Raw genomic sequence first — 72,089 nt, forward strand, 5'->3', positions numbered from 1 at the left:
ATTGGTTGGTGATCTGTGTGGATATGTATCTCGTAACCAAGGATGATCTCTTTAAAGTGCTTAAGGGTGTATATTACAGCTAGTGCTTCTATTTTCGTTACTGAGCAGTTTTGTTCATGTTGAGTGTGCGGCTAGCATAGGCAATTGGCCTGAAATTTGTGTCATGTTGCATGAGGACTGCACCGATGCCTGTGTAACAAGCGTCCATGTATATTGTGAAAAGAAGCTTTGGTTTGGAAAAGCAAGGACAGGTGCTGTTGTTAAAGCTTGTTTTAAGTCATTAAAGGCTTTACCTTGGTCAGGTGTCCAGTTAAAGGGAGTGTCTTTATTAGATAAGGTGGTTAAGGGTGTTGCTCTACCAGCATAACCTTTTATGTACAGTCTGTAAAAACCTGATAGACCAAGGAATGAATGTATGTGGTCAACAGAAGTGGGCCATGGAAAATCAATGACTGCCTTAACCGTGTCCTGCGAGGTTAAAATTCCTTGAGAGTTAAGGACGTGGCCTAAGAAGCATGTTTCTTTTTTAAGGAAGGAGCACTTAAGCAGTTTGAGTCCTGCCCTTGCTAGTCATGGGAAGACAGTGTTAAGCATGTGTAGGTGTTTGTGAACAGATTTGGAAGCGACGATAAAGTCATCGAGATGCATGGAAACCGAGTGTCCTAGGAGGTCTGCAAGTACCGTGTGCATGAGACGTGTGAAAACAGAAGGGGCTAAAACAAGACCCATAGCAAGGCGTTTGAATTGAAAGTGTCCATTGTTCGTGCTGAATGCTGTGAGAAATCTAGACTCTGTATCAAGGGGAATCTGGAAATATCTTGACATGAGGTCCAAGGTTGTGAAAACTGCCTTGACGCTGGCAAGCGGGCTTACACCTTGAACAAATACACACGTTTCCCGAGTCACGTAATTCTCTGCTTTTAGGGTTGTGCCCGGAAGAAAAGAGACTGACACACAAATCTACACGCCGCTCGCTCCAACTCTCAGCCAACGCCCATAAATATTTGCCGGCCGGTCGTGGCGGAGATTTTTTTTTTTTTTTTTTTTTTTTTTTCTTCTTTCTTTTCTTTGGTCTCCTCTCCCGCTGACCGGTCCAGCACACGCCTGACCTCTTCGTTGACGCTGGCAAGCGGGCTTACACCTTAAATACACGACGAAGCCCATGAATCACAGCAACTTCCTACAAATACCAATGCATTTACATTCTGTAAATCATTACCTCTGAAGAAGCCTCATTAGGCGAAACCGGTCAGGAATAAAGTCTTTTTCCAATCGTGTAATTTCCAGATTTATCGTTTGAAGCCTTTTCTGTATTCTAAGGGGAATAAACCACTACTGAAAACGTGAAATGTCAAATGAGGAATTTTCATTACTCATATTATTAATTTATTATGCATACTAAATTGAAAGAAAATTGTCGTCATGTCCCTTCTATCAACAACCAAAAGATCCTTTCAACCGAAGAGGTACCGAAAGATAGAATTCGTCTGTTTTTATGTAAGTTACTCTACGATAAAAACACGTGTTCTCTCGTTTTTTAATTGTCGTTCTTTAGCTTCTTTGTATATTGTGTAAATGCTCTGTTTTCTTCACGTCACGTTAGTATCATTGCTCTTTGAATATTTTGTGTTTTGTTACATATTCAATTATATATTGTGCTGTAACAACATAAGTTTACAAAACAGTGTAGCCTATAAAAACGAAACAGAGTGGGTTAATTAGCCATATAAATGAGTCATTACTGTCATGTCATTTAAAATGCCATGACAGTAATGTATGCTTGGTGAGTGATCAGCTGGTTCAAAATATACCGATTATTTATCGTATTCCATCATGGCAAACACAATCAGAGATCGAGACAAAGGGCGTAAATATTTAAGTGGCAACCAGGAACAAGCACTGGTCAAGGCTAAGGTATCTCAAAATGAAAAGTATAGAGGCAACAAATACTTTGTCACTCCGTCTTTCAAGTGCCTATGTATTAAGGATGAAGAAAACAAAAACTATTCAGAAAATTATGATATAGCCTTGAGCCCAATTACAGTTGATAAATACAGTGATGACATTGAAAACAAATTAGAAAAGGACGACACAGTTGTGAATCAAATTGAAGTCTTCTGGTGCATTAAGCTTCTCAATGCACCAGAAGACAGTGCCAAAGCAGAAAGCTTGCTTATGACATGAAAAAAACAAGCCTAAACATCATGCAGTGATAGATCATCCATGAATACAGTTGTAATTAACATGTATGATGACCCAACCAGTTGGCCAGTAGATATAAATAAAGATGTAAAGGGATTACTTAACAATGAAAGGTCCGCTTAATATTCCGGTGATCATCTTTCCAAGAAATGAAAAGGGACTGTTTTTCAAAGTTTCACTGTAACAGGAAATTTCCAATTGTGGATGGTAGTAAAAGACCTTGGATTATATACTCTGCTGATAGAATTTACTGTTTTTATTGCAAACTCCTTAGCAAGAGCACAATCATTGCATTATTAATAAGTGGATTCAACAACTGGTCTAATCTTATTACGTGGTTATGTGAGCATGAAAATTCAAAGAACCATTTGGAAGCCCCATGGAGTTTCTAGGGGTTATGTAGGTTTGGATACCAAAGCTTTGTAGAGGTGAATGAGACTAATTTTGATGTCTCGGAAATATCTGGCAAGATCAATTTATTATCGAAGGTCATTACATCGTAGTGCACATCTCCATGTCCATCTGCGAGTCCTATGTGCGATGGCCATAAAAATTATCTGATTGATGTCGCTGTTCACTAGCGAACTTCTCACATAGTTACAATGGCGAAGTGTGAAAGTGATTCGTTCCGGTCCTTACCCCCTGCTACGAGTTGAGGTCGATTCTAGTGAAAACGAAATAGGGTCGCAGGCAGCGATCTTTCCTAATCTCGGGAACCAGTGGCATATGGATATCCAGTTCACGGTTGAACAAGAGAAAGAACGCAAACTGCGCTCTCTAGACATACACAGATGCCCTAATCATTTAGGGTTTTCAGAAGATAAACATTGCCAAGGCATCCTAAAAAAACAAACAAATAGGGAAAATATTTAAAGACCACACTAATAATCATAACCTCAGTGTGATTTATCGCATTCCCTGTAGCGGCTGTCCCTTAGCATACATCGGTGAATCAGGTTGAGGGATTTAAAAAAAAATAGTGAACACAAAAATTATATAAGACCTCGAACATTGTAATAACCTACCTGATTGGAACAAAGTCGAGATTTTACATAAGGGATTACAAAAGAAAATGGGAAAGACAAAACTACACATATAAAATCCAAGAAAACAACAACGACAAAGAAGGGTTTATATGCCTTTCCAAAGCAGCCAGTCTCTTAATCATTAACGCACTGGAAAAAACCTGACACTCGAAGCTTGACGACCCACTACAAGTATAAATTTTGTGATCAAGATGTATTGTAGCAAGGCCTCCTCCGAAGGTCATAGCCCATCGTTTGCCCTTCCCCACCTATCACTCTCATATATATATATATATATATATATATATATATATATATATATATATATATATATATATATATATATATACACTTTAGGCATCTTCTGGTATTTTTTTATTTTCAGAATTTACAAACTGTGATTATATATGACACTACATGAATCAATGGGAGATGTGCTCTTAGTTTCTCCTTGGCGCGCCGTGGGGTGCCCCATATAGCTCCAAGGTTCCACATATATTTTGTTGTATGTTTACTTCTGGCTGAATATGTCTTATCAGTACTGCTTCCATACATTTTAGTTTTCTTTTATTGTTGTCTTTTGACAGTATTATTGTGTTTTCATTCAGGTCCTTCCTCAAAATACTAGTTTTATGTGCTTTTGTGGTGTGGGATTCCCCCCCCCCCGTTTTTTCTATGGTATGTGAAAATTGAGAGGACCTTACTATGCACACCAACGCCACTGAAACTCGCGTGCAGAAGAAACTTAGCCGCCTATACGGAAGCAAGATTTTACTTCCGAAGAGCACGGACGGCTTCATCAACCTTTCAGACTACCCTCTCTCTGATAGTCAGAAAGAATTCCTTAATTTAGGATTGAAATGCAATTGTATGCCTAAATTCAAGAAATCCGAGAAAACCGCGGAACTAGAATTACTTTACAGAAACTTGTGTGAACTGGAAAAAGTAGGTAAAATCGACATGAACCCAAATGTGAAAGAACAATTGCAAACTGAAAGTACCAAGCACAGAGCTTTCTGCTGTGGTGTCCTTCACACAGCGGAGTTTCGTCTAGCAGCTAAAGAACTGCAAGAGAACAAAAACATCGTGATCCGTAGGGTGGATAAATCAGACTTACAAAGGATTATAAAGGCGGAGCATGCCGACAGGAGACCTTTTGGTCCAAATCTAGGTCATTCGAGATAACTGTGTTGTAGAATTCGAGTAAGTCACGCAAGAACGTTTCCGCCTGAAACCGTGTTGGCTATCATTTATCAAACGGTTACTTTCTAAATCAGTGGTTCTTAACCTGTGGGGAATTCCCCACTGGTGGGGAATGGCGGAGTTGCCAAGTGGGGAATGACCGGTCGGACAGAAGAACCAGTCTTTTTTTTTTTTTTTTTTTTTAATCGATGTGTTTTTGTTTCATTTTGTTTGTTTCTGGTGTCTTCTTGTTGTCACCGATGCTGTGGTGGGAAATGGAGAGTTGGCTCACTAAAAAGTGGGGAATTGGAGAAAAAAGGTTAAGAACCCGTTCTAAATGATGTTCGATAGCATACTCAACCAATCAGAATACTTAGACAAGGTAGATAATTTATTACAGGACACGTCCAAGTTCTTATGAATCAAAAGGAACCCAGTAAATGAAATCCGTTAAAAAGTTACAGCTAATTTAATAGACAACGCAAATGCAGTGATCAACGGAGTCATATTTCAAAATATGTGTGGAACTTTGGAGCGCCAAGGAGAAACTAAAAGCACATCTCCCATTGATTCATGTAGTGTCATATATAAACACAATTTGTAAATTCTGAAAATAAATTACTAGAAGATTCTTAAAGTATAGGCAAAATGTTGTAAGTCATGTATTTGTTTTTATTTCCATATACAGTATACCATGTTCATTTGGGAATGTAGTGTTCTCCCTTCCCCCTATAGAAAGAGAGACAGCGAGAAGGACTGAAAGTATTAAAAATATTATTAACGCCGAGTATGCTGTATTATTCAACAGATATATATATATATATATATATATATATATATATATATACATATATATATACTGTATATATACACATACATAACACGACTGTATGCCTTTAAGAATATTTCTTTGTCGCGGCTCGTGCCGCTTAAATTCTTCTTATCGGCTTAAGAAACCTGCACAGCGAAGCTATAGCGATAATCCCATACCACACTCCTGGTCATATGGCCATTTCCCGAAGGTTGAGTGTGGTTTGAATTTTCCGCCAAAATCATCGGAAATTTAAAATTCCCGGCTCTGTGCAGGCATGCGCATTGTCGACCCCACCTCCCCCTCCCTATTCCCTCCCTTCTTACCCGGCTAGCTCGAGCCGGACGTCGCGTCACTTCAATGAGAAATGAAGGCTTCGCCTGTGGGAGGAGGGAGGGACCCTAAATCTGTGCAGGTTTCTTAAGCCGATAAGAAGAATTTAAGCGGCACGAGCCGCGACAAAGAAATATTATCGGCTGAAAGAAACCTGCACAGCGAAGCTATGCATGAGACGAGGACAGGTGGGAGGAGAGGTGAAGCCTGAATCAAACCGTTATTACGTGTGTCTTTCCTATGGGAGACTTATTCATTTTATCACTCAGTAGAGGGGAGACAGAAACGTCAAGTACCCACGCCGAAGAATGTGACATGCACAACATTGCACTGTTCACACAATGCGTAAATTATACGAAATTTGTATCCTGTTCAACGGTTCCTGGCCCCTCCCCACTCCTCGGTCGCCCTTTGCCCCCTCCACTTTTTTGAGATGAGAGGGGTGGAGCCGTTTCCATGGCGACACATGGGACAGGGGCGACTGAGTGGTAGAGACACCGTGTCCCCAAGGGAGTCGTCGATGTCCAGTCCCTAGGTCCCGCACCCGCTCCACAGAGTGGGTGCGGAGAAACTCCAGCGACCGGCGTAGGGCCCCCGACCGAAGCCAGGGACGCAACAACCTGTGGAGTGCTGAGGGTATCGGCCCGGGCAGGTCACGCGGGAGAAGCAGTATGCTCCTGTCGACCTCCCGTACCAGCCGTCGGCGCCCCAAGCGGCTCAGTGGAAGGGCCGGGGTCGCGAAGTTGAGGCCCCCCCCCCCGCCACCGAAGGAGGGAGGACGTGTGAGAGAAGCACGCTCTTTTGGCGCAGGGGAGCACCCGAAGGACGCTGACTGTGTCCCACTCAATCCCGAGCCAATAAAGTCTGTGTGGGAGCAAGGGCAGACCCGTCCCAGTCCACCCCGAACTCCACGTCCGCCAACACACTCAGAGCCATTGAGATGTCGGCCGATGCACCCTCCCCGGTGGGCAAATGCATCCACTAGCCGTCTAGGAACATGAGTGTGGAGACGCTTGCTTCCGTCCAACGTACGCCTACCACTCTCACTAGTTTCGTGAAGATCCTCGGGGTAAGCGAGAAACCGAAAGGGAGTATGCGAGGCCAAGTTCGTTTCCGAGCGACCTCGTCCGTGGGCGTTAGTCAAGAGGCTTCGTCCTGGGTGAAGACGTTCCCTGGGCGTCTCCCACGAAGACGGGCCTGGACCCTCGGTATGTATCCAACTCACCCCAAGTCTTCCCGCGGGAAGTTCTCGAAGCCCGTGGCGAGCGTCTTCATCCAATAGTGTGCTATGGCAATTTGTGACGTCTCGTCACCCACAAGCGGACTTCTATATGTTTAATACCTAGTGACATCATGTGATTGTACTGTGACGTCACCGGATTGATCATGGCGCCATAGGATCGTCTCGTGACGTCACAGGGACACAAATTGACGTCATAGGACTACATGGTGACGTCAATTTATCACAATGACGTCATCATACCGTGACATCACTGAGTCACAGTGAGCGTTGAAATAAATTTTGACATGGTAAAATTCTGGACCATCATGACTGTAGATTAAATTAAGTTGAATAGGAAAAGTCATGTTCATTTCGACCTAAGTCACAGTGAGCGTCGAAATTAATTTTAACATGGTAAAATTCTCGACCATCATGACTGTAGATTAAATTAAGTTGAATAGGAAAAGTCATGTTCATGTTGACCTGAGTCACAGTGGGCGTTGAATTAGTTTAACATGGTAAAATTCTTGACCATCATGACTACAGATTAGCTTAAGTTGAATAGGAAAAGTCATGGTCATTTCGACCTAAGTCACAGTGAGCGTCGAAATTAATTTTAACATGGTAAAATTCTCGACCATCATGACTGTAGATTAAATTAAGTTGAATAGAAAAAGTCATGTTCATGTCGACCTGAGTCACAGTGGGCGTTGAATTAGTTTAACATGGTAAAATTCTTGACCATCATGACTACAGATTAGCTTAAGTTGAATAGGAAAAGTCATGGTCATTTCGACCTAAGTCACAGTGAGCGTCGAAATTAATTTTAACATGGTAAAATTCTCGACCATCATGACTGTAGATTAAATTAAGTTGAATAGGAAAAGTCATGTTCATGTTGACCTGAGTCACAGTGGGCGTTGAATTAGTTTAACATGGTAAAATTCTCGACCATCATGACTGTAGATTAGCTTAAGTTGAATAGGAAAAGTCATGTTCATTTCGACCTAAGTCAGTGAGCGTCGAAATTAATTTTAACATGGTAAAATTCTCGACCATCATGACTGTAGATTAAATTAAGTTGAATAGGAAAAGTCATGTTCATGTCGACCTGAGTCACAGTGGGCGTTGAATTAGTTTAACATGGTAAAATTCTTGACCATCATGACTACAGATTAGCTTAAGTTGAATAGGAAAAGTCATGGTCATTTCGACCTAAGTCACAGTGAGCGTCGAAATTAATTTTAACATGGTAAAATTCTCGACCATCATGACTGTAGATTAAATTAAGTTGAATAGGAAAAGTCATGTTCATGTCGACCTGAGTCACAGTGGGCGTTGAATTAGTTTAACATGGTAAAATTCTTGACCATCATGACTACAGATTAGCTTAAGTTGAATAGGAAAAGTCATGGTCATTTCGACCTAAGTCACAGTGAGCGTCGAAATCAATTTTAACATGGTAAAATTCTCGACCATCATGACTGTAGATTAGCTCAAGTTGAATAGGAAAAGTCATGTCCATTTCCACCTGAGTCACGGTGAGCGTCGAAATTAATTTCAACATGGTAAAATTCTCGACCATCATGACTGTAGATTAGCTCAAGTTGAATAGGAAAAGTCATGGTCATTTCGACCTGAGTCACAGTGAGCGTTGAAATTAAGAATAGGAGAAGTCATGTCCATTTCGACCTGTTTTTTTTTTTTACTTATATCGATATCAATATCAATATATATATATATTCATTTATTTATTTATTTTTTATAAAAATAATATTGTACAATTCACATAGTGCATAAATTCTATGTAGAATATTGTATCTTGCTCAGCGGTTCCTGGGCCTTCCCCTACCCCTCGGTCGCCCTTTGCCCCCCCTTCTTTTGCGAAGAGGGGTGGAGCCGTTCCCATGGCGACACATGGGACAGGGGTGATCGAGTGGTAGAGATACCGTGTCCTGAAGGAAGTTGCTGATGCCCAGCCCCCGAGGTCCTGCACCCGTTCCACAGAGTGGGTGCGGAGAAACGCCAGCGATGCCGCGAGGCCTCTGATGTTGTGGGCGTGGGGGGCATGGCCCGGGTCGGCCTTCCGGTGCCCTGTTGGTGGTGTCAGCTAGCCAAGACAGGAAGTCCAGAACTGTGCTAGCGGAGATGGTCACTATCGCGTGTCTCCGAAGGAAGTCCTGGAATCTCCGGTTGGGAGGGTTGTTGGATCTGGATGACGGTCGGGACCGTAGCGAAGACGCGGTCTGTCGCTTCCTGGTCGAACAGACCACGGGAAAGGGGAGCTGCTCTCACCACGCCCCGGCGAGCTATCTCCGGGGCCGACCGCGCTGCAGACTGACGAGCTGCCAGACGAGCCGCGGTGAAGGCCCTCGCTGCTGGGGGTAGGGCTGATGACGCCATGTTGGCTGTACCCTCTGCCACGGTAGAGAGTGCCGCCAGGGTGTCTCTGCATACAGAAAACACGCGAATCAAATTAGTAGGGCGAGAAGGATCCCGATCCCCGGAGGGTGTAATAAAGTCACATCGCTCAATTGTAGAACGTATAACATATGCGAAGCCGAGGTCGTTTCCGAACGACCTCGTCCTCGGGCGCTAGTCAAGAGGCTCCGTCCTGGGTGAAGACGCTACCCGAGCGTCTCTCGCCAGGACAGGTCTGGACCCTCTATAGATTGAAATATCCCACTCACCTCAATTCTTCCCGCGGGAAGTCCTCAAAGCTCGTGGCGAGCGTCGTCAGCCAGTTCCTCATCATCGCCATTGCCGTGACGGTCGAGATGGTAGAGGCAAGGTCTTGTCTGGTCGAGGCCTCCGTCGTCAGCAACTTAGCCTCCGGTTCACTAAGTTGCTGGGGGAGGGCGGGGTCCCTGCCCGAGTGCCACAAGCAATCGCGCAGGCCCTCCGGCGCGAAGGGTGGTGGCAGGACGACGGGGAATGATGAAGGGATATGCCGTCGAGGAGGAACCGTCTTGGGTTGGTCTTGGGCCCGCTCGAGAGCAGGGATGTCTAAGGCTTTCTCCCCTTTCTCCTGCGGGAACCAGGCGTTTGGGGAGAGTGCTACCGTCGGTGAGTCCCCCGACCTGTCGACAAACATATGCCCATCAGGGTTTAAACGAGGGTTCTCCAGGAGAGCACCTAATGCGTCCAGAGTGTTAGAGGTGGAAATCCTGGAGGGCGTGGAGGCCGGGGCGGAGAGGGGTCGAATCTTATATAGAACCTTAGCCCCCTCCGCGTCGTTGGCCCACTTTAGGATAACGTCATCTCTCCTCCTCCAGCCCTCCAGTAGCGAGTAGTCGGGAGACCAGGCCACTAGCTTGTGATCTTCTCCAAACGAGTACTCCCAGGCAGTGTTGCCGCAAATCCGGGTGAGCATATCCGGAATGGACTACATGGCAACTTTAGGATTGCCAGATAGCAAAATTCATCCTCCGTTTATTATGATTGGGTAAACCTTAGCCAATAGAATGTCGATAATAAGGGCTTGCCTGGGAGTGACTTTGTCTTTTGTAATACATCTGTCCTCACAATTCTCTTCTAACCAGTGTCACAGTATTTCTTGAACAAAATAACCCAGTGTCTCACGAACACTCTTTGATTAAACACAGAAAAGAAACACTAATAATGTCTCATACAGTTTTCTTAGCCATAGAGTAGATCATAATAGAAAACGACATTTCAAATGGATAACTTATTTGTTTTAGTGGCATATGTTTCTCTCTTCAATAATGATTTTGAGAAAAAACCATAGCGCTTGTCAAAGTTACGTAGTGAACAGTACGTATAAGCCTGTAATGTAACAGCCTTAAACATTCCTCTTCGTCGAGATGTAGCTTTGATATATATTTTTAACTCTATTATCAGACTATCTGTTCTTAGGAATTAGGCAACAGCATATGCATGCATGCTTTCCCCTTGCCTTGCCCTGCAATCGTCACTTATGAGCATATAAACAGTTAGAAGTCGGTATAAATCAGTTTGTGCTCACAGACTTAGATATTATATCTTATTATCTTCATTTTCTTCATCACTTTTCTCTCTAACGTAATGAAAAAAAAATGATAATAATATTGTCTGGCACTGTATGGTTAAACTTAAGCGTGATTTTCATCACTGCCGTACTTCTTGGTATACAAAGAATGTAGTGAGTTCCTTTGGAAAGCTCGAGTTCGCATAAAATCTGGCCCGAAAGTGGTCTTCCTGTGCGAGTGGCTCAAGCATTACACCTCTGTAAACTTTACTGACAACATAAATAAACACAAAATGCAATGGTAATGGTGTGGATATATTAAAAATACACGTATATATTCTCTTTATATTTATTCAAGCTTTACTTTTTTAGAAATTGACGAGAAACTAATTTATCCGGAATTTCCGATTCAAAAGAGCATCGCCGGATGTTTGACGTAATCACGTCCGACTGGTGTTCCCGCCATGCAGCTAGCAGACGAATTCCGGATTTGCGGCAACACTGCTTCCAGGACCGGGGAAGGTCACACCATGAGAAGGGGTGAACTCAAGAGTCCGTCATGGTAGGAGGATAAGGTAAAGAAGAACTGTAGTGGTCCTCCACCCCGTCCAACCCGACGGACGTCTGATTGGGGGGTTCCTCCTGAGAGGGGCCTTCTAGTCCTATACCTGTCGCCGGCACGGAGGGGCGGAGGGAAGGACCAGGAGGGAGAGTGGGAGGGGGGGCTAGAGCCGTAGGTTCAATAGGAGGTTGCTCTGGAGAGGGGTGCGTTATGATTTGCGCGGTCTGAAAGGCCGGATAATGTGATAGGGCCGATTCAAGGACGGGGCCTATCAGGGACGGAAGGAGGGCAGCCACTTGGGCAGCCAGAGTTCCCTCTCCCCTCGTTTCGTCCCCCGGCTCCCTGCCCTTGTGGGATTTACGGCGAGGAAAAGGAGAGCGAGGAAGGGAGGGTGAGTTGGGGGGAGAGGCTGTGGAGGGTGGGGACAAGCTGAGCGTCCTGGACCTCGGTGAGGCAGACCTCTTTTTCGAGCGAGATTTCCTGCCGGGTTCACGTGAGTGAACTAGGGAGGAAGACGAGTTCGTGGGGGTGCTTGACAAAGCAAGCCGTAAGGGTTTTAAGGACCCTTGATGGTCGGATGTATGGGGCTGCCGAGAGGCCTGAGGACGCTCGGGGACACCATACTCCGTAACATCAGACTCGTCCCCTTGTACTCCGAGAGGCCCAGGTTGTCCACCAACGGAAGTCTCGGAGACATAGGGAGACGGATGGCGAGGGCGAACGAGGCCCAATTCCACGCCTAACGCCGGATCCGCCCACACCAGGGGGGGGGGGTCGTCAGCGGATTTCAATTTCCGAGCTCTGCGCCATGCCTCCCGAAGAAGTTCGAGGGCGGCTAGCTTGGAACGGGTTTTGGGAGGAGCAGCACGAATCTCCTCAACCCACGCTTTGCACACAACGCAGGCTAGGGGGTTAAAGCCAGCTTGTGAGAAACAAGGGGCATGGCGGGAGCAGAGGTCGTGGTGGCCGTCTGACGAGATCCTGGCTGTGCAGCCGGATTCCACACACAAGCGTTTGGTCTGAAAATAGAATAATGATAATCATAGAAGGGGTGTCCCAAAGGTGTCTGGACACAACACCGAAGGGGAAAAACTGCAGGAGAACAGGTAGGGCTCCCTACGAGAACACACGAGCACGAGCAGGAACCAGACTTACCGGCATGAAAAGAAGGTGGGTTGTGGAGTGACCGACTCGTCTGGTTCCGCGATGCTAAGTGACGCGACGTCCGGCTCGAGCTAGCCGGGTAAGAAGGGAGGGAATAGGGAGGGGGAGGTGGGGTCGACAATGCGCATGCCTGCACAGAGCCGGGAATTTTAAATTTCCGATGATTTTGGCGGAAAATTCAAACCACACTCAACCTTCGGGAAATGGCCATATGACCAGGAGTGTGGTATGGGATTATCGCTATAGCTTCGCTGTGCAGGTTTCTTTCAGCCGATAATGGCTTTATATTTGAGAGAAGGCAATGAAGCAAATTTTCCATTTCATTTGGCGACGTGGGTAATGGGACTATGCCGCTCGATGTGTCCTCCATTTGGACAGAGTTGGTAGATCGGGTCATTCACATATCCGCACCATGGTAAATAGCGAGCCCTCTTTGTGTAATCACTATGGATCACGTGCTGGACCCGTGAACGACAGCTATTTCCCTCCCGGAAGAGAGGTCAGAGTTTGTATGACCGATCTATGGGTTGCTTTGACCTTACACGCGCCCACACACCCAACTCCCAGCCAACGAGAGTTGGATTAACGACTCGAAGCGCAGCGATACTGAAATCATTTCAGCTCTGTACAGGATTCGAATCCGGACTGCCGTAGTTTTAGTCGGGTAATCTACCAACCGCGCCACACAGTTGTATTAGAATTGTGTGTATGTGATTTGAGTCATTTTCCAACAACGTAGACCACTGGGATTCCGCCATCGTATGCGCTCAAAGGCTTATGTTAAAATCCCTTTACTATATTTTCTTCTCTACCGGGGTGCATCCTTTTGTGCTGTATGTATAGTAGCGGGCGTCGCAAAAGAAAAACCGGCAACTTGTAGCCATGCAGTGCATCCGGCAAGGACGTGACGTTTAGGACATTATGTCGGCGGGACATCTGAAACGTCCGCTCCTCCATCAGTCATACCACTTTCTCGAGTTACGTGTATGTAGTCTGAGGTACGTTTGAAACGTCTCCTCCCGTTTGCACACCTCCACTTTTGTACGTAGTTCCACATACACATAATACCTTTGGCATGATAATATTACAGTAACAATAACATGACCCTAATACACATTCAAGAGTTACATACAAGGATTTACATGAACAAGCAATGAACTGAAAATATATATTTTTTTCTAATTACGTTAGGGCGTGACAATCTTGACATCTTATCCTTTATTGCCACCATATATATATGTGTGTGTGTGTATTCACATTGGTCTTTGGATCACGTGTTGGACTCTTGATCGACAGCTATTTCCCTCCTGGAAGAGAGCTCAAAGCTCGTATGACCGATCTATGGGTAATGCTTTGACCTTACACACACACACACACCCAACTCCCCACCCACGAGAGTTGAAGTAACGACTCGAAGCGCAGCGGTACTGAAATTATTTTCGAATCCTGCCCAGGGCTAAAAATAATTTCAGTATCGCTGCGCTTCGAGTCGTTACTTCAACTCTTGTGGGCGGGGAGTTGGGTGTGTGCGTGTAAGGTCAAAGCATTACCCATAGATTGGTCATACGAACTCTGTGCTCTCTTCCGGGAGGGAAATAGCTGTCGATCACGAGTGTGTGTGTGTGTGTTTACCTAATCGTGTTATACGAAATAAATAGGGAAGGGGACATTCATAATACGTCATAATTACGAGTTGGGGAACATCACTCGACAGATAGAGATAACAAAATACGTAGAGATGCCTTATCGGAATTATTCCCTGGTTCTTCGCTAGTTGCTTTCACTTTTCAATCCCCCAACGCACTTGTCGAACGCGGTTCAACAGACACATGTTTAAAGTGATGTGTGAACGGGGTATTTGGTTGTCGAACACGTTGGTTAAACCCAAATACCCCGTTCACACATCACTTTAAACACGTGTCTGTCGAACCGCTAGACCGTGCAAATCCCCTCTAATCCTAACACATTTAAGCTCGTGCCGTCTCGCTGCTCGCTCCATATACGCCTCAGCCCACACCCCATTCGCCTTCCTTTCTACAAAGCGGCCTTTGATCACGTGCCAAGGGTGCTAACTGCACACCCCATACCTGCACCACATTCATACCACATCCCCCCGACCCTTGATCTCGAGATGACCCTATTCTTCGTCTCCTCCACTTCCTACCTCGTAGTCCTGCAGCCATCTCGGAGGAGGTCTATTGCGCTGCGGTCTTAGGGGCGTTGCTCCCCATCCACTACCGCGTCGTGACTCTCTTCCTCGCTTTCTCCGCCATTCACCACACGACATAGATCCAGGGTATGTCGCGGTACTCCCTCGACAGAGATGTTGTTCCGCGAATTTACCTCCGTTACGATACCCCTCGTCCACATACCATCCTTTGGCTTCACCCATACCTCCTCCCCTACCTGTACTGAGGCAGCGCCTTCTTGAGCATTGGCTGGTAGCACAGGCCCTACCCTGGGAAGTTGCCGATCACATTTAAATAAGGCTCTATCTGGAACAGTCTTCGTCTTGGCCTGACTTAGGGGACATATTATACAAGAAGACTGCCTCCATGGGCGGTAATAGTGCCCTCTCAGCGATGGATATAATAGTGCGATGTTGTCGTTTTACTTTACCATTTCCACTCGGCCCGTACGCAGCCCAATAGAAACGTCTTGAGCTACACTTGTCCAGCATTTCTTTCAGTGCTTCCGACCGAAATGCGGTGCTATTCTCCATCAGGACTTCATCCACTGGACCCTGTTCCAGAAATATCTCATTCGTCACCCGTGCAATTTCCTTTCCTGTCTCAGTCTTCAGCTTCCGCCGGACGGCGAAGCGTCCTGGGCCACAGTCAACCATTGATAAGTACATGCCCCGGCCATTGTGGGTTACGTCGACCGCCAACCTCCTCCTGTTATCTTCTACGCTAAATTCCGCTAGTGCGTGCATTTTTGGGGCGGGATCTATTGATTGACATCGGACACATGCTCTCACCGCCCCCCGGACTTCTTCCCTATTTATATTCGGGTCAACTTTACAGTCCTGACAGCCAGAATGAGATTGGGGGTCAGATAAAACAGGTGGCGAGTTCCACAACACAACATGGTTCTGGTTTGTTCTCTGTGGATCTGGTGTGTGAGGTTGGTGCCAGGTTGAGCTGGAGGGGGAAGGTGGATTCCAGGTTTGAAGCATTCCAAACCCCAATGGGTGGAAATGATGGAAGGTGAAATGTCTTGAGTATTTCATATGGGGTTGTTTTGGTGATACTTTTTCAAGTGGAGAGGATACAGGTGTGAAACTACATATTGTGCTATTGTTTCTGGTTAAGAGCTGGTTCTCATTTTTTTTTTTCTTTTTTTATACAGCAATTAAAAGGAGGATTGTGGATGGTGGGAATGTAGGGATGGGTTTTTAGTGGGAGGATGTGGTGTGGTTGTTGGGGCTAATTGTGTGATGGGGTGGAACTTGGAAGACTAGAAGGCATGGGAGGTTGTGCATTGTGTCCCTGTTAGGTTTGTGATCTCTAAAGGTGAGACTGCTGAGGTGGTGTTGGGTAGTGTATTGTACTGGTCCTGGACATTTGACTTCTGCTTTAGTCATGATGAATCTGACAAAAGGTTCAGGCCTCTTGAAATCTGATACAGCAGACACCTCCCCACTCATGATCCTGTGGGTTACTTTCTAAAACCTCTTGCTAATTCTTGAAAATTGTTCATTCTTGATGCCTTCTTGAAAATTAAACTTACCAGTAATTACATAACCTGTAAACCACAAATAATAAAGTGCATTATAAATATACCTGTGTTCAATTGTCTGAAACCATAAAATGAAGAAACAATGAAAATACAGCCTTTTTTCTAAACACAATAGTTGGATGGGCAGCAGCAACCTTAAGATCAGCTGACATGGATTCACCATTTGTTAGTGAAAACTGCTTACAGAAGCTGTCAAGCCATTCCTTGCTTGCAGTGAAGGCTTTGGGTGAATGCTGGACAGTTCGTCTTCCTCAGTAGAATAATTGTGAAGACTGTGGACTTTTTCATGACATTTAAACACATTGCCACATTTTTGTCCATGATCATCTATCCACAGGGAGCACATTCCACTTGTGCTACCACTATGTCACATAAGTTTGTTGCACTTTTCATCTTTTATAATATCACCAGTACTCAGTCACAGCTTGCTGTATTTTGGTTTCTTTGGTTTGTAAAGTAATACACAGCACTCTCATTTATTGGCCACTATGGAATCTGAGTGTTTTCACCTAATCAAGGATTTTCAATTTGTCCTCTAAAGAGTTAACATTTTCTTAAGATATTTACAAGGCATTGACTTAGCACTTGAAGATAGTGTTGTACAATTTTGAGCCATAGTTAACACTTACAGTAATGAGGAATTAAGAGGCACTGGAGTAGCAGTATGGCTGAATCTCACCAATACAACCATTGTGTCCTTTGTCAAATTGTACAATACAACTGGTCAGGTCTGTAGCCACAAGGAGACATGGTGGGGGTGGGGGGTCTTAGCCACCCAAAAAACTCTGTAGCACCCTCAAATGCTAAGAAAAAATATGAAAATAATAATAATGATTTAGCCTTAAATAACAATAAAACAAAATATTTATTTTACACCTTTATTGATAAATATTTTATTTTGTACTATCATACTCTGTATAATAAAAGTTTATGGCAAGGTCACACAAGATGTTCATGTAGAAGGAAAAGTATAAAAAATAAAAAACCCTACGACAGAAACGGCTCTCTCGGATTTTAAGTCCTGGCTATGGGCCTACAACTTCTTGCCATGTTTGAACTATTCAGCATACTATATTTATAGCATTTTGATATTTATAAAACATGTTCAAGGATTCACTAATAAGTGATAGTAATTGGGGGGGGAGCACTGTATATTCTGTCTTGAAAGCAGAGGGTTTTACACTCAAAGCAGTAGTATGAAGAATAGAGAGGGTACAGCAATGTTTTGACCAAAATTTGCACATTTGGTTGGGTTTGGATATTTGATACCATTTATGGGGGCTGAGCATTGTACAAATGTTTGATGGCAACACTACTGTTTGGCATGCTCAAAGCACTGTGGTTGTGGGTAGTGCTTCTATCATACCTTATGTATCCTACAGAGACAGTACTGGATGTTGGGGTTGAGTGAAGGTTAGTAATTTCTGTAAAGAATGGCATCCATTTGATTGGGTCCATAGATGCTAAGATTTTCCACATGAAGGGCTTCACTACCAATAAGAAGTGCTTTCATCTTTGGAGGCAATATTATGCTGAAGGGGTGGTTTATAAAAATGGTAGTGGAGATTCAATGAGGGCACCAGAAAGGAGAGATAGCAAGTTAGAAATTATCAGCATTCTTTTTTTCGAGTGGATACAAGTCTTTAATCATCAAACAATGCTGTGTGACTGCATGAAGAGAAAAGTTTTTATTTAGTTGGATGGGACATTGTTAGCAAAATAGTCCGTATGTAGTTTTTAGGACCAAAAATCTTGGATAGCCTAGATTGGGGTCCACTTCATACCAGTATTATTTAAAATGAGAACAAGAGTAGCGAGCTCTTATAGTGTAATGTCACTCAATGGTACTGGAAGAGTAGTTAATGGCTGTTGTTCAGTGGCCAATCTGTTGTACTGGCAGTAGCAATTACTTCCTTTGTTCAGGGGGTAAGTACTCACTATTTTGTCCAACTTGTTTAGGGTGTGTGTGTAATTCGTCATGAACTTGAATCACGTGTTGGACTCATGATTGACAGCTATTACCCTCCCTATTGAGAGCTCAGAGCTCATATGTGCCCAATCTATGGATAATGCTGACCTTACACACATGCACCCAATTCCCTGCCCATGAGTTGGAGTAATGGCTCGCAGTGTAACAATACTGAAATTATTTCACCCCAAGGCAGGATTCAAATTCTGACTGCCGGGGTAGCGGTTGCAAATGCTACCACTGCACTGTCAAGCCATGTGTGTATGTGTGTGCGTATGTGTGTAAGGTGGATATGGCTCTGTTGATGGGGAGATACCATCGGGCAGGGCAGGGCAGGGCAAGGGTGCAACAGGTGGGATTTGTTGGATCTGGCAGTAAGTCTGCCCTCCCTTCCTTTGCCATTTGTACAGTTTTGTTGTAACTGCAAACAGAGCAACTTTGCTCAGGGTAGTTCCCCAGCCAGGTAAAGGAAAGGCAAGCTGTTTAGGTGAACTTTTTATAACTCCCCAATGTGGGGTGAGCAGTGAATCCTAAAAAAGGGCTACTTAGATATGCAGGCTGCCATAGTTCCAATAATGGGCGACTACTGGGCTTGCACCATCTCTATGTTGGTTATGGCTTCCAAAGATCGCCATCTCCTGCCCCCAGTGTCACGCACCATTACTGACTGGACTTTTGTTGGTATAAGGGAGAACAAAGTTATTGTTAAAGTAAGTTATGAGTGTGACTGAATATACTCGGTCAGCCATTACTTCACATTCAGCATCAACTTTCCTGGTGATAGTCAATCCCAGGGGGCACCACCTGGAGGTAGTGAGGCAACAGTAGGCTCAAAAGAAAGCCTGATACCCTCCTCTTGGACAGAAGAGCCTACACCCCTTCTCCTCTTCCCTTCCCCAAACACGCATACGTACACACATCGCCTTGACAGGAAATATCTGTACACCAATGCACTCACCAGAACTCAACAGCAACTTTAGAATCTGTAATCTTTGAAGGTTACATAAAACATAGCCTGCACATGTAATCAAATGTTTATTTACAAGTGTAGAAAGTGTTTTAGAACAGCTAGCAAATGAAAGTATTATAAATCTTATTGATACTTCAGATATCTATGAATGGTTTGAAGATTGCAAGATGCTGCCAAATGTAATCACTGAACCCCTTCAACCCAGTTAATTACTTTACAGATATTTGCCCTCATTAATGCCAGACAATTGTATTCAGCCAAGGCAAACTCTAAACAGAACGAGGTCCAAACTCCTCAAGACCGTTCAGCGTCCCTCAGTTGAACGGGTCTGCCTTTAACCAAAACAAAAAATGTAAAGTGCGTTACTATCTTGAAGGAGTTAAAAACCAATGGACCATTCAACAATGATTTTCACCCTGACATCATGACTGTATTCTACACTTATCAGCACTTTGGTTTAGATCTGTTCACCTTATGCACACTTTTGCTGCTGCTGCTTTAAGGTCTTTTGCTCCTCCAACACGAACATATAAGGTGGCTCAACTTTCCCTACACATATTTTACATTGCAGTAGCAAGGGCATGAAAAACACCAGGATCGGTAGAAACCCGATTTAACACTCCGTATGCACCACAATGGAGTCTCCTACTCCCTTGGTGGATTACTGATCACAACCGCCTAGTGTGGGACAATGAGTACTTCAGTTCATTGGTTAAATCCAGGTACAAAATTACTCATGATAGAGGACAGATAGGCCAGCCACTTCTAGTAAAATGGGCACTAGATGATGGGGCCCCAAGTTATTCATGAAGAGTGGATACCTAATCACTCCCATCCCTACACAATGGCAGCCTGACCACCTTCATGAATGGTTACACGCTCACTCTGCAAATGGGCCACATAGCCTCTCTCTGGAGAGGAGACACTGATCATTACAAGGCAAGTGGAAACCTGTCAACAACTCTGAGGGTAATTATAGTATACCAAACAACCATTCCAGCTCATGTCCTGGTCTTACCCTAAGCTGTGGGATGAAATAGCACAATCCAACTTGTACTCTTCATTCATAAAAACTGCTAGAAAGCTTTTCTAATATAGCTTTTTGTTTGTTTTATCTTAGAGAAGGCACAGCTTTCAGAGATGGTAAAACTGCCACTATTTATGTAAGGCTTCCTTGTGGTAGAACTGCCAGTACGTCAGAGATAAACAATTAACCCTTCACAGTGCCATAAGACACATGAAAATTTTTATGTACATTCCATCCCCCTGCTCCCATTTTTTTTATTTTTTTATTTCTGGAGAAACTGTAGTGCATTTCTTAAAAAAATAATAAATAAAATGTGAAGATGCACACTATTCTGGAACTTAGTATCATACAACATATCTGAATCTGTAGCTCTACATGAAAATATAAAGTGGTAATCGTACTATATCACTAAGGACAAAATAGTACCAATTTCATAGATGTCTTTATTTTACACATCAAATCTTATGCTTGATTCCATAAACTTCCCTTTCCATACTTTTGATGATGAATTGGTTAATGATTTGAGCATTTAATGGTCATAATGTAGATCTAAATGTTATAAAATAATGAGAAGGTAAATCCCCCCCTCCCTCTCAAAAAAGCACATACACAAAAACAAGCATACACAAACAAATTGGGTAGCAAATTGGCAGGGGGGAAAGAAAAAGAAGATACCAGCATGACACTTCTTAAAACAAATTAAATCAATGCCCAGCACAGTATCATTACCAGTAATAGTGACCACATTGTTAAACCTTTTTTTTTTGTCATCAAAACCAAACTAGTTTAAAAATTATTGCCACATTTTTCTGCTTGAAAACTTTATACTCTACTTGGCCTGCCAAAGGTTGTTTCTAGTCATCAATGAGCTCACAATTGCCTGCATGTTTTTCTTTGAAGCTGTAAACTTTGAAGCACTTAAAAGAACCATACTGAGAATTTGTTATAGTATAAGGTTTACTTTTTTTAAATGGGTGATGTTTATACAGTAACTGCATTCAGAATTCTATTGCTTCACAAATTGCAGAGAAATATGGAATAGTTCCCAAAACAACCAGTTGTGTGTAGAAAAAAAGAAAGAAAGAAAAAAATCTGGTTATGTCACATTTCTAGTGTAAAAAACTGCTTTCATGATCACAAAGTAAGTGGGACATATAGGATTTATTTTTACAATATGAACATATGATATAGCTTTCCTTTTCAAATGTTTTGTGAACACACTGTCACAGTTTCAGGACAATGTACACTGCAGTAGTTCTGACCCAAAACATACATCTCCATGCTTTCATACTTCTGGTTTTCTGCCTGTCTTACAGCAGCACTCCAGTCCACTAACATCATACACGAAATCATTAAAGTAAATGGCTAATGTGAACTCTATATCACAAAATGAACATACCATCTCTACAAGCTCTTATTCAGTGCACCTCATAACTGCGTCATACTTGCATTTACAAATCACTTTCCTATGATACATGGATCCATAATCTATATCACTTGGTCTTACTCTTCCCCTTCCTCCACTTTTCATAAATAAAAACAAGTCCACAACATTCTTTCAATGGCAGAATAAAGTAAATCAAATTATCTTAAATTTATTATGAGTCAGTTCAATAAATGATGGGCAGAGTGTGAAAAGATTCTTAGATTCTATGACCTTCACATATGATTTCAATACTATAAAGTTCCTCTACTTATTAATATCCAGCCCTAGACTTGCTGCCCTGAGACAATAGGTCGAGCAAATTCGACAAAGTCATCAATAAGCACCGGCCAGGCTCCCTCTTCATCATAATTAGATAAATCCTCATTTATCATTAGCGCAAAATCAAGAAGCAAATTCCAAGTATCCTTAGGTATGGATCTCTTATGATGCTCCTGCAACAACAACAAAAAAAGAAAAAAATATTATGAAATAGTTCTTGTAAAAACTTACACAAGTTCTTTGAAAAAAGAAAAAAAGTGTAATTGATTCAACTGTTTTCATAAAGAACAGTACATACAGTGTTTATAAACATGGGATTAGGTATCCTACGAGAGGTCAAGGCATACTGAGTGCATGCCTTGGCTGGCTACTCCCTTTATATAGATAGACAGACCCATTACATTAAATAATAAAAACTATAGAGCTATAAATCAATAGACTCCTCTAGCAGGTGATGCATGGTCCCAAGAAATCTGTCTGCAGTCACCAGGTATTCTGCACTTGTATTTAATAACAGATATGATGTGATGTTGCTATGATTATCCAATGTGTACAAGGATGGGGTAGTAAAGGAGGTGTAAAGAGGAGGTTTGGAATGGGTGAGTGAGCGTTGAGGGAAGTGGGAGGTGAGCCGTATGTCCACGAAGAACAATGTGTTTGTGACTGATTCTGAGGAGATACTGAAGCAGTTGGTGACTGCTTAGTTGTTCTGGACTGCACTTTACCTGAGCTTCTATCCTTGTGGACAATCTTACACTATTGTTGTACATTATCATGTGTTTCCTGTGTTGGCCTACTTTGACAAGAGTGTTTATCTATTTACCTACAATGCTTGACATAGGATTGGTCCACCAGGGCCACAGGTAAAGGTGGGACTTCATCAGGGATGCGTTATGTCACCCTGGCTGTTCAACTTACAGTGGCCGTGAAAAGTTTGGGCGCAAAATTATAGGCGCCCCAACTTTCCCCTAAACTCAAAACATGCGAAAAATACAACTTTCCACCCAAAATTTTCGCTATTTTTCAATGCTAGCATTTGTACCCGTATTTAGCCGAGACAATACACACTATTTGGCAACTCTGTTTAGGCGCACTCGATGTTACATGGAGTCAGTTTCTAAACATCTCTCACGGAAAGTAGTCTTTTTTTTGCGGTGGTCTCTGTTTTTGTGCCTTGATATCTCCATAATGGGAAGTGGTAAAGAGCTGGAAAGAGACACAGTTGTTACAATCATAACCCTCTATAAGGAGGGTTATAAGTGTAAAGATATTGCTACTCGTGTGGGAATTGGAGTGCGTCAAGTGCAAAAGTGGACCAAGAAATTTCGAGACGAAGGAAGTGACATCATTCGTACTCCAAAGCATCGCTCTGGTCGGCCAAGGAAGATATCAAATCGTACTTCTACGGTTCTAACTGCCTCCTAATAACCGTAGGAGGCAGTTAGAACCGTAGAAGTACGATTTGATATCTTCCTTGGCCGACCAGAGCGATGCTTTGGAGTACGAATGATGTCACTTCCTTCGTCTCGAAATTTCTTGGTCCACTTTTGCACTTGACGCACTCCAATTCCCACACGAGTAGCAATATCTTTACACTTATAACCCTCCTTATAGAGGGTTATGATTGTAACAACTGTGTCTCTTTCCAGCTCTTTACCACTTCCCATTACGGAGATATCAAGGCACAAAAACAGAGACCACTGCAAAAAAAAGACTACTCTCTGTGAGAGATGTTTCGAAACTGACTCCATGTGACATCGAGTGCGCCTAAACAGAGTTGCCAAATAGTGTGTATTGTCTCGGCTAAATACGGGTACAAACGCTAGCATTGAAAAATAGAGAAAAGTTTGGGTGGAAAGTTGTATTTTTTGCATGTTTTGAGTTTAGGGGAAAGTTGGGGGCGCCTATAATTTTGCGCCCAAACTTTTCGCGGCTACTGTATACATGGATGGGGTGGTGCGAGAGGTGAATGCAAGGGTAGTGGGTCAGGGATTGGAGATGGTTAAGGAAAATGGAGAAAAGTGGGAGGTGAGCCAGCTGTTGTTTGCGGACGACACTGCACTTGTGGCAGGATCGGAGGAGGGATTGAGGAAGTTGGTGACGAGTTTGGGAGAGTGTGTGATAGAAGAAAGCTGAAGATAAATGTGGGTAAAAGTAAGGTGATGAGATGTACAAGGGGTGAAAGTGGCAGTAATCTGGAAGTGAGCATTAAGGGAGAGCAACTGGAGGAAGTGGATAGTTTTAGATATTTGGGTGCAAATGTGGCAGGAAAAGGTGGAGTGAAGGTGGAGGTAGAATGTAGATTGAGAGAAGCGAGTAAATGCCTTGGTGGTTTAAAAAGTGTAATGAGGAATAGACATTTGGGAATGGATGCTAAGAGGAGACTGTATGAAGGAGTGATTGTGCCAACAGCACTGTATGGAGCAGAAACATGGAACATAAGAGAGGAAGAGAGAACGAACTTGAATGTGTTTGAGATGAGGTGTCTGAGAAGTATGATGGGGGTTACTAGGCTTGATAGAGTGAGAAATGAGGAGGTGAGGAGGAGAAAAGTGGTGGAAAGGGAGCTGGGAGATAGGGTTGATGAAAGAGTATTAGGATGGTTTGGACACATGGAAAGAATGAGTGAAGAAAGACTAGTAAAGGAGGTATGGAAGGCAGATGTGGAGGGAGTGAACATGAGGGGATGTCCTAGGATGAGATGGATGGATGGGGTGAAGGGGGCTTTGGGGAAGAGGGGAATGTCTGTTGAGGAAGGACAGGAGAGGACAGAAGACAGGGGTGAATGGAGAATGGTTGTATATGGAAAATGTTGTGATGCATGAGGTGGAATGGACGGGGGAATGGGGGGTGAGGTAGTGTGTGTGAGCAAAAATTTTGACGCAGCCCGAAGGGATTTCTCCCCGTCCTCTCCTTTATATGGGGGGACGGAGAGGGGGGGTCGCCGATTTAATGAAGCAGCCTTGCTGTGGATGTGCTGTGTCCTGCGACACTGCTTCTGACCCAGGGCAGTGGACAGGGTGCAGGGATGACCCGTCATCTAGGAGGTGCTAAGATGGGAGGGAGGGTGGAGGGGTGTGGAGTGTTTTCGGGGATGGAATGGGTGGGAATGATTTTATGCCTTGTCCTTTTTGGCTACCTCCCTGGTAAGGGGGAAAAAGCCTTGGTATATGTATGTATGTATGTATCTTCAATCCCCAACCCACTACCTTTGCATTTACCTCTCGCACCACCCTATCCATGTACAAATTGAACAGCCAGGGTGACATAACACATCCCTGACAAAGTCCCACCTTTACCTCAAACCACTCACTCTCTCATTTCTAATACTAACACAAGCTCTACTACTCTCATAAAAACTCTTGACTGCTCTTAACAGCTTTCCTCCTATCCCTTATATCTGCAAAACCTCCCACAGTGGCTTCCTGTCTACCTTGTCATAAGCCCTTTCCAAATCCATAGAAGCCCAAAAAGCATCCTTAACTTTTCCTGTAGCTGTCTTACCACAAAAATCTGATCTACACAACCTCTACCTGTCCTAAACCCACACTGTTCCTCACCAATTACTCCCTCTGTTCCTCTCCTAATCCTCTCAATCAAGACCCTCCCATTAGCCTTCCCAACTTCACTTAACAAGCTGATCCCTCTGAAACTACTACACTCACATTTGTCCCCTTTCCCCTTGTAAAGTGGAACTATACAGGCACTCCTCCAGTCCTCCAGCAATCTACCCTCTCTTAAACAAACATTAAATAACCTCACCAGCCAGTCCATCATAACTGTACCTCCTTTTTACAGACATTCTGCATGGCATCCATCCAACCCAGGTGCCTTACCTGCTCATCTCAGCTGTTTTCACTTCATCTCTCCTTATTTCTCCTCCATTTCCCTCACTCATCACTCTTATTTTCTTAGCGCTTCCCACTGCAGTTACCTTTACCTCCCTATCCTCCTTCACATTTAGCAACTCCCTAAAATACTCTGCCCACCTTCCTCTAACTGCCTTCTCTTACATTATCATTTCTCCATCTGCACCTTTTACATTTTCTTCTCTACTTAATTTGCCTCCTCTTCCTCTTTTAATTTCTTTCCAAAACATTCTTTTTATCACTTTCAAAATTTTGTCATACTCTTACCCCATTTCACATCTGCTCTCCTCTTTGCCTCCTTTATCTTATGCTTTACTTCTCTTCTCTTTACTTTGTACCTCTCATACGATTCCCTCATATTACTATGTAACCAATCTATGAAAGCTTCCTTCTTCTCTTCTACACCCTTCTTCACTTCCTCATCCCACCACTCACTCCTTCCTTCTATTTCCTCCTGTCCTCCTTGTTCCACACACCATCTTTGCATGCCTTATGACTCCCTCCTTGAACCATCCCCATTCCTCCTCCACTCCTAATTCTACTCTATCCTTTACTCCCACTCCTCTCTCAGCTTCTTATACTCCTCCTTTTCTTTCTCATTTAAGCAGTTCACTCTAAGTACCTCCCTACATTTTGCCCTTCTCCTCTTTCTCCACCTATTCTCCACTCTCAATTTACCTTCCACCAAAAAATTACCTGATATTCCCCCACTCTCTACCCTTAGAACATGTACATCCTTAACTCTTCCTACTATACTCCTGGTTAGCACTATATATTCCATTAATGCTCTGTCTGCCACCCTTCCACCCACCACCCTCTCCCATGTGTACTTATGCCTGACTTTCTTCCTAAACACTGTATTTGCTATCATCAAGGTTTATGACAGGATAGACAGGAAAGCAGCGTGGGAGGTACTGCAGATCTATGGGACTGGAGGAAAGATGTTTGGGGCAGTCAAGAGTTTTTGCTAGAGTAGTAGAGCCTGTGTTTGAAACAGAGACAGCAAGTGGTTTGAGGTAACAGTGGGGTTGCATTTGGGCTGAGACATGCCGCCATGGCTGTTCAATGTGTACTTGATGAGGTGGTATGGGAAGTAAATGCAAGGGGCAGAAGATTGGAGATGGTTAAAGAAAATGAAGAGAAGGGGAAGGTGAGGCAACTGTTGCTTGTGAACGACACTATGCTGGTGGCAGGATCACAGGAAGGATTAGGGTGGTTGGTGACAGATTTTGGGAAGGAAATATAATAGGAGAAACTTGAAGGTAAATGTGGGTAAAAATAAGGTGATGAGATGTACAAAGGGAGAAGCTGGAGGAAGAGAACAGTTTTAAGTATTTAGGATTGCATGTGGCAGGAAATGGGAGGACTGGGGGGGAAGTAAATTGTAGATTGAGAGAAGCACATAATTTCTTAAGGGATTGAAAAGTGTCATAAGAAAAAGGTAATTGGGAATGGATACAAAGAGGGGTGCTTGTGCTGACAACACTGTATAGGGCATACTTGGAATTAAAGATAGGTAGAAAGGAGAAGTTTAAATATGTCTGAGATGAAGTGTTTGAGAAGTATGGTATAAGTTACATGGCTGGCTGGACTGAGAAATGAGGAGGTGAGGAGAGCAAGGTTGGAAAAGGAGATGGCTGATAGGGCTGATGAAATTGTAATGGGATGGTTTGGACACATGGAAAGAATAATTGAAGAAAGATTAGCAAAAGAGGTGTGGAAGGCAGAGGTGGATGGAGTGATTTTGATGAGACAACAGAGGATGAGATGGATGAATGGGGTGAAAAGGGCTTTGAACAAGAAGGGAATGTCTGTTGAGCAAGGAAGAGAGAAGGCAGGAGATAGGGGTGAGTGGAGAGTGGCTATGTATGGATGATAGAATGATACAGGCCAATGAGAGAAACAATAGTCACATAAAAGATAGATCAAACTGAACTTTAATTAACCTTCAACGAGGACTCTAATTCAGGTATAGGAGATGGTGTGGAAAACGAAGGGGTAATGAGGAATTACTGCTTAGAAGGGGAATCACAATGAAAATTCTGATGAACTTTCTGGGGTACCAGTACACTCTCTTCTTGGCATGCAACTGCCTCACTCTCTTACAAATTATAGCTTCAGAAATGCTATTGCCTCTTATCTGTTCCTCATTTACCGAATCATCATCATTTACCTACATGAGCAGTAGTTTTTCAACATCATCAATTCATTGTAGTCTTTGCTTTGTTAGCACTATTTCATCTTTTGCCACATCAGCTGTCTTAATTTCATCCTTCTTACTCGGCATAGTGCTGACGGTTGACATAACTTTCTGTGCATTTTTGCGAGATCAGCAACATGTATGCTATGTTTATGTTTAGCAATGATTTATCTCTTCTTTTACTTTTCAGTTCAATTGAAATCCTTATTACTTTCTTTTTGATTCACCATGAACTTTTTTGGGAGCAATGGTGGGCTGGGTTATACACTGCATATGCATATGAAGAACAGGAAAAATATATATAAATGAATAAAAACAAATAAATAAAAAAATAAACCATTCACAGAAAATCTGAGTGTCAATGTTCACTCGTATGGATGCGAGTACAAACTAACCACTCTGTTATCTGCTCTGCAGAACACATGTGTGGGAAGCTTTTATGTTTAACCACTTCCATACAGTGACGCCTACGTAGGCGTCATGAGGAGCAAGTGGGTACACGATGATGTCGACGTCGGCGTCTTGATTATATTTATTGTAGTTGTACCTACATAACCTCCATTCTCTCTAAACTGGCTTCATCATATTTTCTATGGTTATCAAAATTCACGGGTGAAAGAGAACAAACGATTGAGCACTGACTTTATTTTTTATAATGCGATTATTATGACGCAACATCGCACGTTGGGCAGCTAATGCTGCCAGATGTGCGATGTGCCCCAGAGTAAAGAGGTTAAATAAGCTGATTGTCCTCTGATGATCATATCTTAATGAAATGACATGTTTGTGATATGTTTCCATTATTTGCACATGATGTAAACATACCATATCAAAGCTGTTTGTATTCTGGGGCATGCTTGGTAAACTGAGAATTTTTGCGACAAACTTTTGTCTATCTATTCCATATACTAAGAGTTCCCCCTTATACAGGAGGTAGCCAGCCAAAGCATCCATCCAAACCCCCTCTTATCCTACTCCTATCCATAACCCATTAGTTTTCCTTTTATCTTAGCTCCTTGTGGATGAAGTGGATTATTTCTAGAAGAATTTGTGAACCAAAGTTCCTTCATACTTGTCACTGGTGTGGGATGAAGTCCGGTGTTTTTTGTGTGAGTGTTGCATCTGAGGCAGTTTAGTTTCTGTACCTAGGTATATTCTGTGCATGTATTGTTTTGGTGCTAGATGGTGACCTGAACACATGCTTGCTAGTACAATTCTTGCTTCTCTTGGGTGAGATTCTTCCTTAGATCTAATGTCTGGGAGCGGTTTAAAACTACAGCTTAAAATCAACTTACCTGTAAGAACTGACACCAAAGTGTAAGAAACCGAAAGCGTCCCTGGAGTACAATATTCCAATAAGCAATTGCCATTTCCAAATCCAAGCCTTTTTGCCCTGGATTTCGTGCATAGTTGAATGTGAATTGGTAGAAATCTTTAAACTTCGTATTATCTCGAAGTTCATGCTCAAGTGTTGGTAGCTTAGACTTAAGCTTATCAACACTGTCACAACTGTAATATATTTATGTTTTGAAATCTTTGTTAGAGCTATAAAATGCAACAAAAAAATAATCTCCATATATTAGTGATTATGTCATGAAAATAATATAGCTAACACCATATCAATTGTCAGAAGTCAATGAATACAAAATTAATATTTCAGGACATTACACTTCTTTTGTTAAGTGATATATTATCATATAAAAGAAAAGAAAAAATACCCTAGTTCTGTCAATCCAATAATAAATTCTTCTCTGGTAAATTCACATTGTGTTGCAGCCCGTAGCTTCCATGCAAGAATGAGAACAAGCCTTGAATCAGGTGAGAGATCCAAGTCCTCCAGAAGTCGCATGACCCCTTCCACTAAAATCTTATTAGGTTCACCAGCATCTGGCAAAGAAATTATCATTATTAAGTAGCTACGGTAAAAGGCAAATTGGTGATGGATGGGAGTTGGTGTATGCCTTGGCTGGCTACCTCCCTTACAAGAGAGAAGCCTATTAGTATCTACATAGATAATAGGGTTTTCACTGAGATGATTTGGAGAGGAACAGATGGAGAAAATGGTGAGGAACAGTGTGGGTTTAAGAAGAGTAAGGGTTGTATGGATCAGATTTTTGTGGTAAGGCTGATATGTGAGAAAGCTTTACCAAAAGGTAAGGATGTTTTTTTAGGCCTTTGTGGATTTGGAAAAGGCTTATGACAGGGTATGCAGGAAGACACTGGAAGGTTTTGCAAATATATGGGATTGGGGGAGGCTGTTAAGGGCAGTCAAGATATTTTATGAGAGTATTAGAGCCTGTGTTAGAACTGGATATGGGGAGAGCAAATGGTTTGAGGTAAAGGTGGGGCTGCATCAGGGATGTATGTCGCCATGGCTATTCAATGTGTACATGGATGGGGTGGTGCAGGAGGAAAAGGTGAGGGTAATGGACAGGGGACTGGTGATGGTTAAAGAAAATGGAGAAAAGTGGAAGGTGAGCCAGTTGTTGTTTGCTGATGACACTATGCTTATGTCAAGGTCTGAGAGGGGATTAAGGCAGTTAGTGATGGAGTTTGGGAAGATATGCAATAAGAGAAAGTTGATGGTAAATGTAGGTAAAAGTAAGGTGATGAGTGAATTACACTAGGGGAGAGGATGGCAGCAAGTTGGAAGTCCCCAGAAGAGAAGTTGGAGGAAGTCGTTTTAGGAATTTGGGGTTACAAGTGGCAGGAAAGAGAGGAGTGGGGGGTGGAGGTAAATTGTAGATTGAGGGAAGCAAGTAAATGTCTTGGAGGGGATTAAAAAAGTGCCATGAGAAATAAGCAGCTGGGAATGGGTGCAAAGAGGAGATTATATGAAGGGGTGATTGTGCCAATGGCACTGTACAGAGCAGAAACCTGGAATTTAATAGAGGCAGAGAGGAAAAGTTTAAATGTGTTTGAGATGAAATGTCTCAGAAGTATTGTAGGGATTACAAGGTTGGATAGAGTGAGAAACCAGGAGGTGAGGAGGAGAGCGGGGGTAGAAAAGGAGATGGCAGACAGGGCTGATGAAAAAGTATTGGGCTGGTTTGGAAACATGGAAAGAACAAGTGAAGAAAGATTAGTAAAAGAGGTGTGGAAAGCTGAGGGGGATGACCAAGGATGAGCTGGATAGATGGGGTGAAAGGGGCTTTGAGCAAGATGAGAATGTCTGTTGACCAGAGAAAGGAAAAGGCAGGAAATAGAAGGAAGTGGAGAATGGCTGTGTATAGGTGATACTGTAATGCAAGGATGGGAGGGGGGAAAGTAGGGAGTGGTTACATGTGAAAGATATTTTGATGTAGCCCAAAGGGACTTCTCCCTGTCTTCTCTTTCTCTGTATGAGAGGACAGAGAAGGGGTTGCCAATTAAATGAAACGGACTTGCTGGGATGTACTATGTCTTGCTGCATTGCTTCTGACCCAGGACAGTGGATGGGATACATGGATGACCCATCATCCATGAGGAGCAAGATGAGAGGGTGGAAAGGGTGGTGGTGGATGGGAGTGGAATGAGTGGGAGTGGGTATGTGCCTAATGACTTTGCTACCTCCCTTATAAGGGGGAAAAACCCTTAGTATATAGATAGATTACTATTGATATAATCATTACCCAAACTTTAAGGGAGGTAGCCATCCAAGGCATGCACTCACCCCCATTCATCACCCACTTCTTTCCTTCTCATCTTAGCTCCTCATGGATGAGGGGTCACCCCTGTCCCTGTTCACTGCCTGGGTCAAAAGCAATGCAGCAAGACACAGCACATCCACAGCAGGGATGTACAGCTAAGAACACCTAAACATACTTAACCTCTTCCATACGACGACACCTACGTAGGCATCATGAGGGGCGAGTGGGTATATGAGGATGCCGGCATCGGCATCTTAATCATACAGTGAGTCCTCCTTATATGGTAGTTCTTTATCCGGTAAATTCACAGTTACGGTATTTGGTAATTACTACCCTCGATTCTATTTACGGTAACAAAAATTCACAGATATGGTATTCGCTAGATATTTTGAAGAGGATAGAGCAGGGAGAAGGTACATCTGCCATATTCTATTATTACATGTTATAATGGGTTCGCTATATGGTAATTTCAATTTACGGTAAGGTTTTCAGGAACGCATATGTACCGTATAACGAGGACTTACTGTATTTATTTTGTACCTGAGTACATACATATACCAAGGCTTTTTCCCCCTTACAAGGGAGGTAGCCAAAAAGGAAAAGGCATAAAATCATTCCCACCCATTCCATCCCTGAATACACTCCACACCCCTCCACCCTCCCTCTTATCTTAGCACCTCCCGGAAGACGGGTCATCCCTACACCTTGTCCACTGCACTGGGTCAGAAGCAGTGTTGCAAGACACAGCAAGGCCGCTTCATTAAATCGGCGACCTCCCCTCTCAGTCCCCCCATGCATGAAAGGAGAAGACGGGAAGAAATCCCTTCCGGTTGTGTCAAATTTTGTTCACACATACTACCTCACCCCCCATCCCCCTGCCCATTCCACCTCATGCATCACATCATCCATATACAACCATTCTCCATTCACCCGTCTTCTGTCCTCTCCCATCCTTCCTCAACAGACATTCCCCTCTTCCCCAAACCCCCCATCACCCCATCCATCCACCTCATCCTAGGACGTCCCCTCATGTTCACTCCCTCCACATCTGCCTTCCATACCTCTTTTACTAGTCTTTCTTCACTCATTCTTTCCATGTGTCCAAACCATCCTAATACTCTTTCATCAACCCTATCTCCCAACTCCCTTTCCACCACCGTTCTCCTCCTCACCTCCTCATTTCTCACTCTATCAAGCCTAGTAACCCCCATCATACTTCTCAGACACCTCATCTCAAACACATTCAAACTCCTTCTCTCTTCCTCTCTTATGTTCCATGTTTCTGCCCCATACAGTGCTGTTGGCACAATCACTCCTTCATACAGTCTCCTCTTAGCATCCATTCCCAAATGTCTATTCCTCATTACACTCTTCAATCCACCAAGGCATTTACTCGCTTCTCTCAATATACATTCTACCTCCACCTTTTCCTGCCACATTTGCACCCAAGTATCTAAAACTATCCACTTCCTCCAGTCGCTCTCCCTTAATGCTCACTTCCAGAGTACTGCCACTTTCACCCCTTGTACATCTCATCACCTTACTTTAACCCACATTTATCTTTAGCTTTCTTCTATCACATACTCTCCCACACTCTGTCACCAACTTCCTCAATCCCTCCTCCGATCCTGCCACAAGCACAGTGTCGTCCGCAAACAACAGCTGGCTCACCTCCCACTTTTCTCCATTTTCTTTAACCATCTCCAATCCCTGACCCACTACCCTTGCATTTACCTCTCGCACCACCCCATCCATGTATAAGTTGAACAGCCAGGGCGACATAACGCATCCTTGACGAAGTCCCACCTTTACCTCGAACCACTCACTCTCTCCATTTCTAATCCTGACACAAGCTCTACTACACTCATAAAAACTCTTGACAGCTCCTAGAAGCTTTCCTCCTATCCCATATATCTGCATAACCTCCCACAGTGCCTTTCTGTCTACCCTATTGTAAGCCTTTTCCAGATCCATAAAAGCCCAAAAAACATCCTTCCCCTTTCCTATAGCTTTCTCACATATTTGTCTTACCACAAAGATCTGATCTACACAACCTCTACCCGTCCTAAATCCACACTGAGTGACCCCCGAATTCTGTGAATGAACTGGTTTAATCACATTTTCTGTGTTTATTATTACTCAGAGTGAAATAGAATGAGTAATACAGCAGTAACCTTATATTTTATAACACGAGAGGTGTGATGCATTGTACATTAGGCATCCAATGCTGTGCACAAGTATTCTACTCATATTGAAGAGGTAAAGATAAACTTGATCAGGGCCACGACAAACCAGAATAGAATGTTTCCCTTGCAAATCATCAATGACACAGCTTACCCAGACAACCATGAATCAAAGAAGATGTAACAGTGAAACTGAATAGCCAACTCCCACTACTGGACATGAGCCCTACACCCCTGGGTGGTCTCACTTTTGATACTTGCATATCTTTCAGCCCATACACCAAGGACCTAACAGTGAAATTCAACAAGAAAATAAGCATACGAAGTTCAGTAGCAAAACACAGGTTTTGGCCAGGAGAAACTCAAGCAAACAGTTTATAAGAACCACACTTGACTATGCTTCCCAGGCTTGGCTCCCTATAATCAAGAAAACGGATAAAGCCAATGACAGATACCTGCATGTGGTAATCCTGCAATATGAACAATAAAGCTGCCCATCTTTAACCACTTCCATACGGTGACGCCTACGTAGGTGTCATGAGGAGCGAGTGGGTAAGCGATGATGCCGACGTCGGTGTCTTGATTACATTTATTGTAGTCGTACCTATGTAACCTCCATTCTCTCTAAACTGGCTACATCATATTTTCTATGGTTATCAAAATTCACGGGTGAAAGAGAACGAACGATTGAGCACTGACTTTATTTTCTATACTGCGATTATTATGACGCAACATCGCACATCGGGCAGCTAATATTGCCAGACATGCGATGTGCCCCGGAGTGAAGAGGTTAAAACCACACTCAACCTCCTCACTTTCATTAGGAGGTGCAGTTCTGAGGGGCCAACACTGTCTCTGAATTGGGACCAAGACATCTCTAATAACTTTAGCTCCCAAATCCTGACCACTTTCAGCTGGTGAACCAGTGCCACACTAATACAACACAGACAACAGTCCAAAGTTTCTTCCAGGAGACATCTGTGGGAGAGCCAGAGGCTCACTGACAGCCACTGTGGGTTTTCCACTTCGTGAAACTCTAGGAAACTATCAATTAAATAAAAAGGAAATCAGTCACTCTACGAGCTACCGATAATAAGTACTGTATAAGAACAACAACACTTCACCCCATACCATACAACACATAATGGAAGACTGCATTATACACAATCATGCACGCAAACAATACAACATACACTCTATAAAGGATTTATGGGAAAACCCAGTTTCGGCTGTGGTATTTCCTTGGGGAGACGGGACTGCTCGGACAGACAGTCTAGGGAACAACAACAAAAACAGCATTCACTAAAACCACCTCACAAGAATATCTGCATACAGAAACCAAAATCTTCCCCTACATAGAGCAGCTAATGAAAATGATAAGTACGCATTTCTATGCAAAAGCCCTCCCATCACACAACATGAGCACAACCATTGAAGAAGAAAGAGAGAAAAAAAGAGCAGCATACTTTTCAAACATCTACAACAACATACCACCTCCACCACACAATATATCCACAATAAAGCATGGGCACACCATGACCAGCCATGAAACTCTTCCAGACATCAGCCCTACAGAGAAATCCCTCCCATAGTAAACAAGAACCATCATGACAGCACTCAGACTACTACCCTACTTTAAAACTACACAAAAAAAAATAACCTTCTGATGCAATCACTACACAGACAATACCAAACACCTTCTCCTATATTGCCCTACTCTTGTCATGCCATACACAAAAACAATTTTGAATGATTTATGGGCGAGTCCAGTGGCTTTCGCATGTTACCTATGAGCTGTACCTCTCTAAGAGACACCCGAGGCAACAGACTGACTGACTGATTCATATGGTTCTTGTGCAGATACCAAAATATAAAAAATTCCTTTCACATTTTAGAATTTATCAAATGTCTTTAATTTCCAAAGTAAAAGACACATTATCAAGTTTTAAAACATTTAACATATGGATGCTAATTTAACCAAAACACGTGCAATGTTCTTTATGGAAGAATAACTTGATGAGCTTTCACCAAACCTTACTTAACTACAAATATATCACTGATCTAATAATGGTATTCTTGATCTATGATCAGAACCAAAAAGTATTTGAGAGTTCAAGGTCAAGTGACTGAGGAGAGAGGATATAGCAGGATATGGCTTAATCTTTTGAATCAGTATCAAATAAAGATAACTAGGTATACTAACCTAACAACCTTCATAGCCTAGGACACAAACAAGCAAGAACCTACACTTAATAACAAATGAATATACTTTATACTTGATGATCATTCTGACAGTGACCTTGAATAATTAGTCTTTCAATAACTGTGGCTCCTATCTAAAGAACTATTAGTGTAACTCAAGAAAAAGATATACTACTATCCTTAAAATAAATAAACGCCGAATTATTAGCCCACTTGGTTGTTATTTTTTATATCGAACTTCCAATTCTAAACATAGACGAACACTTTCCAGCTGTTACTTGTTTTCTGATTCATTCATCTATATATTCACTGTGCTGACAAGCTATCTGTTATGAGGTTCAGATTATTAACCAATTTAAATGGAAAAGATCTTCACCTACTAACTCAAATTCTCTTTCCATCATAATGTACAAAACTATGCATGTATTTCATTATATTACTTATATTCAAATTATATACAGAAAATACTTGTTTTCAATACCTTATTGTATATAATTACATAATTTCACTAACTTGCAATATTCCTAATATTATTAAGTGAAATTTTGATTTGGGTCTGTTCAAATGCCTTCTAGATCAGTACTGCAACTGTCACAATAGAAATGTTTCTGGAGTTGTGTGGGACAAAGCTTGCTTTATGATATCATGATCATTTTATGTTTTTCCAGTGTTTGTTCAAGTTTAATAACTTAAGTGTTGATAATATACAACCCAACAAATCAAGGCTGCTACTACCTTTATATCTATTATATAGGTTTTCTAATTTTTTTTTATCCACCGACGGCCTCTGCTCTCTATAGTATAGATCTGGATTTTGGAAAAAGTTGTCTGACGCCAGCTCAAGTTTCCAGTCATTTTGGGCCAGGCAGTAGATTGCTGTCTTTTCTCCAGTTTGGGTGAAAGATATAAATTGTTTCACCTTCTCCTTTTGGGATGATTTTAGCTTGTGCTGAAAGAAAATGCAAGGAGATCAATAGCAACTAGACGTTATACATTACCTTATTTGATAATTAGGTGCATCAGAAAGGCAAATTCATTTCATAATACATCTCCTAAAGCTTACCATTGCTACAGCTGATCAGGATTGGATGCTAAACAATAATATTGCGCATGCGCAAGTCGAAGACGTCACAGCAACTAGCTAAAATACGAAAGTTTCTCTAGCAACCACCAATGCTGTAGTTAAAGCTTTCATTATACCATTTACGATAAACAAGTATGTGCCTCAACTCCAATAAAAGATAATTATATATATATGATGTAAATAAAGTGCCTATATCATGTGAATATTTCATATATATCTATAGACCTGTGTTTCGTTTGTAGTTGCTCCACCTTTTCTTTACAGGAACTCTGTTTCCCGCGCAAAGTAAAGCGAACACAGCGAACTGTGCTGGAGAAGAGACAAATATTGAGAAGCACACAAGTCGGATTTAATACTTCTCGCAATGGCCAATAAACCTAAAGATTACCAACAGGAGAAAGGTAAGCTTACTGTGTTTATGTAGAGTGATCGCAGAGAGTTAAAATGAAAAATTTAATGAACTTTCAATCATTGTCATGACAGACTTATTTTGTACCTTTAATTTGCAAGACAGACACTTGTTGACTACCCATTTAATAATACAATTTTATTGGGCTTATAAAGAAAGAAACCAGGATCCTTCATTAATATAGAAAATTATATTAGGATTTTTGGCAAAGACTGTTAAATCATAGATATTGGACCATTTGTTCAGCACCCGTCTTAAACTTTTGTAATGGTATGGTAAACATGATTATGATTGTAAAACGGTAGAATTGGTTTCTTGTATCTATTCGAAATTATGGTACTGCAGTAGATATATTAAAACACCAGCATCAGTAAGTCATTAATACATATGGGTGTCAGGGTACTGTATTGATTTAAGTTCAGCTTCGCCTTCTGAAGTATTATAATTACTGTAGAAATGCCATAAATTATAGTAGAGGATGTACTAAAGAAGGCTCTGAGCCTCTGTTAAGCCTGTGACTCTAGGCTATTCTGGTCCTTATTGTCATCATAGATCAGACAACGTCTGTGGTGGATTTTTTTTTCTGGTTTTTAGGATTAGGAAGACATCTATCAAATCTTAATCTCTCCACAGTGTTGTCATCATCCGATTATTCTGGCATTTTATTCCAGTTATTAAACATGCAAGTAAATGCTGTGTTGGAATGAACACCTAAAGTCTACTTACTTAGTTTACGGGTTGAGTCCCGATTTAATGGCAGCCTCAGGACTTTGGGAATGCCGTTAAACCCATTATTTTTAATTACCAGTATAGAAATACAGGTAATAAGAAGCAGTAAGAAAAGCTTAGGGGGGGAAATTTAACTGCACTTACATTGCTCAGTTGGCGTCTTCCGCTCCCAAAGTGAGGATTCTTAATACTGTATAAGATGATTGTTTACATGGAGAACTGGGATTGCAAGGCTGATGTCTTGACTGGCTTCAGGGCTGATGTCAGCAGGCTCTGTGGTGTCTGGGGTATGTGGTGCAATGGAACTGACTGGAGTATTGCTCATGACAGGCAGTGTCATGAGCAGAAGATGGCCCAGTGAGTGGCTCAATGCCTGGAGCAGATAAAGGGCCTGGTAAAGGCTAAACATTTAAAGCATTTTTGTCACACATTTTCTTAAAAAGGTCCTGGATCTTTGTTTGATTTAAGTATTCTGGCTTCTTAATTAAACAGGCCTGTGATGTTACACACCTGCATTATTTACTGTTCTGTGATGAAAGAGCGCTGCTCCAGAGCAGTGATTAATTGTTCCGTCTACTCAATGGTCCTGTCGAGGGAGATCTTCTCAGGAGTGGTCATTATTTTGCTAGTCATTGTCATCACTCTCCTCACATTGGAACTTGTCTGGTGTTGTAACCATTCTCACTTTTTCCGCCGAAGATAACTGGTGGGCACCAGGAGCATCATCATCTACATGAAACCACTCCTCCAGGTCTTGATGTTCAAGTTTCTGTGCCACTGAGCTGGTGTATACTTTGCCATACTCCATAATCTCTCCCATAGTCTGCTTTGCCTCGGACACATGGAAACCAGTGAATTCAGCATCAGTTTGTGTAAAGGAGCATTCCATAAACAACATCCTTGACCACAGCTTGTGCCAACAGTTCTGTAGTATTGGTTTCCCTATTTGCTTCAGAATTCTCCTATCTACTCTAGATAATAGCACAGTATTAACAGGTATAATCCTGGGGAAATTTCCCTAGATAACCTTGAAAATAGTTTACAATATTTCCCGGTGCAAGTCAGAATTTCCCTAACTTTATCTGACAGCATTGTGGTAAACGGCAACACTGTTATGATGTGGTGTCAGCGGTAAATACAAAGTTTGGTCACCCTTGCCTAGTGCTCACAGTTCAGTAACCTAATATGCCGCTAAATGCGGGAATGCCGTTAAACCTTATGCCTATTGCCCCAATAGTAATTTATGCTGCTAAACCTGGGATTCCGGTAAATACAGTGCCGTAAAATCGGGATTCTACCTGTAGGTAGTAGAATTTAGAGGGTCCTCCTCATAGCTGTGGTGGTCCACCACTACTTCCAGTATGAGGGTCTTCTTTTTGGAAATCAATCTGGTCTGGTATGGAGTTGGATGTTTCCCTGCAGTGAGCTGTATACCCAGGTACAGGAGGCTCATCTGGCAGTGTCTTCAAAAATTTGTCTTGATGTATCTTGAACTAAATGATAGGGCAGCTTGTGGTCTCTCTAACATGTTTTGGGAGTGTGTTGAAAATTCTAGGGCCATTGTAAGTAAAACTGGAGGCCAAAAGTGTCCTGATTCTTTCTGGAGCAGATGTATGTAGTAATTTCTTCTCCAACATTCTGCTGTTCTGTCTCTTGCAGAGACAATGTAGTTAGGTCAGGTACCTGTTTCTTCAGTATTTTCCACACATATATAGCCCGATATCTCTCTTGTTTCCTTTGTTGTGAATATAGGCCTAGATTTTTCAAGCGATCCCAATAATTCAGGCCTTGCATACCTGTGATTTGCCTGGTGAATTGAAGGTTCCTAAAAACCCATCCAGCCCTTTGATTTGATCTGTGCATATCAAGCCATGGGTTGTCTTCCCTTACTTAGAATATTCCTCATGTGAGAGATTTGTCAATTTACATCTGTACCCACTCCAGCAACATAGAGAGGTACATCATTATCTATACTTGGAAGATTTTAGAAAACAGGATCCCTAATGTCAACATCACAGAAAACACCCACCCAAGAAGAGGAAGGCTCTTATGTCAGGACCATCCCTGGGACACCCAAAAAATTAGGACCTTGACACAACACAGTTTCACCTACAATGGAACACGACTTTAATTGCATCCTGCCAAAACTCTGGAACATGGCCTCCACACCATTTACACTCAGTTATGTAACTAAGACCCATCACTACAGAACTTTGAACCAGTCTTGAAAAGTCCAATGCTGACATTCCTTGACAACAATAGGTTCTTCATACTTTCAATTGAAGTGATTTCTTGATAGGATCATACAAAAGAAGACTAAGAATGCATGTCCAAGCTAAGAATTTGTGGACCATGAGTGTCCAGAATTTTGCCATATATATACAATAAACACTAGACTCCTTCAGGAGATAGTTGGAATTGGGCCAATCTTAACATATTTTTCATGACCTTAGAGGGATCGAGGCTTTTTGGAGAGTGTAAACCTGAATATATTGGGCCTTTTGAAAGCCTTATTGAGAGTTGTATACATTTGAATATACAGTTATGAACATTAAAGTGAAAACACTTCAAAGCCAGTTGTTGAGTTAGAATTGGGGGAATTCATGTACAGGACTCCCTCACTAAATAGTTGTTGCACTCTCGGAAATCAGTTACATATCAGTGGTATAGTAAGCTAACTTGTGGGTGAAATAGGGGTCCATTTCTTCTTTCTCCTTGATATAACTTGATATAACCCACCAGCATTGCCTTATAATGAACAGCTCGTGAGTGTCACTTCCATTTATCAACTGTGACAGAATCTCGAAAATGGTCAATACAGACAAGGAGGTATTGGTTTCCAGTATGTGTAAGTGGTAACTCAAGAAGATCAACAGCGACTGTCAAATGGTTTAGAAGGGGTAGGGTAAGTTAGAATTGGAGCATGACCTCTGTGAATTGCTCAAAGATGACAAGCGTCATTGTGTACTTGTATATTCTTCCTCCTGGTTAACCAGAAGTAGTGTAATTGGGTTTGTGTTACGCATTTCTCCCTGCCAGGGTGTGTGGCAATGGGTGAATCATGTACAGGTTGTAAAACTTCTGGAATGAGGTCCATAGGGACTGCAAGCTGAAACACTGATCAGTTGGGTTCATGTTTGTTCATTAGTGTTATTTTGTGATACAGAATGTTGTCAACTAATGTGTAATAGTCGAGATGGAGAGGAAAATTGTGTCAGTTGTCTGCAGATTCGAGGAAGTATATGACACATTTCCAAAGAGGACTGATCTCTGTGCTGTGGCAATGCACGCTTGTGTAAGAGTTACTGAAATGGTATTCTGAGTGGTGGTCGCAATATGGTGACTGAAACTGTGTAATTAGGTTTACTTTTCCTTGAGCAAAATGAAAAGTTGGCATGAACAAGTGTGTGATAAGGAGCTAGTGGGCAAATTTTCCTGAAAGATTTTCTCCTTTGAAGAGGTGTAAGATTGGTTGATCTGTATATATGTGTACTTCATAACCAAGGGTGATCTCTTTGAAATGCTTGAGTGCATATATAGTTGCTAAAGCTTCTATGTGACTGAGTAATTTTGCTTGTGTTTGTTGAGCGTGCGACTCGCATAGGCAATTGGTCTGAGTTTTGTGCAATGGTGTTGCATGAGGACTGTACCAAGTCTTGTGTAGGACGCATCAGTGTCAATTTTGAAAGGAAGTTTATGGTTTGGGAAAGCAAGGGCAGGTGCTGTGGTTAAGTCTCTCTTGGTCAGGTGTCCAAATGAAGGATGTGTCCTTCGTAAGTAGTGTAGTTAATGGTGCTGTTATATTAGCACAACCTTGAATGTAAGGTCTATAAAATCCCGACAGACCAAGGAATAAACATATGTGTTCAACAGAAGTAGAGTGTGGAGAATCAATGGCTGCCTTGACCTTGTCCTGTGAGGTTAAAATTCCCTGTGAATTAAGGACATGCCCTAAAAAGCATATTTCTCTCTGGAGGAAGGAACACTTAAGCTTCAGTTTGAGGCCTGTTTTTGCTAGTCGTGAGAAGACTGTGTAGATGTTCACTAATGTATTTGGAAGCAATGATCATGTCATCAAGGTACATGAGCACCGAATGACCTATGATACTTGCAAGTACTGTGTGCATAAGTTGTGTGAATACTGAAGGAGCTGAAATGAGGACCAAGGCTAGTTGTTTGAAGTAATAATGACCTGTAGTAGGTGTGCTGAAGGCTGTCAGAGGCAGAGGCCTAGACTGGAGCAAAGGGAGTCTGGAAGTATCCCGACATACGGTCCATGGTTGTGAACACTACATTTTCACCGATGGAGTGGAAGATGTCTTGTAATACAGGGATGGGGTGTCTCTCTGGTATGGTTAGCTTATTTCTGAAGTACTACAGGGCAGAAGGAACCATTGTTTTTAGGGACAGCAAAGAGGGGGAAGTTCCATTCACTGATGGATGGTTCAATATTGTCTTGTATAGGGGTATCTACAAGCATGCATTTGCTGTGTGGTAATAGGTCTGTGGGAATGTAATGTGGTGTAGAGTTTTCACACTGGGGTGTGTGATGCTGAATAAGATTAGTGACTAAGGGGTTCACCTGGAGTAGCAATGGTATGTCTGAACTTAATGCAAAGTGCAAGCAAGTCTGCCTGTGCATTAGGGAAGCCTATGGGGTTTAAATGTGATGCATCAGTGGGTTCCTGTGCTGATGTTATGTCAGAAATTGTGGTACGAACTTGAGAAGTGGGGAATTTGTCATACATGAATTTGATGCTTGAAGGATATACTTCAAAATTGCAAGAGTTTGTATCAACTGTGAGATGGAGGGGTGCATTAGTGTCATTGGCAATTGAAATGCAAGTGTGACCTTTGACATAGAGCTGATGGGTGAAAGCAGGGAAATAAATTTTCTGGCATAAAGAGTACTTATGTGTATCTTTGTATATTCATGAGGGAACAGCATCTTTGGGATGATGAGCACTGCTTGAGTGTGTTGGAATGTAGATAACACGAGACTGGGGTGGATTTGTTGAATTCTTCTAAGAGGGGCAGGGTGTCCTCAGGCAATGAAAGATCAACAGTATTTACTGCATGTTTTGTCATGAGTTTTGCTGATTTGGACATGTGGGAGGAGTTAGTGTGTCTGTTCCATTGGAACGCAAATCCACAGCTGTCAGTAAGGTAGTAGAGTTAGAAATTTAGAAAAATGTTCGTATGGCAGCGCCATATGTGCTAGCAGCTGGTACATCCTCATGTGACAAAGCATAGTGAATTTGAATGGGGGGCTAGAATTAATTGATGTTAAATCATGTTCTGCCTGCTTGGCCACATTAATATGGTTTACTTTTTGAGGTTGAAGATGGCAAATGCAGGGATGAAATAATTTGCATAAATGATGCCATTTTGAGCAGGGTAAATGATTATGTTTTTGCTTCATCAATGTTAAGCGCTTACTATGAGGATAGCAGGGAAGTAGACATCAGCTACATAGTAACTGGAATGGAGGGGCACTCATCTTTGAAACTAATGTCTAGGGAGAATTTACCAAGTGCTAGGGAATGGTATGCCATCTATATTGCTAAGGTTGATGTTGGGGGGGGTTCCAAAATGGTAACGAGTTTTGTTTCAGTGCAGAATTTGGAAACTGTCCTGATATGTTTACTGAGGTACCTGTGCCATGAAGGATTGTCACTTTGGTCTTGCTAGATGTAGCATTGAAAGTTAATGGGAAGATACATCTGGGATACCCAGGTTATGTACCAGTAGAGTTGATGATTGAATATCTGGGTATTGAGTAAATGTCCTTGGTGTGCACTGAGTCTTTGTATTCTGTAGTCACAAAGATGTGTTACGTGAATGCCTAGCAGGTGAGCGATCTGAGGATTTTTGTCTGTGTTGTCTCCGTGCTAGCAGTGCTTGGTAACGATCACTCGTGTGAGAACATACCATGATGATTGCAGTGTCAGTTTGGTTGTGAGGGGTATCTATGGTAACAAATGTTAACAAGGTGCCCTGGTCTGTTGCAGTATACACAAAATATTTGAGTTCTTGAAGGAGAGCATTGGGATGAGTGATATTGCGTGCAATATGTATGTCTTGATCTTGTGTTATGTGAGGGGGACTGGGTGGGTGGGTGTGAGGGGTACTGATTGGTTGTGCATCTTGAGTGATAGCTTCATAGTAGGATGTTGGATGAAGAGGGATATGCTTGTACGATGGAGTGAAGCAATGTAGCAGTGCTTCACAGTGATGCTGGTTGATGCACAGCTTTGTAGTAGGATGCTGGATGATGCAGCTAAGGGGTTGCCTTGTATTGATGCTTGGCAATGCATGAATATGTTGCTGGATTTCTGCAAATATAGTGAAGTTGGGAAAGGCTATGTTCAACTGGAGCCACTGTTGTGGAGTTGTTGCTTTGGAGGAATGGTAGAGTTGTTGCTTGGGATCCCACTGCTGCCATCAGAGTGTAGATTTGTAGTTCATATCCACATTTGTTTAGTTTAGTTTTGAAGAGGCAAAGTCTAAGCTGCCTATCTTTAATGTTCCAATGTTTTCTGGTTTAAATAAAATGTAACCTGAAGAAGCCTCAGGGGGGGTTGCCAGATTCTACATACATATGCATATACAAGTATACAAGGGTTACCATGTTTACATTTGGGTACAAATATGAAAAAAAGGTTTGTCATGGTTGGGTGATGATTACTGGTGCCATTTGTATTGTAATCAGGGAGCACAAAGGTAACTTTGAACAGGTGGTTCTTGGGTGTCTGGAAAGCCCAGTCCTTGGGTCAGTAGGAACAATGGAACGTCCCTTGGCGTCAGATCACGAGGAACAATAGAGGATCCCTTGAGTTGGCTAGAAGACAGAGTACTGCTCGCACACATAGTTATGGCTATTTTCCCCTTGCAAGGGAGGTAGCCAAAATAACAAAAGCATAAATCTATTCCCACCCATTCCATTCCCACATACTCCACTCCCATTCACCTTCTCCCTCCCTCTTATCTTGGCTCCTGTATGACAGGTCATCCCAGCATCTCGCCAACAACCCTGGGTCAAAAGCAGTGTAGCAAGACACAGCAAGTCTGTGTAACTTAATCAGTGACCCACCTCTCTGTCCCCTCATGCTGAAAAAGAGAAGTTGGGGAGAAATCCCTTCAGGCAGCATCAAAATATCATTCACATGTACTCCCTCACCTTATCCCCCCCCTCACTCCTATGCATCACAGCATTGTCCATGCAGAATAATTTTTCATTCACCCCTATCTTTTGTCTTCTCCCTTCCTCAATAGACACTCACCTCTTTCCCAATGCCCCTTTTACCCCATCCATCCACCTCATCCTTGGTCACCCCCTCATGTTCACTCCTTCCACCTCAACCTTCCACACCTTTCACTACCTTCACTCATTTTTTCTATATGCCCAAACCAACCCAATACTCTCTCATTAACCCTCTCAACTCCCTTTTCACCTTGTGCTCTCATCCTCACCTTGTTTCTCACTCTATCCAGCCTAGTAACCCCTATCATACTTCTCAAGCACCTGATCTCAAACTCCCCTCTTCCTCTCTTATGTTCCATGTTTCTGCCCCTTACAGTGCTGTTGGCACTATCACTCCATACAATCTCCTTTTATCATCCATCCCCAAATGTCTGTTTCTTGTTACACTTTTCAATCCTCCAAGGCATTTACTTGCTTCTCTCAATCTACATTCTACCTCCACTCCTCCCTTTCCTGCCACATTTGCACCCAAGTATATAAAACTATCCACTTTCTCCAGTCTCTCCCCTAATACTTCCAATTTGCTGCCACATTCTTCCCATATACATCTCATCACCTAACTTATACTCACATTTATCTTCAACTTCCTTCTTTCACACACCTTCCCAAACTGTCACTAACTTCCATAATCCATCCTCTGATCCTGCCACAAGTGCAGTGTCATCAGCAAACAACAACTGGCTTATCTCCCACTTTTCTCCATTTTCTTAACCCTCTCCAATCCTTGGCCCATTACCCTTGTGTTTACCTCTTGCACCACCCAATCCATGTATAAATTGAACAGCCAAGGTGACATAATACATCCCTGACAAAGTCCCACCTTTACCTCAAACCACTAACTCACTCCATTTTGGATTCTAAATCAGGATCTACTACTCTTGTAAAACTCTTGACTGCTCTTAACAGTTTTCCTCTTATTTCATGTATATATCTGTAATACCACTCACAGTGCCTTTCTGTCTAGCCTGTCATAAACCTTTTCCAAATCCATAAAGTCGCAAAAAACATCCTTACCTATTCCTAAAGCTTTCTCACATATCTGTCTTACCACAAAAATCTGATCCATGCAACCCCTACCTGTCCTACACCCACACCGTTCCTCACCAATTACTTCCTCTGTTTCTCCCAATCCTTTCAATCAAAACCCTCCCATAAGCCTTCCCAAGTATAGGCAACAAACTGATCCCTCTGAAACTACTACACTCACACTTGTCCCTTGTACTGTATATATATACTTATATTTTTTGTTTACTTATTTTATATTTTTTTTCCAGAGGCTATCAAGACATTCTTGGCAGAGTTTCACGAAGTGGGTGATGATGGCCGCAAAAAGTTTAAGTATGCTGCCCAGCTTACTAAACTTGCACACAGGGAGCAGGTTGAGTTCACTGTCGACATAAGTGATGTGGGTAAGTTTCAGATCATAGGAACCAAGACCTGCCTGTGATGGTCGTGCATAATGCGACAGCAGACCTGCCCATTTTCAGAATCTCTCAACTCCATGCCACCTTCAGGATGTGCAAACCTGAGGGGCTGATACTTGGTGTCCAGAGTAGGTCACAGATTTCTATCATCTTCAACTGTACTTCTCATACCTTATCGCACATGGAATGCTGATAAACAGTGACTGCTCTCCTCGTCTTGTTGCTTTTACCCAGACCTAGAAAAAAATCCTTCACCAATACAACATAGATATCAGTGAATAGATTTGAAGACCGATGACGACATGGGTAGATGAAGAATCAGCAGAGATGTGTTAGAACACTTATTGATTCGACATTTTTACCAATGAGGTCATCCTCAGAAAGCTTTCTGAAGACTTCTGGTTGAAAAATCAAAGCAATAAAAGTGTTCCAATACATCCCCACTGACTCTTCATTTACCTACATCCTCATAGTTATCAGTCCAAAGTTTTTTCTCAGATGTGTGGGAAGGCTCAAATGCTGTGGGGGCTGCAAGTTTCCTGTCAATGAAACTTAACACATCAATCATTATTACATACATACATATACCAAGGCTTTTTCCCCCTTTCAAGGGAGGTAGCCAAAATGGGAAAGGCATAAAAACACTCCCACCCATTTCAGCCCTAAATACACTCCACACCCCTCCCACCCTCCCTCTCATCTGAGCACATACATAACATACAAATACCAAAGGCTTTTTCCCCCTTACACAGGGGGTAGCCAAAAAGAAAAGAGCATAGAAATCACTCCCACCCATTTCATTTCCCATATATTCCACTCCCCACCACCCTCCTCCCTCCCTCCTATCTTGGCACCTCCTGGATGACGGGTCATCCCTGCATCCTGTCCATTGCCCTGGGTCAGAAGCAGTGTCGCAAGACACAGCACATCCATAGCAAGGCCGCTTCATAAATTCTGTGCCCCCCACCTGACAGGAGCATGTAGCAATATTTTTTGTATATTTGAAATATATTAAAGTAAATGTTCTGTGCATCATTATTAACTATTATTGTTAATTTCTTTGATAGAGACATATGATCCAGACATGGCTGAAGCAATGGTACAAAATGCTCGTCGATATGTAAACTTATTCTCCGAGGCTGTTTATGAAATGCTTCCTGATTACAAGGAAAAAGAGGTAAGATTGTTGTGTTATCCACAGAATTGAATTGTCAGAATATAGTCCATACTGCAACATATGAGCTTTATATTTGGGATTGCAGACAGTCGCAAGGGATGCCCTGGATGTGTACATTGAGCATCGCTTGATGATGGAGCAGCGCCTGCATCAAACAGGGGAAAATCGTGATCCTCGCAATAGATACCCACCAGAATTGATCCGAAGATAGTGAGTCTTAGAAGGGGTTCTGTTCAGTGAAATAGTGTAGCAACAGCCAGAAAACATGCCGTTTTCTTTTTCTCGTTGTACTTTTCCCTCCTCCTCCATTACTGTATTATGCTCTCATTGCAAAACAAAATATGTCTGTCTTTCACTTCAGGATGAGAGGTCTTGAACATTTCATTCCTTACATATGAGGTCTGTTAAGAAAAAAAAATATGCGGACTGTTTGAACTGCACGGCTCCAGTTGGTTCCAGGGGAATCCTCTTGGTTCGCACAGATCAGCTGATTACGACACAATTTCCCAATTGCAGATATCTTTATTTGTGTATTAACTACATAGTTTTTAGTGAAGTGGTTTTTTTTTTTTTTTTTTCGGATTTCAGAATGAATGACGTGAAGGAGCAATGACTTACTGTGCAATTTTGTGTTAAACTTGGAAAATCTGCAACTGACACTTTTGCTATGCTTAACACTTTACGGTGTCCGTGTATTTTTTTAACAGACCTCGTATATAGGCTCACCCTCTCTGCTTGCTTCTATTGTCAAGTTGCCTCGTACATTGTCATTGGTGCAATTACCCTATTGTATAGGCCTATCTTCTGGCTCCATTTCCACCCCCACTCTTCTCCTCACCTCTTCATTTCTCACTTTTTCCATCCTCTTGACTACATATATTTTATTTTATTTAGTTATTTTATTGTTATTATTTTTAATTGGTTATGTGAATAAACTCTTGTTATATATCTTAAGATTACCCTTAAAGGTGTGGCTCAAGCCACAGTGGCCACCCTTTCTGCTGCATTAAGTAGTTTGAAAAGTAACATTGTTATCTCTTTTACAGTGAAGTGTACTTCAAGGCTCCATCCTCTAGTAAATTCTTGGCCATTCGAAATGTGAAAGCATTTCATATTGGCAAACTGGTGCAAGTGAAAGGCATTGTTACTCGTTGCACTGAAGTGAAGCCCATGATGCAGGTGGCCACGTACACATGTGATCAGTGTGGTGCTGAAACTTACCAGCCTGTGAGTAGTGAAGCTGTATGATTGTAATTCTCTCTCTCTCTCTCTCTCTCTCTCTTTCTTCCCTCCCTCCCTCCAGGGGGAACATGTTGAAATTGTGGCTGGTTTCCTGATGTCTATGTTGCTTGCAAGAGAGAAATGGGGCTACATGTGGATGAATGGACTTGCTAATTGTAGTTATTGTGAAAATTTCATGTTTTTGCTATATTAATCTTCTTTGTTTTCAAGCTCAGTGACAAAGATTTACTTTGGTAAGCTGGAACTATGAGTGACACAGAACATGTTGTCTACATTCCCTCAGAAATCCTCCGCAACATTGCCTATGGCTGATTACCATGAATCTAAGAGGCACCCAGTAGATTAGATAGTCAACACAATAACAACTTTACTTCAGTAAGCTGGAACTATGGGTAACACAAAACTAATTGTCAATATCCCCTCAGATTCCTCAGGAACACTTTATATTTGATTACCATGAATCTAAGAGGCACCCATCAGATTAAACAGTCAAGTTTTCACTTCTGATAAACATGTTCACCAGATGAAAGACTTCACAGTAAATGCAATCAAGAATCAGGATTTGGACAGCAGACAGAGATACTGTACTTAACTCTATACAAGCAACTCAGAACATCTACATTTGAGTGTGCATTCCCTAGATGGTCAACAGTTAAGAGATGTTACATGTAAATGACCATGTGTATGGAGAGAATGTGTATATGCCTTGACTTGGCTACCCCCTATATAAGGGGGAAGAAATCCTTGGTATATAGATACAAAATTCTATTTGTAAGTAATACCGAGATCAGCCTATTGAGATCACATGTTACTTTGGTTTTCTCTTCAGATTGCGTCCTCGAGCTTTATGCCTCAACTCTTGTGCCCAGGTGAAGATTGCAGAGTCAACAAGTCGGGAGGTCGGTTGTATCTGCAGACCAGAGGATCAAAATTCGTCAAATTCCAGGAAATTAAAATCCAAGAACATTCTGATCAAGTAAGTGTGTCTGTTTTGTTTAGAACTTGATGTGTGATCTAGAGTGGATTTGTATTAAGAAGATGGGGAAGGTATTTTGGGGAGTTGTTAAATTTTGAGGAAGATATGGAGGCTTTGATTGTGCTGTTGTGAGGTCAGAACTGTGGTGATAGAGGAGAATGGTGGAGTTATAGGAAAAGAAGAGGTGCATGGAGCATTGAAAGAGATGAAATCTTTTCATGAAAGTAGCAGTTGCCAACAAGACTCCTCTTCCTTCCCCCCCTCACTTCTTTTCTCTCCCCATTCCCTCCTTTCCCCTTATTTAATCTCAAGAATATGTATCTCAACTTGAAAAAGCTGTAATAAGCGAAACGTACAAATAAAGGCTCCGTCCTCATAAGATGTTTAACTCGTCAGATGAAATCTAGTAAGGCTATATTTGTCCTGTGGAGTTGTCATAGTGGAATGGCTTATGAGATAATATTTTAAGGAAGGACATGTACCGGTGAACTGGAGGAGTTGTATGTATTGTTTTTACCCTACAAATGTGGGTGGGGTAGTATGAGATGAGATGTCATATGAGCAGAGATTGTCAAAGCAGGAACAAAGAAGAGAAAGGTGACCTATTGGCCATCTATAGAATCATGAGAGACATGGAAGTCCTAGAGAAGATTTACTAAATTGGGATAAGAGAAATACAAGGAGACATGAAAAGAAACTCGTAAAGGACAGTTATAGAAAGGACCTCAAAAAGAACAGCTTTCCAGTGGTGGAACTTATTGGAGGAAACAATAGTGTGTGCAAACACTGCAAGATACAAAGATGTAACCACAAGCATAGCTCCTCTTCCTGTGAGATACAACTAGGTAAATGCACACACAGGGGATCAAAGAAGGAAAAGGTCATAGAAGTGGTAAATAATAGGTGCAAGGGGACAGTATAAAGGAGGGACAGTAGTAGTTCTAAAGTATCTCATCATCCCATTGAGTAGAAATTTTATGAATGATGTAAGGCACTGGTCTGTAGGGCTACCACAAAAAGCTCCTAAAGTATTGGCTTCATGTCAACATGCAGTCAGTACTCAGTATAAAGAGGGAGATTTGAAATGTATTATGATTGGGGAATTTAATACAGGATCCCATAAGTGTAGTGCCTTTCCTGCAGCAATTAGATAAATCTATTGATCCATCTACATACCAAAAGGCATCCTCTCCCTTATAAGGGAGGTAGTTGACTACCCATCCATCACCCATAAATGCATGTCCATAGTATATTCAGAATGAAAGACATGAAGGGGAACAACTATGTTATTGGGGTCAGATATGTAAGAAAATGGAGGTCCTCAGGAGTATGGAGACCTTTAATTTCAAGAACTCTTTTTTTATATATATATATATATATATATATAGCATAGCAATGAAACTCTGTAAATGAATTATGAACCAACTGGGTCTGATTATTGGATATATTGTAGCATTATGGTAATAGTGTAGTACCTGATTATCTGATTTTATTTTCTTAGGTTCCTGTCGGAAATATCCCTCGGTCTCTCACGATCATGTGTCGTGGAGAGCAGACACGCCTTTGCCAGCCTGGTGATCATGTTAGCATCACTGGTGTATTTTTACCATTGCTTCGTCAGGGCTTCAGGGCCATGACTCAAGGGTTGTTATCGGATACTTTCCTTGAAGCTCATGTAAGTTTTATTACTTATTTTTTACATTTATATTGTTGATTGCTTTAGTTAGAACTGAATTATCCATTGTCAAATAACAGTGACTTGAAATTTTACATTTATATTATTGATTGCTTTAGTAAGAACTGAATTATCCATTGGCAAATAACAGTGACTTGAAATGATTAATTATGTGAATATGTGCTCTAGTTATTCATTTGTATGCCCTGGTAGAATTTGAATGAATCTTCAATATCATCCAACCTTTTTTTTCTCGTACAGAGGATTGTCAAGATGAACAAAACTGAAGATGATGAGTTGGGAGTTGAAGAATTAACAGAAGATGAAATCAAACAAATTGCAGAGGAGGATTTCTATGATAAGCTTGCAACTTCCATTGCCCCTGAGATTTATGGACATGAAGATGTCAAGAAAGCATTGCTGCTCCTGCTAGTTGGGGGTGTAGACCGAAACCCAAATGGCATGAAGATCCGTGGAAGCATCAATATCTGTCTTATGGGTGATCCAGGTGTGGCCAAGTCTCAGTTGCTTTCTTATATAGATCGGTTAGCTCCACGTAGCCAGTACACCACAGGTCGTGGTTCCAGCGGTGTTGGTCTAACAGCTGCTGTGATGAAGGATCCTCTGACAGGAGAAATGACCCTGGAAGGTGGTGCCCTGGTCTTGGCTGATGAAGGAATTTGTTGCATTGACGAATTTGATAAAATGGCAGATTCAGACAGGACAGCTATTCATGAAGTTATGGAACAGCAAACCATTTCCATTGCTAAGGTAACTTGTTCTTGTTCTTCTTTTAAGATTTTTTTTTTGGAAATGTGTGTGAAAGAAAATACAGTTTAATATGTTGTTAACATATGTGAATAATATTGGGCTTCCGCATATAATTGCAGGCTGGCATCATGACAAGTCTTAATGCAAGAGTAAGCATCCTAGCCGCTGCCAATCCAGCCTATGGTCGTTATAATCCCAAAAAATCGGTTGAGCAGAACATCCAGCTTCCAGCAGCACTTCTTTCTCGTTTTGACTTATTATGGCTCATTCAAGATAGACCAGACAGAGAGAATGATTTGAGGTAATGGAAGTGTTTTTGCATATTTTAATTTGTTAGTGGAGGGCAGTGGACAGGATGCAGGGATGGCCCGTCATCCAGGAGGTGTCAAGATAAGAGGGAGGGAGAAGGGTGGAGGGGAGTGGAGTATATATGAAATGGAATGGGTTGGAGTAGTTTCTATGCCTTTTTCTTTCTGGCTACCCCCTGTGTAAGGGGGAAAAGCTTTTGATATATGTATGTATGTAATTTGTTAGTTTGAATTTAAAAGGCAAAACAGATGGATAGAGGGTGAGTGCATGGGCTTACCTTCTTTGTAAAGGGGGAAAGAATCTTTTGGTGTATGGATCTAGCCTTGTTGAGAGAGGTTGGTGTGGGCGGAAGAAGGAAATGCGGGAGTCTGAATCTGAGTTTATTACTGACTAGTTTGGCAGATAAGGTTTCTTGAAGGAATAATGTACAGGATGAGTGACGGGATTTTCGTACCCGAGGACCCCTCCCAGTGGATGATGCTTTCCCATTACCAACATTGTAAGGGCCAAAGAGCTGTTCATTACAACAGAAAATAGAATTAGAATGATAATATTAACTTTAAAATACATATAGAACGAACAAGTATTTAGTGGTAGGCTAAAGTAATTGATGGGCGAATAGAAAGATGTAAGAAATAAACCAGTATATATTTCTGGATGGCTGCAATTGTGCCAGTATAATAAGCAAAGTATTTTGTGACTGAGTTTGGCAGTATGTACGTACGTACATACATATTACAAAGGCTTTTTTCCCCCAACACAGGGGTTAGCCAAAAAGAAAAAGGCATAGAAACCACTCCCACCCATTTCATTTCCTATATATTCCACTCCCCTCCACCCTCCCTCTTATCTTGGCACCTCCTGGATGACAGGTCATCCCTGCATCCTGTCCATAGCCCTGGGTTAGAAGCAGTGTCCCAAGACACAGCACATCCACAGCAAGGCTGCTTCATAAATTCGGCGACCTCCCCCCCTCTCCGTGCCCCCATACAGAAAAGGAGAAGACAGGGAGAAATCCCTTCAGGCTGCGTCAAATTTTTTTCTCATACATACTTCCTCACCCCCCATCCCCTACCCACTCCCCCTCATGCATCACAGCATCATCTATACACAACCCCTCTCCATTCACCCCTATCTTCTGTCCTCTCCCATCCTTCCTCCACAGACATTCCTCTCTTTTGTAATGCATATATACCATATTGACCTCAAACCATCCACTCTCCATTTCTGACCCTCACAGATGCTTTAGTCGTGTAAAAACTCTTGATCACAATCATTGTCTTCAAGGAATTTGTAGTTTTATTGTGCAATTCTTCATAATTATTGTATATTTCAGGTTGGCTCAGCACATAACTTACGTTCATCAACACTGTGCTCAACCTGCAACCCAATTCAAACCTTTGGATATGAAGGTGATGAGGAGATACATTGCATTGTGCAAGAAGAAGGTAAGTAGATTTGAGAGTTCATGTGAATATTTTTACTACAATAAAGTTTAACATTTGTGACAGTGTATTTTTCCTTCCAGGTTCCTTCTATCCCAGAAGGTCTGACTGATTACATTGTGTCTGCGTATGTTGAAATGCGGAAAGAAGCCCGCAATAACAAAGATATGACATTCACTTCAGCAAGAACACTCCTGGCAGTTTTACGGTTGTCAACCGCCTTGGCAAGGCTAAGGCTGGTAGATCAGGTAATGTGGTAATTGTTTTAGTTTGAAAAAATCTCTGTATCAAATGGCTGATGTTGGGTAACTCCACAAAGTAGTCCAACAAGAGGGATGTCAGAGTTCTTCCCATCTATCTTCAAATCTTGTCATTTTCTTTACATCTGTTTGGAGGTTTAGACCCAAAGGGCTAACATTGTCTTTGGACTGGGCTCAAGATATCTTTTTATCTAGTTCATCTATTTCCTCCATTTTTTAAACAAGATCAAACAACTAGTAATAAACTTTTGAATGGGTGCATTGTGAGTTACAGGTGTAAAAAAAAATTGGGGTGACTGGCCATGAGTTAAAAAAAAAAAAAATTGACTTCATAAGGATTTAAACTTTTTCATTTTAGGTGGAGAAGGAAGATGTAAATGAGGCAATGAGGTTGATGGAAATGAGCAAAGATTCACTCAACCACACTGATGAAAGAACAGGAAGGTAAGATATATATGACATGGTTGCACTTATTTTCGGTTTGGGGATTTGAAAATAGCAGCGAGTGAGAAGAATGTTTCCAGGAGAGGGGTGCACAAAGTTTGAATAGTGATGTACTTTGAGGTTCACCAAATGGAAACCAAGCCCCACAGTAGTTTATAGTCTTTGTAGATCTGTGGGAAGAAATGTTGAACCATTTCCTGTTGTAGTAGTGTATTTATTTAGCTGTGTGGATAGTCAGAATGCCTGCTATGACCCTTCCTGCTAGCCACTGCTTCCACATCTCCATCCCAGTTCTTCAACTCACATCTCAGTCATCCACGCTCTCTAGCTCCCACACCCACTAATAGTACACAGAATCAGCTGTCCATTGCACTTTACTGCAGTTACATCCTTCAAAAAATTCTGAAATGACACATACATATACCAAAGGCTTTTTCCCCCGTACACAGGGGGTAGCCAAAAAGAAAAAGGCATAGAAATCACTCCCACCCATTTCATTTCCCATATATTCCACTCCACTCCACGAAAACTGAAATGACAAAGATAAAAAATATCAACTTTATCCCAAACACCCTGTATGTATATATATATATATATATTAATCATGAAGAACCCAGTCGGAATAAAAGGAAACTTTAGAAGAATGTGTAACTTCTATATTTCGGCTAATAGCTATGGCCAAAATATAGAAGTTACACATTCTTCTAAAGTTTCCTTTTATTCCGACTGTGGATTCTTCGTGATTATTATATACAAATGTGCAAAAACCTTTTTTGTCTAAGTGATATATATATATAATCAAGATGCCAATGGCATCCTCATGTACCCGCTCACACCTCATGAAGCATACATAGGCTTCATCATGTGTCATGAAGTGGTTAACTGCTTTTCTCTGATCCCATATATCTGCAAAACCTCCCACAATGCCATCCTGTCCACCCTGTCATAAGCTTTTTCATGTATGTTTTACCACAAAAAATATAGTCCATACAGCCCCAACATTTCCTAAACCCACACTGTTACCCACTAATTACTCCCTCTGTTCCTCTTTTAATCCTGTTAATCAAATCTCTTCCATAAGGCTTCGCAACTACACTCGGCAAACTGATTCCTCAGAAACTACTACTCACATTTGTCCCCTTTTCTCTTGTAAAGTGGAACTATCCAGGCAGTCCAGCACTACCCTCCCTTAGACACATTAAACAACCTCACCAGCCAGTCCACCATCACTGTACCTTCCTTCTTCAGACACACTGCATGACACTATTTTAAAAACTGCTTTCTCACCTCATCTTTCCTTATTTCTCCTCCATTTTCCTTATCCATCACTTTCGTTTATATAGTGCCTCCCATTGCAACCACCATTCCCTCCCTATTCTCCACATTTGTCAACTCCCTAAAATACTGTCCATCTCTCCATCTGCACCGTTTACCTTGTATAATTTTTCCTGTAACAGTTGACACTTCCTTTTTCACTTTCAGGATTCACTGTTTTTTCATATCATTAGTATGTTAGTATGCGTGTGAGACAAAATTTTTGTTTTACTTGTTATGTTTTGCAGTACAATTTGTTTTATTATTGTCATTTATTTTATGCATTTGTTTCATCTCCAGGGCTCAGAGTGTTACAGACAGAATCTTTACTTTAATCCGAGAAATGGCTGGAGATGCCCGTGTTGTCAAATTAGGGGAGGTTCACGAGAGGTGTACAAGCAAGGGATACAAACCAGATCAGGTATTTAAAAGATGTTTTGTTATTTGTACATGTTCTAGAGAAATTTTGAATAGAATGACAATATTGATGTGGTTTCCAGTAATCTGAATAGCCCAGATGTATATACATTTCTAAATCTTGTTTTCAAAATTTCAGGTTAATGAATGTGTTGAAGAGTATGAAGAGCTGAATGTCTGGCAGCTGAATCAGACTCGTACAAGATTGACTTTTGTGTGATATCTTGCGGAACAGTCTGGCCTGTTTCTATGTAATTCTGTAATTGTTAGAGGAGTTAAAATTATTTTAACATGGATACTTTACGTCCTGAGATTTTAAGGATTTGTAGTTCTTATTTAGCTAAATAGATATACAAAAGACTGTGTAGTATCTTTATCCAGAATTTGCAAACTTGTATTGAAGTTTTTAATGGGGCATGAATTGGGTTTTAATGTGTGAATTGGGTATTTACTTTGACTTGGCTACCCCTCCATAAGGCAGAAAGTGCCTTTAGTGTGTATATGTATATAGAGAAAAGAGAAGTAAAGCAAAAGGTAAAGGAGGCAAAGAGGAGAGCAGATGTGAAATGGGGTAGGAGTATGACAGAAAATTTTGAAAGTAATAAAAAGATGTTTTGGAAAGAAATAAAGAGAGGAAGAGGAGGCGAATCAAGTAGAGAAGAAAAGGTAAAAGGTACAGATAGAGAGATGATAATGGAAGAGATGGCAGTAAGGGGAAGATGGGCAGAATATTTTAGGGAGTTGCTAAATGTGAAGGAGGATAGGGAAGGAAAGATAGCTGCAGTGGGAAATGAGAGTGATGAGTGAGGAAAATGGAGGAGAAATAAGGAAGGATGAGGTGAAGGCAGTTGTAAAGATGATGAAAGCAGGTAAGGCACCTGGTCTGGATGGATGCCATGCAGAATGTTTGAAAAAGGGAGGTTCAGTGATGGTGGACTGGTTGGTGAGGTTATTTAATGTTTGCTGGAGAGAGGGTAGAGTACCGGAGGACTGGAGTAGTGCCTGTATAGTTCCTCTTTACAAGGGAAAAGGGGACAAGTGTGAATGTAGTAGTTTCAGAGGGATTAGCCTGTTAAGTGTAGTAGGGAAGGCTTATGGGAGGATCTTAATTGAGAGGATTAGGAGAGGAACAGAAGGAGTAATTGGTGAGGAACAGTGTGGATTTAGGACAGGTAGAGGTTGTGTAGATCAGATCTTTGTGGTAAGACAGATATGTGAGAAAGCTATAGGAAAGGGGAAGGATGTTTTTTGGGCTTCTATGGATCTGGAAAAGGCTTATGATAGGGTAGACAGAAAGGCACTGTGGGAGGTTATGCAGATTTATGGGATAGGAGGAAAGCTTCTAGGAGCTGTCAAGAGTTTTTATGAGAGTAGTAGAGCTTGTGTCAGGATTAGAAATGGAGAGAGTGAGTGGTTTGAGGTAAAGGTGGGACTTCGTCAAGGATGCGTTATGTCGCCCTGGCTGTTCAACTTATACATGGATGGGGTGGTGCGAGAGGTGAATGCTAGGGTAGTGGGTCAGGGATTGGAGATGGTTAAAGAAAATGGAGAAAAGTGGGAGGTGAGCCAGCTGTTGTTTGCGGACGACACTGCGCTTGTGGCAGGGTCAGAGGAGGGATTGAGGAAGCTGGTGGCAGAGTATGTGATAGAAGAAAGCTAAAGATAAATGTAGGTAAAAGTAAGGTGATGAGATGTACAAGGAGTGAAGGTGGCAGTAGACTGGAAGTGAACATTAAGGGAGAGCGACTGGAGGAAGTGGATAGTTTTAGATACTTGGGTGCAAGTGTAGCAGGAAAAGGTGGAGGTAGAATGTAGATTGAGAGAAGCGAGTAAATGCCTTGGTGGATTAAAGAGTGTAATGAGGAATAGACATTTGGGAATGGATGCGAAGAGGAGACTGTATGAAGGAGTGATTGTGCCAACAGCACTGTATGGGGCAGAAACGTGGAACATAAGAGAAGAAGAGAGAAGGAGTTTGAATGTGTTTGAGATGAGGTGTCTGAGAAGTATGGTGGGGGTTACTAGGCTGGATAGAGTGAGAAATGAGGAGGTGAGGAGAACAGGGGTGAAAAAGGATTTGGGAGATAGGGTTGATGAAAGAATATTAGGATGGTTTGGACACATGGAAAGAATGAGTGAAGAAAGACTAGTAAAAGAGGTATGGAAGGCAGATGTGGAGGGAGTGAACATGAGGGGACGTCCTAGGATGAGGTGGATGGATGGGGTGAAGGGGGCTTTGGGGAAGAGGGGAATGTCTGTTGAGGAAGGAAGGGAGAGGACGGAAGACAGAGGTGAGTGGAGAATGGTTGTATATGGATGATGTTGTGATTGCATGAGGAGGAATGGGCAGGGGGGTGGGGGGTGGGGTAGTATGTGTGAGTAAATTTTGACGCAGCCCGAAGGGATTTTCTCCCCGTCCTCTCCTTATATGCAAGGGGGGACGGAGAGGGGGGGGTCGCCGATTAAATGAAGCGGCCTTGCTGTGGATGTGCTGTGTCTTGCGACACTGCTTCTGACCCAGGGCGGTGGGCAGGGTGCAGGGATGACCCGTCATCCAGGAGGTGCTCAGATGAGAGGGAGGGTGGGAGGGGTGTGGAGTGTATGTAGGGATGAAATGGGTGGGAGTGTTTTTATGCCTTTCCCTTTTTGGCTACCTCCCTTGTAAGGGGGAAAAAGCCTTGGTATATGTATGTATGTATGTATATTGTTAATGTATGATAAAACATGACCCTTTAATTATATCAGCATTAATTTACAAGCAAGTGGAAAGGTTTTAGGGACATTAGTAACCTGGTCAGCATAAAGGACCTTAAGCATGAGAATTGCATGGATGTAATGGTGTGTCAGATGAGGTAGTATGAATGGTAGTGTAGGTTGGGTGTCCTCTCCAAGAGCAAACATAGTGGAATGTAAAAGTGAGGTATACAGGATATAAACTATGGTGAAGTAGAGGGCTAGAGATGTTGGTGCATGCTTCCAGAAAAAAAAAATGAATACATGAAGGTAGGATAGTATCTGTCTTGCTGCTTTCATTCATGAGGTGCCAAGATGGAGGTAATGAATAGATTTGATGTGTGTATGCTTTGGCTCAGACCCCCTCCCCTCCTTATATGGACCAAAAAAGACTTTGGAATGTATGCATTATTATGAAGTTATTGAGTTTTGTTGTGATATTGTTGAGAGGGGTAGTAGTGTGTGTAATACTGACAAAAATGAAAGTGGCAAAGAGAGTGTATACCAAGGTATTTTCCCCCACATAGGGAAGTACATACATCCAATGGCTTTTCCCACTTACAAGGGAGATCAAAGGCATAAATCCACTCCCACCTATTTTATCCCCACATACTCCCCTTTTCCTGGATGATGGGTCATCCTTGCATTTTGCCAACTGCCCTGGGGCAGAAGCAATGCAGCACATCCACAGCAAGGCCACTTCATTTAATCAGTGACCTCCCTTCTCTGCCCCCTCATGTAGGAAAAGAAGGCATAGAGAAATTAATTTTGGCTGCATCAAAATATTCACACATACTCCCTCACCCCCATCCTCTACCCACTTCCTTCCATGCATCACAGCATCTTCCACTCACCCCTATCTTCTGTCTTCTCCCTTCCTCAACAGATATTCACCTTTCCCAATGCCCCTTTTACCCCATTCATCCATCTCATCCTTGGTCGCCCCCTCATGTTCACTTCCTCCACCTCTTTTACTAATTTTTCTTCACTTGTTCTTTCCATGTGTCCAAACCACCCCAACTCCCTTTCCACCCCCGCTCTTCTCACCTCCTGCCATACTTTTCAGGTATTTCATCTCAAAACACATTTAAACTCTCCCTCTATGTTTTTACCTCATACATTGCTGTCAGCACAATGGCTTCTTCATAAATCTCCTCTTAGCATCCATTTTCAAATGTGTTTCTCATTACTTTTTAATCCCCCTAACTTGCTTCTCAATCTACATTCTATCTCCACTTCCACTCCTCCCTTTCCTGACACATTCACACCCAAGTATCTAAAGCTATCAACTTCTTCCAGTCTCTGTCCCTCAATACTCACTTCAAATTTGCTGCCATCCTCTCCCCCATGTACATCTCATCACCTTTTACCCACATTTATCTTCAGCTTCCTTCTTTCACACAGCTTCCCAAACTCTGCCAGCAAATAACATCTGGCTTATCTCTCATTTTTCTCCATTTTCTTTAACCATCTCCAATCCACGGTCCATTATCCATGTGTTTACCTCTTACACTACCCTATATATGTATAAATTGAAAAGTCAAGGTTACATAACACATCCCTGGCAAAGTCCCACCTTTACCTCAAACCACTCACTCTCTCCATTTCTAACACAGGCTCTACTACTCTCAATTGCTCTTGACAGCTTTCCTCCTATCCCATATATCTGCAATACTTCCCAGTGCCTTCCTCTCCACCCTGTCATAAACCTTTTCCAAATCCATAAAGGTGCAAAAAACATCCTTACCTTTTCCTACAGCTTGCTCACATAATTATCTGCCTTGCCACAAAAATATCATCCATGCAATCCCTACCTGTTCTAAACCCACACTATTCCTCACCAGTTACTCCTAATCTCAATCAAAACCCTTCCCAACTACACTCAACAGACTGATCCCTCTGAAACTACTACACACACTTGTCCCCTTTTCCCTTGTAAAGTTGAACTATACAGGCACTCTTCCAGTCTTTCAGCACTCTACCCTCTTTTAACAAACCTTAAATAACCTCTCCAGCCAGTCCACCATCACTGTACCTCCCTTTTTTAGACACTCCACATGACACCCATCTAACGCAAGTGCCTTACCTGCTCTCATTTTAATAACTGCTTTCACATCTTTATTCATTTCTCCACCATTTTCCTAGTTCATCACTATCATTCTCTTAACACTTCTCACTGCAACTATCCCTTCCTATCCTCCTTCACATTTAGCAACTCCCTAAAATACTCTGCCCATCTTCCTTTTACTGCTGTCTCTTCGATCATTTCCCCATCTGCACCTTTTGCCTTTTCTACTTGATTAACCTCCTGTTCATCTCAATTTCCTTCCAAAGCATCTTTTTGTTTTCAAAATCTTCTGTCATACTCTTACCCCATTTTACATCTGCTCTCTTCTTTGTCCTTTATTTTATGCTTTCTCTTTTCTTCATACCTCTCATACTATTTTGTAACCAATCAATGAGGTAGCCAAGTCAAAAGGCATTCACCTACTCCATGCATGACCCTTTATCTCATCTTGACTCCTAACAGAGAGAAAGAAGTGCAAGGAAAATAGAGATTAGGAGTGGAAAGTGAGGTTCTGGATATAAAAATTTGGTCCCTCCTATAAGAGGGGTGGCCCTTGAATACAATGCTGCCCACGTAGGCATCATGAGGTGCGAGGAGTATGTGAGAATGCCAGCGTCGACTTCCCATTTATATTTTGTAGTTTGTAGCCGAGTGACCCTCTTATTCTGTGAACAGGCTTGATAACTTTTTCCATGGTTGCAAACATTCTGGGTGAAAAAACGAGTATAATATCAGTAACTTTATATTTTATAATGCATGTATTGTGATGCATCATTGAATCATTGGACATCATGCAGCTAATGTGCGTGCAAATATTTGACTTGTATTAAAGAGGTTGAAATTGTACATCCATAGAAAACCTGTTCATCACCTCTTCCATCAGATCATCTCTTGGATGAATATTCATCTGGGACCAATCATAAATTTACGTGGCATGAAGGGATTCTTTAATCTCTTCAGTAAGTCAAATTCTCACACAGCATTGGCTGCCTGATGTATGATGATTCAATAATGCATATGCACATTATAAAATTTAAACTTACAGCTGTATTAACTCATTCTCTTTCACCTGAATGTTGATAACCCCAGGAAACAGGATCAAGCCTCTTCACAGAATATGGGATCACTCAGGTACAACCACAAAATAAATGTCAGCACGCCAACATCCTTGTATAATCACTCGTGACACTGATGTCAGCATATTCCAAGCATTGACATGCTTGTCCTGTATTTGAGTGGAGTTGGTCACCATATAACAAAGCTGTGGAAGTGAACAAGTTTAGGCTGTTGGTCCTTTAAGTGGAGATGCTGTCCTACTGCTTTACTTTTGACCCAGGTAGTAGGATGAGGGCAGGGATAAACCTTCATCCACAAGGAACCAAAATAAACGAGTGCATGCTTTGGATGACTCCCTCCCATATAAGGGGGAAGAATCCTTCTGGAGTACATATATTAATAGATGATTAGGGTGATCATGCTGGAGGTGAGTCCTGATGTTGGTCGAGTAGAATGGGTCCTGAGGTCTTGTTAGTTGTGCAGGCTACTCCCGAGGTGCAGTATCCTTTTCTCCCAGTTTAGTGCAAACATATGTGGATTATGACTAGAACCTCCATAGATCATCATATGTATTTGGCACAAGAGGGAAACCACTTCAAAAACTATCTGCCATTTTCACTTCACTAAAATTCCACCTCATGAGCTACAACTATTACAAATTTCTTGGCAACTTTAACCTTAGGCTGAACTTGGTTGGTATGATGTAGGTGTGCTACAATTACCCATGCACATGCCTATCCATGTCAAGCAACAGTTTGGACTGCTATCACTATTTTGTTCATCTCAGCAATGAAAGGTGCTGTATCAGTTAACTTTTTTGCATTCAACTTTTCCTTTTATTATGGCTGCTAGTGAGCTATGTTATTCATCTTTACAGCACCAAGTACCTCCATACCACACACAATATGCATCTCCACAAAGGACCACAGGTTCAATAAGTCTTGGTTAAAAACATTTTATTGTACTCTTCATACAAAAATGACCCAGCTGGAAAGTGCTGCCATAGAAGAACATACAATAAACAGTTGGTTACAACTCTGGAACCATAAGTAAGGCTTTCATTGCTATGGTTACTCAACAAAGAATTGGAAAACAAACCTACCAACTCTAATATAAAGATTCAACATTCAGGTATCCGTAAAATAATTTATTTCAGTGCAAGGAGCTGTACAAGATAAACCAAGAATGTTCAGCTGTCAACTGCCAAACAACTTAAATCTTGCAGGAATTTCAACTCATTGCAACACACAGCATTGAGTTTCAAGTCCTCTTAAAGTCACAACAAATTCCTTAGAATTATGTATCGTACCATTCCATTCAAAATGTAAAATAAAAAGCTAATTCCTCAAATGATCAAATAAAATGCCACTGAACACAAATTATATCTTATCTCTTAATTCCTCACATACTACACTCAAAGGCTACAGAAATTAAAACTAAATAAAACGCTTCAGTGCTGTAGAGGTGATGACCTGAGACTAAGTACATAACAGTGTTGTCCTTATAATCTTGATAATTATACAAACAGAAAATCCATTACTTAGTCCCATTTGGCCAAGTGTTGATAATGGACAGTATTTTAAACAGTATAAGTTAGATGCATCATTTAGCATTCCTCAAATGAGCAATACTCCAATATAAGATATGTAGACTGCATGATGCCTATCTGGCATACAAGTGCTCTGGGCTAAACTCTTTGGTGTAAACCATCCCCTCTGCTGCCAAACCTCACAAAGAGAAGAATGACCAAGTCGTACACAACATGATATCTGGGTGAAATGTACAAAAATAGGCTCTCTTAAATTTTCACAAAGTCCTATCAAAATGAAAGTTCATACATACATTGCCTTCGTGTAACCAATTTATGGCGAAACGACACAATGGCATCCTGAGTGCTGCAAAAACTGTCTGCTAGGCAGCTTCAACTCCAAACTATTACTTCCTGTCTGTAGCACAAGTTTGCCATGATTTGCAACCTTTTCCTGTACAATTTCAACAGACACTGCAGAGATGTAGAAATCAGTGGTGGCTATACTTAAACATATTCTCGCCTATCCTAATAAAGCATTTTCTTACTCGTCTTCTTCCTCCTCTTCCTCTTCCTCCTCCTCTTCTTCACTTTCTTCCTCTTCCTCTTCTCCCACTTCTTCATTACCAGGTGTTCCCATTTTTGCCTTTTTGGCACCATAGTTACCTTGTTTATACAATTGCATTTCCTGGAAAGAAATGTAAGGTTTTTAAACATGGAAAAGAAAAGGTAAATAAATAAACCCACAACTGGTAAGCCCTATTTCCTCCCAAGGACCCTCACAAGATGAACAAATTTACTTAGTATTTACCAAATAAAGTAATCAGGGAATAATTTCTTTCACAAAACTTGAAAACATAAAGTATATTGAAAAAAAAAAAAAAAAGCATATTACTCGTTCAGATTACAGTAAACATGAGAACCATACCCTTTTATATCTCAGCTTGTCCTTTTCTGCCATAGCTTCATATTTGCTCTTTAGGTCTTCAGAGGTATTGTTCCACTTGTGTCCCAATTCTTTCGCTACTTCCCCAACTCCCATGTCTGGGTTGGCCTCTCTTACCTTACCACGTTCATCACTACAAAACCAGAAGAATGCAGACCTGCAAAAAAGAAGGTAAGGCATTACTAGCTATACATAAATATTAAATCTAACTGGAGCTGATGGCAAACTCATGTGGAGGGGTGATTGAGTGAATTTTGTTGGTTTATGATTTAGATTCTCATTATGGGGTATTGACTGCAGTCAGTATTTATGGGGGTTTAGGGGCATCTTTATGAACCCAAGCCAAATGGTATCTGTCTAAATCGGAGGCAGTTCTATTTATAGAAGAATACTGACCTGCTCCCTCCCTCTCTCTTGAATGTTGTCCCTTGTACATCACATCTCATTACCCAATTACTAAGGCCGGCCACACACGTGCAGTTTAAACTGACAGTTACAACTGTTCAGTTATAACTCTGTTAAAACTGCATGTGTGTGGGTATCTCACTGATACTAAGATACACACACAAGTGCAGTTTCAACTGACAGTTACAACTGTCAGTTTAAACTGCACGTGTGTGGCCGGCCTAAGGTTCTCACAGGAGTTTCCTCCCAGACTCTTATGCCTCAACTTTTCGTGGGAGAAAGGTACTGAGTGCAGGATCCTTAGTCCAATCACTCCATCCCATTTAGTCACCTTTTATACTATGCATGGAACTTATGTGTAAAGATGTGGAACAAGAGCAAAAAGGAGCAGACTGGTAGTGTGTCTGTAAGACGTTGGAGTAGGTATTGTGTGAAACTAAACTGAGAGGGAAATGCGAGTTTGAGCTTGTCCCTTCAGGCCACATAAATTTATCATCTGTTCACAACTACCCTCCACACCTTTCTTGCCCTTCCCCTTCCCTGTACAAGACATTCTCCTCATACCCACGACCCTCTTCACCCTATCAACCCATCCTATCCTCAGTCTTCCCCTCAACCTCCATCCACCTCTACCTTCCCCATTCTTTTTGCTAGTCAGTGTTCACACATTCTTTCCAAATATCCATAACATCTGTCTTCTTTAACCACTTCAGTACGACTCAAATTCTTGTGCCCACCATCAGCTGCCAAACATATGATTCATCACACTACTTACATTATAAAATATAGTCACTGCTGTATTACTTGTTCTAATAAACACAGTAAATGTGATCAAACCAGTTCACAGAATCCGGGTGTAACTCATGTACAACTGCAGAAAAATATATAATCAAGGTCCTGACGCTGGTATCCCCGTGTACCTAGTTGTAGCTCATGACACCTATGTGTGTATCATTGTACTGAAGTAGTTAATCAATGGTATCTGCCATCTTTCTTTTCACCACCAACTCTGCCTCACCTTATCTTTCACACTATCCATCCCTGTAACCCCCACCACACAACCTAGAAATATCGAGCGGGAGGAGAAAGTCCCCCCCCTCCCTATGAAAGAGATAGAAGTATCAAGGAATGAGATAATGAATCACTTGAGTAATCTTGATGTCAGAAAATCGCATGGACCAGATGAAATGACAAACTGGATTTGGAGAGAATGCAGGAATGAACTAACAGACAAAATACATAGTCTAATACACAGTTTATTGAAAAAAGGAAAAGTTCCAGAAGATTGGAAAAGAGCAAATATAGTACCAATATATAGAGGGAAACAAGGAAGACCCTACTAACTATAGACCAGTCTCTCTTACAAGTATGATACCTAAAATTTGTGAAAGAATGATCAAAATTAGATGGGTAAGGCATTTGGAAAAAATGTACTAAATCCAATTTGGATTTAGGCAAAGATGACTATGTGTCACAAACTGTATGTGTTTCTATTCAAGGCTAATAGATGTAATACAAGAAAGAGATGGATGGGCTGATTGTGTATTTCTAGACCTGAAAAAAGCTTTTGATAAGGTGCCACATAAGAAGTTGCTAAAGAAATTAGAAACTGCAGGAGGAATACAGGGCAAACTGCTGAAGTGGATGGAAGACTTCTTGCATGAAAGAAAAATGGAAGTGGTGATAAGACACAAACACTAATTGGGATGAAGTGATAAGTGGAGTTCCACAAGGAACAGTTCTGGCCCCAATAATGTTTGCTATATATATTAATATGGATAAAGGAATTGAAAGTTATATGAGCTTTTTTGCAGATGATGCAAAATTGTTGAAAAAAGTGAACACAAGAAGATTGTGAGTTGCTACAGAGTCTCAATAAAAGTATGGGAATCGAGTAGGAAAAGGGAGATGGAATTCAATATTAAAAAGTGTAGTATAATGGAATTTGGAAGCAAAAAAAGAATAGTGGGATCATATAAATTGGGAGAAGAAATTAAAAAAGTAGAAAATGAGGACCTGGGAGTCAGTATGAATAATATGTCCCCTGAGAAACACAAAATTGTTGGAGAAACTTATAATTTAATAAGAACAATCAAAGTGGCATTTACATACCTGGACAAAGAAATGGTGAAGAAAATACTAGTCACTTTGATAAGAGCAAGATTGGAGTATGCAGCAATGCCGTGGTCACCAAGTACAAAAAAATGTATAACAAAACTTGAAAGAATACAAAGAGCAATTACGAAATTGGCACCAACGCTCTCAGAACTATCATATGAAGAGAGACAAGCAAAACTTAAGCTACAGACATTAGAGCAAAGAAGAGAGACTTTATAACTATTTATAGAATCACGAAAAGCATAGAAACTATAGACAGAGAGGATCTAATAATCTGGGATAGTAGAAATACAAGAGGACACAGAAAATCAAGAAAGACAGTTATAGAGTAATAGTAATAGATGTTTGGAACAAGGTAGATGAGAAAGTGGTGTGTGCAAAAACAATACACAAAATTAAAAAGTCTAGATAAAACGAGATATGAAGACGGGACACCACGAGCATAGCTTCCCTTCCTGTAAAATACAACTGGGTAAATACACATATTTTTTCTAAGTTATTCAAGCAACCATGCTGTGGATGTATGGTGTCTTGCTGCATTACCTTTGACCCAGGGCAGTGGACAGGATACAGGGATGACCTCTCATCCATGAGGAACTAAGATGAGGGGGAGGTTGGTGGATAGGACTGAAATGAGTGGGAGTGGGTCCTTGCCATTGGACTTGGCTACCTCCCTTATATGGTGGAAAAGACCTTGGTATAAAGATAGTTTATCATCCCTTCATATTCATCCTCCTCCATTATTTTTTTTTCATGCATATGGTAGCCACTGACATCACACACATTTGCCTGAAACATCTTGCTTTCCTTACGTACCACTCTCGCATAAGCTTCACACCCATCATAGAAGCTCTTCATTGCCTCAGAATTTCTTCCTTCCATTCTTAGCAGTCTCATAGTCTTGCTACCTACTCATAACTCTTCTACAGATCCACAACACCAAGGTATATTTTTCATTCTCATATTCCTTTACCAAAACTACTATTATGTTCATCTCATTAATCTCGGTATAATAATTCTGCCTTATATTATTGCAAGGTTCATGTTTCTACAGTTCTTATACTTGTGCCTGTAACTTTTACCCATATAAACTGGCATTATAAGTTCATTTGTCCAATCCTTTGATATATCTTCCTCTCACTTTATCTCTCCCCAGCACAAACATTTCAACATCCTTCTTTCCACTTAGATTTAGCATTCTTCAAAGTATTCCTTCCATCTTTACATAACCTTGGCTTCACTTGTTAATTGTCTTACAGTCTTTGTAATCCAACTATCCATCATATATGACTTTTTCACTTAATTCATTTGCTTCCAGTTTCTCTAGTATCCAAAATCATTAGAATCATTCTACCCCAACCTCTCATTGCTTTTGAGCTTGCACTGTACCACCCATCTTATTTCATTCCTACATTACTGACACTCCATTCTACTCTCCCATTAGCAATCTGTGTAAAATTACATCAATCCAACCATCTGGGACTCCACCTTCCTCCCTATACTCTTCACAAGTACTCTGCATCCCACAAAGCATATAGCATTATTTTGTAAATTTTTTGCAATTACATCTTGGAGAAGCTCTCAGAGTGGGGCCTCTGAGCTGGATAATGAGTTAAACTCTTGATTCCCCTAAGACTTATAACTATTATAAGCAAATTTTATACAAAAAGTCTATGACACCTACAGAGCTCTCTTTGGAGCACCTGGGTCCTTGCGTTGGCGGCGTTTACGTGGTCGAGCGTGTCTTGGTCCCCTATATGTCTGCATTTCTGTGTCATAACGATCCTTATCTTTAACAGCCATTTCGTAAAACCTTTGCTTCTCTTTATCTGACATCGTCTGTGGGAACAATCAGGATAATATGTAAAAAAAAAAGTAAACACAATAATGTAACTCAGTTCAATGGCAACTTTAAAAAATTTAACAATATAATACTCTTACCTTCCATCTTTCAGCACATTTGCGAGAAAACTCTGAAAACACAACATTTTCATCTGGGTGCTTCTTTTTGTGTTCTTCTCGACAAGTCTGCACAAAAAAGGCATATGCAGACATACGGCCTCGCGGCTTAGTATCAGCTAATTTGGCGCGAGGCATGTTGGTATCTGAAAATAACCATGAAAAGCAAAATCCATTTTTAATTACTGTCTTAATTTCACCAAAATATTTTATCTTGTTAAAATAATAGATATGAATGGTCAGCAGATACTATCAGTATGAAGTATCTGTCAAGATATATAAAAATATGAATTAAAAACAACTAGAAATGAGCAATAATTTATTTCCTTCAACTGAAAAAGAAAAGAAAAAAGAAAAACAACGAATGGGATATATTTTGTTGCTATCAATCAATCAATCCACTGTCCTAGGTCTATTGCAGGAACTCACAGCTCTCAAGTAACTGGCAACAGTCACTGAACTGGCCCACAAATTATCCTCGAGATATTGTGCTGTCTAGGTAAGGCTAAAGTAGTGTAAAATAAGATATTCATTGTCTTCTATGTAGATCTAGGGCAATCTGCTGTTGTAGCCAGAACTATTCTATGTATTGTTTTAAAGCTAAATGGGGGTATGAACACATCCATGCCAACGTAGTTAATGCTTGACACAAGAGGATTTTTATTTGTAAGGATATCTGAGATACTTTGATGGTCAGCCTAGGAGTACAGTACTTTGTTTTGTGATCTATCATGCCCCCCCACCCCCACCCCAGTATGGAAGTGTTCCAAGGTGCAGGAGCCAGATTAGTGTACATGTTTCAGATGTACAGTAAACCCTCTCTAAATCGTGAATGGTTTATTTAATATTTGTCCAACATATCCGATGACCCAGACTTACCAGGGGTGTAAGAACATATACCACTGGTCACATAACAGACCAAAGTAGCTAAGTCTTGGGTGTTATTCTATTTTTTTTTTCTTGTCTGTAATTTTAGTGAATTTGGGTGTGTTACATCTTGAATATAACACACCCAAATTCACTAAAACTCACAGAACAAGAAAAAGGATGTTAGAATAACTAAACAACTCAAAACTAATAAAAAAAGAAGAAAATGAAAAACACAAATACAGCCTGTGGGAAAACAAAGTTATACTACTATAGTAACAAAATTAAAACCTAAAAAATCAAACCAACCTCAACACATGAAGTAGTTGGAATAACCGAAGGAGAAATGCCATCACCTAAATGGCAGTGCAATAACATGAACCAACACATTGCTACATGCCAGACCCCCTGATATCCATTCCTCTGAATCCTCTCTCCCACAAAAGGACAGAGTTCACCTGGCCAGACTGCGATGTGGCCATCACCCAGCCCTTCTAAGCTACCAGAAGAGACTGGATGACCACTTTGTGAACAAATGCCCAGGATGTAACACTTCACCCCATACTATTCAACACGTTATGGAAGACCGCATTGTACACAATCACACACGCAAACAACACAATATACACTCCATAAAGGATTTGTGGGAAAACCCCATTTCAACCGTGGTATTCTTTGGGGAGACGGGACTGCTCAGACAGACAATCTAGGGAACAACACTTTTCTGAAGCAAATACCAAACCCACAACCCCAGAAAACAGGTAAATCATATATTAAAATTAAAATTAGATCGAGATGCCATCCCCCTACATGAACAGATATAGAAGGACAAAGAAATGGAAAAACTCTATCCACAAGGCCCAGATAACATCTCTATCATGTCTGAAACACATTGGACCAAATGCTTTAAACGACACTTTGAACCACTCCTAGCACAACCACATTCAGGTCCCCATCCAACAATGAAGAAATACCAACACAGAACAGGCCCAGCCACAGAAACAAACTGCACCAGATCCAGATGCAATCATCCCACAGCAGACAGCAAATGCTTATACTGCCCCACACTTATCATACAATATGTCTTCCATGAATCACTTATGGACCAATTTGATGGTTGCTTATGGCTACCTGGGAGCCATGGGTCTCCTGCGAGATAAAACCTGGAACAATGAACTGATTGGTTGTTGCAATTTAAACTGGGCTTCCAGTAGTTGAAAAAATCTAGTTCTATCCCCTAAAGCAGTATGTTTTTGGCTACAGCTTTTAGATGGAAGTTTAACACATAGTCTGGGCCTTCAGTTTCTTTATTGTATTTTCTACATCTTTGTTGAAAAAGAAAAGCAGTATGTTTTTGGCTACAGCTTTTAGATGGAAGTTTAACACATAGTCTGGGCCTTCAGTTTCTTTATTGTATTTTCTACATCTTTGTTGAAAAAGAAAAGCTGTCAAACTACATGACTCATATTATTGGTCTTCTGAAAATAAACAAAATATTGGTTAATA

General features: G+C 41.5%; 4 protein-coding genes and 1 pseudogene across 6 annotated transcripts in view; 2 read left to right on the forward strand and 3 right to left on the reverse strand.

The window, feature by feature from the left end:
- Window positions 1–1,833: 1,833 nt before the first annotated feature.
- LOC143035503 (uncharacterized) lies at window positions 1,834–2,605 on the forward strand (annotated as a pseudogene).
- Window positions 2,606–11,254: 8,649 nt separating this feature from the next.
- On the reverse strand, window positions 11,255–12,492 carry LOC143035505 (uncharacterized). Its single transcript, XM_076202370.1, has 2 exons — window positions 12,460–12,492; window positions 11,255–12,323 (listed from the first exon to the last, which is right to left on the reverse strand). Exons 1-2 carry the CDS (start codon window positions 12,463–12,465, stop codon window positions 11,289–11,291), a joined length of 1,041 nt encoding a protein of 346 aa, XP_076058485.1. The 5' UTR covers window positions 12,466–12,492; the 3' UTR covers window positions 11,255–11,288.
- A 4,581-nt stretch (window positions 12,493–17,073) lies between these two features.
- On the reverse strand, window positions 17,074–37,140 carry SCCRO (defective in cullin neddylation 1 domain containing SCCRO). The gene is made up of 5 exons (XM_076202669.1): window positions 37,027–37,140; window positions 36,699–36,912; window positions 29,668–29,836; window positions 29,245–29,458; window positions 17,074–22,053 (listed from the first exon to the last, which is right to left on the reverse strand). The coding sequence occupies exons 1-5, from the start codon at window positions 37,027–37,029 to the stop codon at window positions 21,886–21,888; spliced, it is 768 nt and encodes a 255-aa protein (XP_076058784.1). The 5' UTR covers window positions 37,030–37,140; the 3' UTR covers window positions 17,074–21,885.
- Window positions 37,141–37,295: 155 nt separating this feature from the next.
- Mcm7 (minichromosome maintenance 7) lies at window positions 37,296–57,264 on the forward strand. Its single transcript, XM_076202668.1, has 14 exons — window positions 37,296–37,448; window positions 46,724–46,858; window positions 47,941–48,050; window positions 48,136–48,260; window positions 49,097–49,277; window positions 50,122–50,268; window positions 51,770–51,943; window positions 52,205–52,714; window positions 52,834–53,015; window positions 54,360–54,471; window positions 54,552–54,716; window positions 55,087–55,172; window positions 56,787–56,907; window positions 57,043–57,264. Exons 1-14 carry the CDS (start codon window positions 37,412–37,414, stop codon window positions 57,121–57,123), a joined length of 2,166 nt encoding a protein of 721 aa, XP_076058783.1. The 5' UTR covers window positions 37,296–37,411; the 3' UTR covers window positions 57,124–57,264.
- A 6,435-nt stretch (window positions 57,265–63,699) lies between these two features.
- The window catches only part of Dsp1 (Dorsal switch protein 1), a 12,086-nt gene continuing 3,696 nt past the window's right edge, over window positions 63,700–72,089 (reverse strand). For all 3 annotated transcript variants that reach the window (XM_076202670.1, XM_076202671.1, XM_076202672.1), the window contains 4 exons: window positions 69,699–69,862; window positions 69,442–69,596; window positions 65,217–65,391; window positions 63,700–64,976 (listed from right to left, as the gene is read on the reverse strand). In XM_076202670.1, the coding sequence (XP_076058785.1) occupies window positions 64,833–64,976; window positions 65,217–65,391; window positions 69,442–69,596; window positions 69,699–69,854 (630 nt within the window). In that variant the 5' untranslated portion in view covers window positions 69,855–69,862 and the 3' untranslated portion in view covers window positions 63,700–64,832. The remainder of the gene's footprint in view (window positions 64,977–65,216; window positions 65,392–69,441; window positions 69,597–69,698; window positions 69,863–72,089) is intronic.

This window comes from Oratosquilla oratoria, chromosome 19, assembly GCF_046742065.1.
Source record: "Oratosquilla oratoria isolate Oo_2021 chromosome 19, ASM4674206v1, whole genome shotgun sequence".
NCBI classification, from domain to species: Eukaryota; Metazoa; Arthropoda; class Malacostraca; order Stomatopoda; family Squillidae; genus Oratosquilla; species Oratosquilla oratoria.

What these genes read in the sequence shown, in the direction of transcription:
- SCCRO (XM_076202669.1), bottom strand. An exon ending in CCTATATAATAGATATAAAG is followed by an intron (nt 29,837 to 36,698) that starts GTAGTAGCAGCC and finishes TTTCTTTGCCAG; the next exon opens with ATGCTGGTGAACCTAATAAG. An exon ending in TTTGGTGTCAGTTCTTACAG is followed by an intron (nt 22,054 to 29,244) that starts GTAAGTTGATTT and finishes TTGTTGTTGCAG; the next exon opens with GAGCATCATAAGAGATCCAT.
- Mcm7 (XM_076202668.1), top strand. Translation starts at nt 37,412, where the DNA reads ATGGCCAATAAACCTAAAGATTACCAACAGGAGAAAG. An exon ending in TGTCGACATAAGTGATGTGG is followed by an intron (nt 46,859 to 47,940) that starts GTAAGTTTCAGA and finishes TTTCTTTGATAG; the next exon opens with AGACATATGATCCAGACATG. An exon ending in CCAGAATTGATCCGAAGATA is followed by an intron (nt 48,261 to 49,096) that starts GTGAGTCTTAGA and finishes TCTCTTTTACAG; the next exon opens with TGAAGTGTACTTCAAGGCTC.